Raw genomic sequence first — 72089 nt, 5'->3', positions numbered from 1 at the left:
AACTGACCACTGGGTCTGTGTGTCATCATCACTAGCATCAACACACACCTTGTCTCCTAGCCCCTTCTGTTCTCCACTGTGTGTGTCTGCTGTGCTGCCGTCCCTGAGGAAGGCCACTTCTTCAGTCAGCTCCTCCAGGAATGTCTGGGGTGGTTCTGTTCCCATATTACTGGGTCCTGTCTCCTCACCGCTAAGAGGCTGAGCGTTATGACAAATATCACAATGATGACTAGACAGAGCCGTCAACCCTCTTCATCTACAATGTGGCAATTTCCTACAGAACCTGATACACAGTGCCTTCAGTAAGTATTCACACCTAAACTTTTTCCACATTTTAATTTAAAATTGATTAAATGTAGGTTTGGTCTCTGGCCCACACACACACACCATAATGTCAAGGTTTTTGAATTCTATTTGTGTAGTTATTCTATGTATGTTCACAAATTAATAAAAATGGAAAGCTAAAATGTCTTAAGTCAATAAGTATTCAACCCCTTTGTTATGGCAAGCTTAAATAAGTTCAGGACTAGAAATGTGCTTAAAAAGTCAGATAAGTTGCATGGTGGTACAATAAGTGTTTAACATGATTTTTGAATTACTACCGCATCTCTTTACCCCACACATACAGATAATTGTAAGGTCCCTAAGGTCGAGCAGTGATTACAAATACAGCTTCAACCACAAACACCAGCAAGGTTTTCCAATGCCTCGCAAAGAAGCGCACCTATTGGTAGATGAAAAAACAAACAGACATTGAATATCCCTTTGAACATGAAGTAATTAATTACACTTTGGATGGTGTAACAATACACCCAGTCACTACAAAGACAGGCATAATTTCTAACTCAGTTGCCAGAGAGGAAGGAAACATTTCACAGCTTAGAAATGTTCCATATGCACAAAAAGCTGATTTCTCTCAAATGTTGTGCATGCAATTGGCATGCTGACAGTAGGAATGTCCATCAGAACTGTTGCCAGAGAATTTAATGTTCATTTGAAGAGTATTTCTGTTTGTAATAAAGCCCTTTTGTGGTGAAAAACTAATTCTGATTGGGTGGGCCTGGCTGCCAAGTGGGTGGACCTATTCCCCCCCAGGCCCACACTAGGCTGCGCCCCTGCCCAGCCATGTAAAATCCATAGATTATGGACTAATTTATACATTTTAATTGACTGATTTCCTTATATGAACAGTAAGTCTGCAAAATGTTTGAAACTGTTGCATGTTTATATTTTTGTTCAGTATAGTTACTCCACAATACTAACCTAAACGACAGAAAATACGGAAGCCTCTACAGAATAAAAAAAAATATTCCAAAACATCCAACAAGGCATTAAAGTAAAAGTAATGTGGCAAATAAATGTACTTTATGTCCTGAATACAAAGCGTTATGTTTGGGGCAAACCCAACACAACACTTCTGAGTACCACTCTCCATATTTTCAAGTATGGTGGTGGCTGCATCATGTCACGGTTATGCTTGTCATCGGCAAGGAATAGGGAGTTTTTTAAAGATAAAAACTAAACGGAATGGAGCTAAGCACAGGCAAAATCCTAGAGGAAAACCTGGTTCAGTCTGCTTTCCAATAGACACTGGGAGACAAATCCACCTTTCAGCAGGACAATAGCCTAAAACACAAGGCTAAATCTATCAGGTTTCAGGTAAGACCCAAGTGCAGACTATTGAAGTAACAATGTTCATTACAACAGGGGAAGGCAAACAACAGGTCAAGGCAGGCAGGGGTTGATAATCCAGAGTAGGGTGGCCAAGGTACAGGATTGTAGGCAGGCTCAGAGTCAGGACAGGCAAGGGTCAAAACCAGGAGGGCGAGAGAGACTGGGGAGAAGCAGGAGCTGAGACTGGTTAACTTGAACAAACAAGATGAATTGGCCCACAGACAGAAAACACCTGTATAAATACCCAGGGGATAAGAGGGGAAGAAGGGCGACACCTGGAGGGGGGTAGAGACGAGCACAAGGACAGGTGAAACAGATCAGGGCGTCACAAAATCTAAACTGGATTTGATTAACAAAACATTCAATGTTCCAGAGTGGCCTTTTTTAAAACTTAAAAATCGGCTTGAAAAATCTATATCAAGACTTGGAAATGGCTGTCTAGTCATGATCAACAACCAACTTGACAGAATTTAAGAATGTGCAAATATAGTACAATCCAGGTATGCAAAGCTCTTAAGACACTTACCCAGAAAGACTCACAGCTGTGAGTACTTATGTAAATGGTATATTTCGGTTTTCCTTTTCAATACATTTGCTAACATTTCTAAAAACATGTTTTCACTTCATCATTAAAGGATATTGTGTGTAGATGGGTAAAAAAATAGAGTTTTTAATCCATTTTGAATTATGGCAATAACACAACAAAATGTGGAATAAGTCAAGGAGAATGAATACTTTCTGAAGGCATCATAATTTAATTCATTGGTTCACACTTCATAGCGCCTTGAGAGCACAAGTATCTGCTAGTGTAGTGCTTAAGAGAAACAAAAACTCACCAGATATAATAGTATGCACCTGTGCAGGTATTTTAAAAAACAGTTACCTGTGCAGGTATAAAAAAATAAAAAATGTTTTTATACATAACACTTACCTGTACTGTAGGTGTAGCAGGTGTGGCAGGATTGTCAGGCTGAGGTGGTGCTGTGGGGACAGATCAGAGAACTAATATAAGCCTTACCTGGCCACTAACAGACCTCTTCTATTAGGGACGTCTAACGTTCAGCCTGCTGCAGATCCTTTGGACGCTCTAGTCTAAAGCGCCTGGTTAAATTGTGTTCAGGAATAAACATGTTTTAGCTCTAAAATGGTTAAACTAGTGAGAAATGTGATTACTGAACAAATCTGTGAGTTTGCTTCATTACTATCATCCTAACATAAGATATTGAACCATTTTGCCATATCTAATTAATGTATGTTACACTACTTTTCATGAAGAGGTGGTTACTACTTTACACCCCACATTTTGACATCAAATTGGGGGGGGGGGATACACGTCATTTTTACCTCAGATTGGTAATGTTAGTATAAATGTTTACAGTCCACACGATGATAAAAGATCAAATACATAACAGGTTAATAGCTTTGGTTTCATACTGTTGATTTTGTTAATACACGCTGGGGTCCCTATCATTTTCTTTCTCAAATGGCACTGATCATTCGTGGCATTCTTTAAAAACAATGTTGCTGGCCACACACAATCTAGAAAGAAGCTTTCTACAGGTTCTCATCTAACCAACCATGTATATATATATATATATATATATATATATGGGGTCATTTAGCAGACACTCTTATCCAGAGTGACTTACAGGACCAATTAGGGTTGTGCCTTGCTCAACAGCACAGACAGATTTTGCACATAGTTGGCTTGTGGATTTGAACCAGCAACCTTTCAGTTATTGGCCTCACACTCTTAACAGCTAGGCTACCTGCAAACTTTCCATGTGGCCTTTGAATAGTGTTAGATTTAACAGTGCTTGCAACCCAAGAGTTTGCCCCCCTTTTCTATTGATTTCAGCATATCGATGAAAGTGATTAACAAAAAAAGCATTATGTTACACTTACCGTGTTGGCGACACACTTTAATCAAAATCTAGCTAGCTAGCTAGCTGTCTTCTACAAATTGTCTAACCAGTGATATACACATTATTCCCAGATGCAATGTTGTTTTTGGGCTGTGTTAGTTTTAACAGGACGTGCATGTCACACCCTGATCTGTTTCACCTGTCTTTGTGATCGTCTCCACCCCCCTCCAGGTGTCGCCCATCTACCCCTGTGTATTTATACCTGTGTTCTCTGTTTGTCTGTTGCCAGTTCGTCTTGTTTGTCAAGTCAACCAGCGGGTTTGTGTCAGCTCCTGCTTTCCCCAGTATCTTTTCCCCCCTTGTTCTCCTCGTTTTTGACCCTGTACCCGCCCGCTTTACCACTCTGCCTGCCCCTGAGCCTGCCTGCCATCCTGTACTTTTGCCCCTGTTGCTGTAATAAACATTGTTACCTCGACACGGTCTGCATCTGGGTCTTACTGTACCTTGATACCTGATAGTGCAACCTCATATCCCTGTGATAATCGATGAGTGGACAAAACTGTGTTGCGTTTCTCTTTCTGTTTTGGTGGCCGCCGTATAAAAATGAAATATTCTAAAATATAGCTGAATTTGTTCTGCAGGTTGTCTTCTAACCAAAGATGTAAAAATATCTCCAGCTCCATGTGGTTTTTGAGTTGTGGTAGTGTCCACAGCGCATATCTCCCTCCCCTCACCGATGAGTAATTTATTGCCAATTGTCAAAACAACAGCGGTTTTGTTGCGTGTGCAGTTTATAAGTTGCTTGTTTAAAAAAATACAAGTAACAGGATTACTGTTGTTGTAAATGTATGTGTAGATAGTAAAGTCTGTTTTCAATATATCACAAACTGTTTCTGCATATTGGTTATTGATATGGAAACTAGAAAACCATTTCTCAATATGTCTTGTCAACATTAAGCAGCAACAGCATCATTTTAAGTTTTAGTAATATAAATGGAACTTTCAACATTCATTTCCAATGGTATAGAACTTATTCAGGTAAAAACCACTGAACGAGTCCAAAAACGTGCTGATTTATTTATTTTGATTATATACCAGACATCACCAAAATGGGTTGCCCTAGCAGTAACACAGACCGTTTCACTTCTTTTAGCATATCTTCCACTCCTTTAGCCCTACCTGTCTACAAACCTAGTGGCATCTGGGTAGGTCCTACCAGTCTACTAGCCTAGTGATATCTGGGTAGGTCCTACCTGTCTACAAACCTAGTGGCATCTAGGTAGGTCCTACCTGTCTACTAGCCTAGTGGCATCTGGGTAGGTCCTACCAGTCTAATAGCCTAGTGGTATCTGGGTAGGTCCTACCTGTCTAATAGCCTAGTGGTATCTGGGTAGGTCCTACCTGTCTACTAACATGATACTTCTAAAAACATCCTCATTTACTACTACAGCTCTACCTGGTGGGCATATCTCCAGTCGAGGGGTCCACTCATCCTCCTCGGAGTCACTGGGCGCGAGAAGCGGAGCAGTGTTCACCAGTTTAGGTCTGCCTCTCCTCATAAAAGCAGGTACTGGGGAGTTCAGCCCTGAGGGACACATTCCACACACAGTAGAAACACTGCTCAATAGAGACACTGCTCAACACAACATACAATAGAGACACTGCTCAATACAACACACAGTAGAGACACTGCTCAATACAACACACAGTAAAGACACTGCTCAATACGCGAGGAAGTTCCATCATTTAATGATTATGACAGCCAAAAACGCAACCAAACTATACCGATTATAGAACAATGTCACACTTTTGAGCAGACCCAAGAGAGACCCAATTTAAGAAACCCAACCCAACCCAAATTCACCCCAAAAAGGAAACATCTATATTAAAGGTATTTCACAGCTTAGAAATATTACAGTAGTAGAGACACTACTCGATACAACACACAGTAGAGACATGGCGCAATACAGGAGTAAAAAAAAAAGAAAAAAGTAATAGTGATGAATCTAAAATCACAGACAGAAGAGGGTAACACAGACACATCACAGACAGAAGAGGGTAACACAGACACATCACAGACAGAAGAGGGTAACACAGACACATCACAGACAGAAGAGGGTAACACAGACACATCACAGACAGAAGAGGGTAACACAGACACATCACAGACAGAAGAGGGTAACACAGACACATCACAGACAGAAGAGGGTAACACAGACACATCACAGGGGCTATAATGCTGAAGCATCTTTTTAGAACATTTTTCTCACAACCAAATATGATTGTGATAGGAAGTCGAGTCTAGAGGGAGAAGATTGAATGAGGTGAAAAACTAGGCCCACATTCTGCTCATTTACTCATTGATGAAATATCTGATCTAAATAAATGTTTCTGTTCCCAAAACTGGAATATGTTACAAACACAGTGCACTAAGTTCTATAGACCTGATGCTTTGACCAACAACAAAAAAAGTACATTGTTTAGGAGTGCAAAGTCTAATTGAGTTTGTACACACCAGAAATTCACAGAGGAGTCTAACAGAAATATCCAAATAAATGCAACAATAAGCCAATAAGACCTCGCTAGCTCTTGCTTGGCTTTGCCCACCTCCTTGCTTGTTCTGTCCACTATGCTCAGGGTTGCCATGTCTGCAATTTTCCCGTGAAACTAAGTCGCAGGTGAAAATGTATTGGCCGCAGGATGCGTTTTTTTTGGGCTCCTTCTAAATTGCAACACGGCCGCCATTGCGTTTCTCTTTAAAAATATATATTCACTGTGACCTGCTGCTGCTGACAATCAGGCAGTGCGGCAGGCTGTTACTGGTGAGTGAGTGAGTGGTGGGGAGGGGGAGAGCCGGATGGGTGTGTGTGTTGAGAGCACTGGTTGAGAGAGTCACAACTTTTTTTACCAGTTGTAGGCAGACTATTTAGATTGGTCAAATACATTCTAATGTCGACTTTTCTTATGGAAAACCGTATCAAGAGAAGCAAAGGGTTTCAGGCATTCTCAGTTCTTGGGTCTCGAGCGCTGCACAAGTGGAAATTTGAAATGGAAATGATGGAACTCCCTTGCGTCCTTCTGTTATGGGAAAAAGTTCACAATGAGATTGACATTAAATGTGGAGAATGATATATTTGCATCTGTTGGCCATCAAGTAGCCTATTACTTTTGATGCCATGTAGATAACTGTATCCTACCATTTGATAAAATACATATGTTGAAATGACTATATCACTGGAATCATACCAAATCAATTTGTGCCACTTGTGTAGCCTACCTGGAGCTGGCAAATGGATAGATAATAAATAGTATATCACTTCTGTTGTTGTAGCCTTCTGTTATTATGCAATTATTAATGCCCATGTTTAGTTGATTAAATTGGAAGTTATCAATTGTGACCATGGTTACAGCTCTATCGCAAATGTATCATTCTCCACATTTAATGTCAGTTTCATTGTGGACTTTTCCCTGAAATTAGATGTTGTCCTATCAGGGACTATAGGCTACCTGCATCTAGCTCAGAAAACCATGGAAACGTTGAATTGCAATTATAAATAGATTTTTGTCAGTAGCCATGCCTATTGAAATAACAGGTCAATCTCGCAAATATGCCATTTATAATGGGTTTAGTCTTAACATCTGGCACATAATAACAGCACAATTGCCAGAAAATAGCCTAACATTTGTTTTTTTTGAAGTTCGTCCAAGTGTTTCGTGCAGAGATTTCGAGATCCTATGTCCAACTTCATCACTCAAACTCTCCTGTCGGACTTATCTAGTTGTGCATATGCGGAAATATGAATTATTTACAATTATAAACTGGGTGGTTCAAGCCATGAATGCTGATTGGCTGACAGCCGTGGTATATCAGACCACATAAAACGGATACCACAAGTATGACAAAACATTTATTTTTACTGCTCTAATTACGTTGGTAACCAGTTTATAATAACAATAAGGCACCTCGGGGGTTTATGGTATTTGGCCAATATACCACGGCTAAGGGCTGTATCCAGGCACTCTGCGTTGAGAACAGTCTTAGCCGTGGCCTTATTGCTTAATTATAAACTGGGTGGTTTGAGCCTTAAATGCTGATTTGTGAAAGCGGTGGTATATCAGACCGTGTACCACAGGTATGACAAAACAATTATTTTTACTGTTCTAATTACGTTGGTAATCAGTTTATAATAGCATTAATATTGTACACAGACAGCTGCCGGAGCTAGTTTCCAGGGCACTGGTTGAGAGAATGCCAAGAGTGTGCAAAGCTGTCATCAAGGCAAAGAGTGGCTACTTTGAAGAATCTCAAATATAAAATATATTTTGATTTGTTTAACACTTCTTTGGTTACTACATGATCCCATATGTGTTATTTCATAGTTGTGATGTCTTCACTATTATTCTACAATGTAGAAAATAATAAAAAATAAAGAAAAACCCTGGAATGAGTAGGTGTGTCACTTTTTGACTGGTACTGTATATGTGATGGGTGTTTAGACATTATGGACAGTATGTGGTTAGAATATATAGTATATCTGGAGACGTGGCTAGAATAGGATAGTCTGGACACAGCAAGAACTATCATCTTTCCGCCTGGGCAGAGCCCTCCTGAAGGCAAATAAAATAGCGGTTGACTCTTCCCACCCACTCCACCCTGAATTCCAGCTCCTTCCCTCTGGCCAGTTACAGAAGACTACCTAAGGTTAAAAAAAATAGGGCCAAGTACTCTTTTATTCAGAATGCAATTCTGCAACTTAGCAAAATGTTTAATTACCCTTAATCACTTGCACTTTAAGTATGAAATTGCCTACTTGCTTGTAAACATCCTTTGCTATTTGTTTTTTCCCCCTGTTTATTTTATTTATTTAAATATGTGATATGTTTTATGACTGCTGCAAAATGAATTGCCTCTCTGAGGACATTAAAGTTTTCAGAATCTGAATAAGGCACTTTAGGGGATTGTGGTATATGGCCAATATGCCATGGCTAAGGGATTTGTAATAAGAACAGCACTCAGCTGTTGTATATTGGCCATATACCACACCTCCTCAGGCCTTATTGCTTAATAATCATAGCAGTCAAAACTAGTTAAATTGACATCCATTGTTGGAAAATGATCTGGTGAGTTTAATAAGGACAAATTATATTTTCTCTTGGCACCTATTCTTAACTTCACAATTATTATTTTGATGTAAAACATAATTTGTTTCTTAGCCTACGTCGTTACATATTACATTGATATTCCTTTCTTAATTCGCTTGATAACATTATGGAAAAAGGGTTTATTGCATACGTGGCAACAAAAAAAAGCCCTTGTGGGTGGGTTTTGAGTGTTCAAGAAATTTCAACTATTTTTTTTTTTTAATTTTATCCCCTTTTCTCCCCAATTTTCGTGGTATCCAATCGCTAGTAATTACTATCTTGTCTCATCGCTACAACTCCCGTACGGGCTCGGGAGAGACGAAGGTCGAAAGTCATGCGTCCTCCGAAGCACAACCCAACCTAGCCGCACTGCTTCTTAACACAGCGCGCCTCCAACCCGGAAGCCAGCCGCACCAATGTGTCGGAGGAAACACCGTGCACCCGCCCCCCCGGTTAGCGCGCACTGCGCCCGGCCCGCCACAGGAGTCGCTGGAGCGCGATGAGACAAGGATATCCCTACCGGCCAAACCCTCCCTAACCCGGACGACGCTAAGCCAATTGTGGACCTCCCGGTCGCGGCCGGCTGCGACAGAGCCCGGGCGCGAACCCAGACTCTGGTGGCGCAGCATAGCACTGCGATGCAGTGCTCTAGACCACTGCGCCACCCGGGAGGCGCCAGAAAGTTCAGCTTGACCTGGCAACCCTGACTATGCTTCATTTGCTCCCACTATAGGCGACATATGAACTATGGTGGGTTAAGTTATAATATCTTTGGTAAAATGTCATTTTGGCACTGTTCAGCTATATCTGGGACACTTACCTATAGTAAGCATAGCCAGGTGGTTCTTCAAGTTTCTGTACCGAACTTTCTCACATTTCACTAGATGGGTCCATTCAATCTTTGAGAAATAAGTCTTCAAATCATGGAAATCATCCTAGTGAGTGTGCAGGTGTAGCTATAACATTGACTCAGTTACAAATGACACAAGCAGAAATCACCTGAACATATCAGATATAGTAGTTACCTAGCTAGATGGCTAAATTTTACCTCTCCATTTTAAAGTGGTCCCATCTAGAGGTTGACATGGGAGTAAAAATTCATTCCTGTCCCATCTTGTCCTGTAATTTGTTTTCCTGCACTGTCCTGATCCTGCAACAGTTCTATATCCCTGTAACATTACTGTCCCTTCCCGATAAAGATAATTCCCATCCCGTGTTCCATTTTTGAACGCAGAAATATGTAGGCTATTGTGTATGTTCAGGAAGTATTGAGAATAATTTCAGTAATGCAATATGCGACTGTGATATGTGGTTGTCTTACCTATTTTAGCTAAATGCACTGACTGTAGGCCTATGTCGTATTCTATTAATTACCTAAATGTAGATCGACTAAGGCTGTAGGATGAGGACAGAAACCCCAGCAGGATGGTCTGCTCAGTACAGGCATACAACTGTAGCCTGCATATTAACATTTACAACACATTGACATTTACAACATGAACATAAAAAATACATAACCTGAGCAGCAATACTGCATAAGTCAATCCATTTTTATTTCACTCTTCACCTCAGATGGCACGTTTTGGTTAAATACTAGAACAATTGAGCTTGGCAGTAAAGTTGTTAGGAAGTAGAGCAGCTACAGTATGCGGCTTCAGGCTGCTTGTCCCTCTCCGCTCTCTGCTCGATAGCCTATTTGATTAAACCTCAGCATTTTTTTTTTTACAAGCCATGTACTTGGTTCCTTTGTTGTCAAAGACAACTGAACACCATCAAATTTAGCTAAAACATATTTTCTTGGGATTAATATTAATGTTAGTGATGGGTCCTTGGCTGCAATTGACGTAGGTTGGCAATTTACAACTGGAGCGAACGGGGAGCGAACTGGGTGAGGGGAAATTACTATTTATTTTGTTATCGATTTCTATTAAGTAAACTATATTAGGCATAGCCTACACTGTTGGTTTTCTTTCATGAAATGTTCCACACATTACATATTTCCGCACAAAAAAACTACATTTATAACTATTAACGTTATTGTACTGCCCTTTCCTGAGGACTATTTGATCCTGTCCGGAACTTGAATAGAATTTGAATCCCATTCCTGACAGAATCCCGCGGGATCCGGCGAAAGAGCCGTGGGAGTCCTGTTCCCTTGTCAACCTCTAGTCCCATCATCAGTATCTTTGTCTATGCTACTTAGCTACCGTTAGCTGATAAACTAGCTAGCCATTTTTCTACTCACTTCTTCCGAAGAACTCATTTTAGCTGTGTTCCCTCGAAGTTCTTTGCCCTTAAGAACTTGTAGCTACAACTTCGGATTATAGGGAAATAGTTAATATCATTATCAACTGTTAATAATTTGCCAACAGGTAGCTAATTTCACTATTTCGGTTAACTAGCTAACGTTAGCGTTAGTCTTTTAGCTAGCTAGCTCCCACTAGCTAGGTACATACATAGTAGCTAACACTGTAGCTAGCTAGCTACGCTACAGTACGTTACTGTACTGTAATTTAGCACTAAAACTTGTTGGTGGTACTAGCTACTGTACATTACCGAGCTAACAAGTTATTTTCAATATAGCTAATAACAGCAATGTTTTACTAGTTATAGCTTGGTATTCTAGCTAGCTAGCTAAATTACCTGCGTTTGGAAAAACTACCCAAAGTAATCCGACCGTCCACAGCTCAGTCACTCTAAATTGAGGTAAATTGAGCAATTGAGCAAGCTCACTGGTCCGCGAGACAATTTCTGGCGCCAAACAAAGCCCACTGGTTCGCGAGACAATTTCTGGCGCCAAACATACAACGGCGGGAAAGAGGATGGAAAATAACTGACTGAACTCTCTGCCCAGTTGCCACTTGCCAGTGTTGCTGTTGTTGCAGTCTGTTCATGGCTGGACTGTCAGCACCAGTCTGTCTCTTCATGTGAGGTTGGGCTGGTGTAGCCTACTGGTTAAATTCGTGTCTTTTCGCACGGATTAAGTAGCACATAAATTCGTGTCTTTTATCACGAATTAAATCACTCAAAAAAATGCACAAAAACGTACGAAATCTGCTGAAATACAATATGTACATATATACACGAATTGAATGTGAGGTTGGGCTGCTGATAGAGCTCAATGGTTGACTGTTTCTTTCTATGTAGAATTATACATTTAGTCTGAGCTGCCAACTCTCAAGCATTGGCTGTGAGTCAAACGCATTTGACCCTCTTCTCACCCTCTCAAGGCATTATATCTCACGCATTAAAAAGTACAACGCGTTAACCTTTCAACTGTTCTCCAAATCTATGGGATTATAATGATGACAGAACTACATGAGTTTGTATTTTGAATTTCGTTGTAGTACATTGACATTCGTGGTTACAAGTACCATTGCAAATGTGTAATTCAATTTTGCAAGCTTGTATCATGATGTGTGAAAGATTTAACAATGGTAGCAAACTTGTAACTTGACATTTGAATATATTCAATAAGATTTGCAAGTATAATTTATTTTATTTTCAGTCCATTTATGAGTATGAATATTTTGCTGTGAATCAAAAATACACTTGCAGATTTTGAATCTGGCGCACACAAATACAAACACACATGCACATGCATACAGAAACACACACACAGAGGCACAAACACACATAGAGGCACAAACACACATAGAGGCACAAACACACACAAAAGGAGGGATAGAGAGAAAGGGAGAGAGCGAGGAGAGTCATAGAGCAAGAGAAAGTGATGAGAAGTTGGTGTAAGAGCAGCGAGCGTGGGACAGGCCCAGCCCTGTAGGCAGAAAGGCAATATCCGTCACCATGGCATTAATTATAGTCTGTGTTCATTAGAGTGGCCCCCCGGGGCCCGGGTTACTAGACAGGCCCCAATTAGGTCTGCGGTGAGCTAACGACGCCGGTATCTCAGCCTGGGACCGACACGGAGCGATGGGAGGAATACGGAAGTGTACGTGATGAAATGCCTTCATCAGCCCTTTTCTTTGGAATGGGGGGATGAAGGGAGGAAAGGGGAATAGAGAGATGGAAGAAGGGGGATGGAAGGATACTAAAGGGAAGTATAATCTTCCAAGTCATATCCTGTATTTTTCCTCAGGATTTGGAAGATTCAAATTGTAGCTTTCCTTGCATGGGTCAGGAGGATTATGTTACTGTGATGTGAATGGGGGCCGTAATGTATTACTGTGATGTGAATGGGGGACGTGTAGTATGTTACTGGGACGTGAATGGGGGTCGTGTAATCTGGTGATGTGAATGGGGGCAGTGTAATCTGGTACTGTGATGTGAATGGGGGCAGTGTAATCTGGTACTGTGGTGTGAATGGGGGCAGTGTAATCTGGTACTGTGATGTGAATGGGGGCAGTGTAATCTGGTACTGTGGTGTGAATGGGGGCAGTGTAATCTGGTACTGTGATGTGAATGGGGGCAGTGTAATCTGGTACTGTGGTGTGAATGGGGGCAGTGTAATCTGGTACTGTGATGTGAATGGGGGCAGTGTAATCTGGTACTGTGGTGTGAATGGGGGCAGTGTAATCTGGTACTGTGATGTGAATGGGGGCAGTGTAATCTGGTACTGTGGTGTGAATGGGGGCAGTGTAATCTGGTACTGTGATGTGAATGGGGGCAGTGTAATCTGGTACTGTGATGTGAATGGGGGCAGTGTAATCTGGTACTGTGATGTGAATGGGGGCAGTGTAATCTGGTACTGTGATGTGAATGGTGTGGCACCAGTGTAACGCTGCAACCTTGTCTCAGAGCATTTCATATTATTCTGTACGTAAATCAGAGAAATACGATTCAGTATGATATGTTACGTTTCATATGGTAAGTATTAGTTTGTGGATGTCCATCATCCATTTTGTATGATATGTTACAAATTTAAATTCCTACAATATGTTACGAATTTGCAAAAGGTATGATATGTTACGAATTCCAATTTGTTGTTAACATTAGCTAGGCTAGGGGTTAAGGTTAGGAGTTAAATTAAAGGATTAAGGTTAGGGTTGGGGAAAGGTTTAACTAGGGAAAGGGATAACTAGAAGGCTTAAGGTTAGGGGAAGGGTTAGCTAAAAGGGTTTGGCCCATAGGGCTCTGGTCAGAAGTAGTGCACTACATGGGGAATAGGGTTCCATCTGGGACTCTCTCTTAGTAAACTCCATCCGTGCATTATCTTTGTTGCATCAATGGAGAATTGTGAAACACTGTTTGACCTTGTAATATATATGTGAATATACAATTTAACGCAAGATTTAGGAATAACAAAGCCCTTTTTTCTAAATGAAACGGGATGACTTTGGGGAGATACAAGCTGTCCTGTATTCTAATGGTTGTGATGTATAAGGGTATACTGTAATGCTGGTACTTTTTATCCCATACAGATACACAGTACTGATCCTGCATATCCTAGTTCCTTTCATAATACAGTAGTGTAACGGAGACGCTGAGAGTCAAGAAACAGGTGAAACATTTAATAAAACATGGAACGAGACAACATAACAGTAGCGTCTACGCATAAACACAGGAACAATACTGACTGGGGAAGGAACCTAAGGGAGTGCCAGATATAGGGGAGGTAATAAGTGAGGTAATGGAATCCAGGTGTGCCTCAGAACTGGCCTGTCGAGACGACAACCTCTCCTTGGACGCACTCATTGTGATGGCCACCTCCCTCTCTGCCCTCCGGTGGATGATCAAAGATGCATTTGAACAGAGTCATGAACCCCTCATATGAATCTAGCTCATCCTCTCTCCCAGACAGCCGTGACACATCCCAACGCCCGCCCAGTCAGCAGAGAAATAACCATGGCAACCTTAGACCTCTCATGGTGGGGGCTCCCATCTGATGCGTAAAGTAGAGGGAGAACTGAAGTAGGAAGCCAAGGCATTTAGATGGGGTGGCATCATATTTATCCCGGAGAGACAAACAGGCATCTCTGACCTGAGCGGGTTGCTGAATGGGCTGTTGTGCTGGCTCGCTGGTTGTAGAGTATCCTCCGCTAGTTGACGGCAACGCCTCCCGGGTATGTTTGAGACTTTGCACACTGTGAAGAACCTCTTCCATAGCCGTCCCCAGTTGTACCAGCATGTTATTGACATAGAAGGTACCCCTGCTCGTCGACCAGCAGGGAGATATTCTGTTTCCCTGCCGCTTCCATTGTTGGAGTCAGTATTCTGTAACGGAGACGCTGAGAGTCGAGAAGCAGGTGAAACGTTTAATAAAACATCAAACATGGAACGCGACAACATAACAGCACATTCTACACATAAACACAGGAACAATACTGACTGGGGACGTGTAGGTGTGCATAATGATGGATCCCAGGACTGGTGGTTAGTATAACGGCGACGTCGAACGCCGGAGGGGAGGAGCGGGAGTAGACGTGACTTATAGCAAGTAGGCCTATAGCACTCTACTGACCCTGCGTATCCTCGTTCCTCTCATAATACAGTAGGTCAACAGTACTCTACTGACCCTGCGTATCCTAGTTCCTCTCATAATACAGTAGGTCAACAGCACTCTACTGACCCTGCGTATCCTAGTTCCTCTCATAATACAGTAGGTCAACAGTACTCTACTGACCCTGCGTATCCTAGTTCCTCTCATAATACAGTAGGTCAACAGTACTCTACTGACCCTGCATATCCTAGTTCCTCTCATAATACAGTAGGTCAACAGCACTCTACTGACCCTGCGTATCCTAGTTCCTCTCATAATACAGTAGGTCAACAGCACTCTACTGACCCTGCGTATCCTAGTTCCTCTCATAATACAGTAGGTCAACAGCACTCTACTGACCCTGCGTATCCTAGTTCCTCTCATAATACAGTAGGTCAACAGCACTCTACTGACCCTGCATATCCTAGTTCCTCTCATCATACAGTAGGTCAACAGCACTCTACTGACCCTGCATATCCTAGTTCCTCTCATCATACAGTAGGTCAACAGCACTCTACTGACCCTGCATATCCTAGTTCCTCTCATCATACAGTAGGTCATCAGCACTCTACTGACCCTGCGTATCCTAGTTCCTCTCATAATACAGTAGGTCAACAGCACTCTACTGACCCCGCGTATCCTAGTTCCTCTCATAATACAGTAGGTCAACAGCACTCTACTGACCCTGCGTATCCTAGTTCCTCTCATAATACAGTAGGTCAACAGCACTCTACTGACCCTGCATATCCTAGTTCCTCTCATCATACAGTAGGTCAACAGCACTCTACTGACCCTGCATATCCTCGTTCCTCTCATCATACAGTAGGTCATCAGCACTCTACTGACCCTGCGTATCCTAGTTCCTCTCATAATACAGTAGGTCAACAGCACTCTACTGACCCTGCGTATCCTAGTTCCTCTCATCATACAGTAGGTCAACAGCATTCTACTGACCCTGCGTATCCTAGTTCCTCTCATCATACAGTAGGCCAAACAGCGCTCTCTCAAATCAAATAAAAGTTTGTTGGTCGCGTACACGGTTTATGTTTCTAGCTCCTAACAATGCAGTCAGATGTCAAACAGCTAAAATGTAAAGAAAAATACAACAAAAAAAGGCAAAAAATCAAATCCAATTAACAACCCAAATAACAATTTAGCAGTATTAAAATGTAATCTATACGTACTGTATGTACACCTGGGGAATTTACACAAGATAAGCAGCAGATATATTGAGTGAGCTATGTCAAGAATACAGTATATAAATAAATATGCGTTGTGCACAAAAATACAATGTACAGTAGTCAAAATATTAAAATAAGCCATGTTGGGGATACAGTATTGCTGTGAATCAATGCTTGACTTCACATTGAGAAACGTTATTATATTTTGGGAGGGTCAGATGAATGAAATGCACATATCCATCCTATAGTAGCATAGACAGTATGCTCTCATTTCGTTTAATATCCTTTCATACTATCTCTCCTTCATGCTAAGGCAGAGAGAGGGGATGGTGCGTCTCCAGTCCAGATCATCAACTAGATTCAGCCACCGGATGGTCGGGGAGCCAGAACATAATTACAAATCATTTCTAGACTGCAAATTAAATGCAAAGAAGCCCAAACAGATATAATGTTTGACTAAAACAGAATAATTTCAAACTTTGCTTACATTTATTTGTATACGATCACATGTCTCTCTATTATGCATGGGAATACTTGGGAACAGATTTCTTAAATTAAAATCACTTGGACCTTATTTCCTGGTGTTTTTACAGTCTTATGTCCAACAATTATAATAATAGTAAAAAATATCTATATTTTTTGCTCAGAAAACAGGCGATGTGGGCCAAATAAAACTACCTGCAGGCAACCAGTTGGGGTACCCTGACATACAGTATGCTCTCATCTCATTGAATATCCTTTCATACTATCTCTCCTTAAAGCCAAGATAGAGAGAGAGGAGCATCTCCAGTCCAGGTAAAGGCAAATTCATTGTTTTTGTTGGAGACAGTCTGAATCCGTCTGCACGCTTCCTTAACTGCGTCCCAAATTGCACCATATTCCCTACGTAGTGCACTGCATTTGACCTGGGCTCTGTCAAAAGTAGTAAACTAGGGAATAGAGTGCCATTTGGGGTGCACTGGGCTGATTAAACCCATTGACTGGTCTGTCAGAGAGGTGGAGGGATAGCCCACCGCAGTCAACAACACACTGAAACACATGTCTTCTCTCTTCCTCTCCTTTCCCTCTCAGCCTCTTCACCACATCACCATCAGCTCCTCCTGTCTCCTATATTCTTCACCTTTCTATCTCTCATCCTCTCCACGTCATCTCCTCACATGGCTAATGGCTTTAATACAAACACCAGATATACAGTGCAGGGTTCAGTAAACTCACCACTATGATTGTCATCCTTCCTTAAGAATATCCTAACTAGACCCCTAACTCACTTGGAACGTTCAGTGTACACACGGAGTTCCATTGACATTCCACCCTCAGTGGGTTTCTGCTGAACTATGTAATACTGTACATGGATGGCTCTGTGGTTACACAACCACAAGCTGATTATGCAGTGTTTCCCCTCAACCATATCCCGCTAACGATCCAGGGATTTCAGATTTATTCAACTCAGTTCTCCCATGTAACGTCCTGTGGGCCCTGGTCAAAAGTAGTGCACTATATAGGGTACAGGGTGCTATTGGAAAAGCAGGCCATGTTTTCAGGTTCCACTGTATACTCATGAATGATCCGACTGAAGTGTCCCACCACAGCTTCCGACTGAAGTGTCCCAACACAGCTTCCGACTGAAGTGTCCCACCACAGCTTCCGACTGAAGTGTCCCACCACAGCTTCTGCTCTCGCCGTGAAAGCTCAGGTGGCTGTCGGTATCACTTCACACATAGTAGGTCTACCATATTCAGACAGCCCGGCGTCTCCTTTCACCTCTGAAATATGTGTTGCCTGGTTTGTTTATTGTTTGTTTGTTGTGATACTGAGTGAACTCTGAGAACAGCCTGCTCTTCCATCATGTACAGAATAACGACCAAAGCATGAGGAAATCACGTCTAACATTCATTAACGTCATCTCATACAGTGGGGCAAAAAAGTATTTAGTCAGCCACCAATTGTGCAAGTTCTCCCACTTAAAAAGATGAGAGAGGCCTGTAATTTTCATCATAGGTACACTTCCAGAAATCTTGCTTGTTTGTAGGTGACCAAATACTTATTTTCCACCATAATTTGCAAATAAATTCATAAAAAATCCTACAATGTGATTTTCTGGATTTTTTTTCTCATTTTGTCTGTCATAGTTGAAGTGTACCTGTGATGAAAATTACAGGCCTCTCTCATCTTTTTAAGTGGGAGAACTTTCACAATTGGTGGCTGACTAAATACTTTTTTGCCCCACTGTATATCTGCCCTAACTTCTGAATGTTTTTCATATGTAAGAATGACAAAGATTCTCTCTCTCTTTCTCTCTCTCTTTCTCTCTCTCTTTCTCTCTCTCTTTCTCTCTCCTGAGGGAGGGCAGAGGAGCCATCCAGGCTTCACTGCCCTGGCTACACACACACACTCTCCTCACAGAGAGATGGGTTGATTAGTATGTTTGTTTTGGACCTGGTCTCCACGTTAATTGAACCCATTGATTCTGTCAGACTGACCTAAAGCATACAGGTCCAAGCCATAGCTGTCTAGTCTGGATGTATAATCGTCCTTTAGGGCTCAGGTCAGATCCCTGCGCCATACATCAACATACACAATACAGGCACACACACATTACACAGGCAGCGGAGTCCTGCGTCGCTCCCGGGAATGGCAGCACGCTGTTCTGAAAATGACCAGAATGGTAATTTCTGTGTTTTCAGTGTATTCTCTGCTGTGTGTAGTCCCTCATGGGGGAGAGCATGGAGCAGAAAGAGGCAGCCAGTGGACATGATGTATTATACTATTAACACAGCAAAGATTACCTCTGAGATGGAAGGCTTGGGAAGGAAAAGGAGGGGGGGGTGGAAACAGGAGAGGAGGGGTCATGTTGACTGGGTCAAGGCTGTGATTGGCCATCAAAGGGGTCAGTCACAGTCAGTTTGTGGTCTATAGATCTGCCTGAGAATGTTTCCCCACACTGTATAACCCTTGACCTCTATGGTTGATAATGTCAGGTCTTTTCAAATCCATTTGGTCCATGAGGCGTGTCTAATGCTACCCATTGTACAGTATGTACCTGTACCCAGCCACCTGTAGATTACTGTATATAAAGCATACTTCCTGAACATGCATTAATGTACGGATAAACCTCATTCAGAGATGGTACTGCCTGTATGGACCAACCTCATTCAGAGAGGGTACTGCCTGCATGGACCAACCTCATTCAGAGAGGGTACTGCCTGTATGGACCAACCTCATTCAGAGAGGGTACTGCCTGTATGGACCAACCTCATTCAGAGAGGGTACTGCCTGTATGGACCAACCTCATTCAGAGAGGGTACTGCCTGTATGGACCAACCTCATTCAGAGAGGGTACTGCCTGTATGGACCAACCTCTTTCAGAGAGGGTACTGCCTGTGTAACAGTATAACTTTAAACCGTCCCCTCGCCCCGACACAGGCGCCAACCAGGGACCCTCTGCACACATCAACAACAGTCACCCACGAAGCATCGTTACCCATCGCTCCACAAAAGCCACGGCCCTTGCAGAGCAAGGGGAAACACTACTTCTAGGTTTCAGAGCAAGTGACGTAACTGATTGAAACGCTATTAGCGCGTACCCGCTAACTAGCTAGCCATTTCACATCCGTTACACTCACCCCCCATTCAACCTCCTCCTTTTCCGCAGCAACCAGTGATCCGGGTCACGGCACCAATGTAACAGTATAACTTTAAACCGTCCCCTCGCCCCGACACGGGCGCGAACCAGGGACCCTCTGCACACATCAACAACAGTCACCCACGAAGCGTCGTTACCCATCGCTCCACAAAAGCCGCGGCCCTTGCAGAACAAGGGGAAACACTACTTCTAGGTTTCAGAGCAAGTGACGTAACTGATTGAAACGCTATTAGCGCGTACCCGCTAACTAGCTAGCCATTTCACATCCGTTACACCTGTATGGAGCAACCTCATTCAGAGATGGTACTGCATGTATGGACCAACCTCATTCAGAGAGGGTACTGCCTGTATGGACCAACCTCATTCAGAGAGGGTACTGCCTGTATGGACCAACCTCATTCAGAGAGGGTACTGCCTGTATGGAACAACCTCATTCAGAGATGGTACTGCCTGTATGGACCAACCTCATTCAGAGAGGGTACTGCCTGTATGGACCAACCTCATTCAGAGAGGGTACTGCCTGTATGGACCAACCTGATTCAGAGAGGGTACTGCCTGTGCTGACGTATTGGTATGGGAGAATGATTCCACTTCATGCCTGCATGGAGACGGCATCCCAAAAGGCACCATTTTCCCTATATAGTGCACTACTTTTGACCAGAGTCCAAAGGGTGCCATTTGGGACTCAGACAATCTGTAAATACCTCACCTCGTTAGCTTTAGATGGGACTCCTGGTTCTCTATGCGTGGTGAATTTATGTTTATGTTTGGCTTTGAATTCTCCTCTCCTCTTTGAGTTTTTCTTCTGACACTCCTCTACGCTCCCTCTCCCCCTCTCTCTCCCTCTCTCTCCCTCTCTCCTTTGTCGTGGCAATTTCCTGTATTACCAAATGAGGAGAGAGCAAACCACACACCAGTCAGAGTTATACTTAAACTTCCCCTAGAATAATAATTAAGCTTTTGCAATAGCATTTGACTTTCAACATTTCAGTATCTCTAATGAAAAGTTGAGAGTGGTCAACATTATGGCAACTGAGACCTTTTATAGCAAAGATCCACCCCCTAGTCGACATGACAAACCACAGATAATAGGAACTGTTCACAAAGAAAGACTTTTACTTGAGAGAGGAGTATCCCATAGCCAGATAGCATACGCTATAAATTATCGTTCAGTTTGGTCTCTAAGACGAGGTTCTAATCTCGTTCCTGGTACTTCATAGTACAAAAACACCAACTCATCCAATGGCATATATCAATTGTCAATTCTAGATACTCCCATCGCAAGTAAACCCCCTCTTGACCCCACTCCTGGACAAGCTCACTGAGGGGAGTGACTCTAGGTCATATACTATCTCAAGATAAGTGCAACATCAGAGGGGACATACAATGGTTCCAGACACTGCCATACTCCTCCCCCCCAATGAGAAAAGGAGGGAGTGACTGGCGTACAGACATTGTGGAGACAACTAACTGGTTCCCCATTAATCACGCCATCCCTTCACATGTTTTAGGAATAGGTAAAGACACATTCCCATAATAAGACAATGTTCCATTCTGTCCTCCTCCCCTTCTGATATTCTGCATAGCACCAGATGGTTTAACAGATACATTCACATATGAAGACAAGCCTGACCTCTCCCCTCTCTGGGCCACAAGTGACTGAGCCCTAGCTGAGAAGGGATAAGTGCAATTGCCAACCCTACAGTCCAAAGGGAAACATTCTAATGACAAGTATCTCACATAAGCATATTATGAAAATAAAACATCTTATCTATGTTACCCAACTAATTCTGATTCCCCTGCCACACCTTCTCCCTCTTTTCCTCTCCCCCCTCTCTCTGTCTCTCTCTGTCTCCCTCTCTCCTTGTACCTCACTCTCCTCCATCTCCTTCTCTCTCTCTGATCTCCATCTCCCTCTCCCCCTCTCTCCCTCTCTCTCGCTCTCTTTCCATATCTCCTTCTCCCTCTCTTCCTCTCTCTCCCCTCTCTCTGTCTCCCTCTCTCATTGTACCTCCCTCTCCCCCCTCTCTCTCTCCATCTCCCTCTCCCTAATCTCCATCTTCCTCTCCCCCCCTCTCTCTCTCCATCTCCCTCTCTCCCTAATCTCCATCTTCCTCTCTCCCTCTCTCGGTCTCTCTCTCCCTCTCTCAATTTCAATTGAAGGTCTTTATTGGCATGGGAAACATTGCCAAAGCAAGTGAAATAGATAATAAACAAAGGGGAGAGAGAAAACAATCTCTCACTCACTCTCCCTCTTTCTTTCTTTCTTTCTCTCTCTCCCTTTCTTCCTCTCCCCCTCTCTCCCTTGCTCTCTCTCCCCCCATCTCCCCTCTCTCCCCATATCAATTCAATGAAAGGGCTTTATTGGCATGGGAAACATATGTTAACATTGCCAAAGCAAGTCAAGTAGTGAAATAAACAATAAAAATGAACAGTAAACATTACACTCACAAAAGTTCCAAAAGAATAGAGACATCAAATGTCATATTATGTGCAAATACCAAAGGGAAAATAAATAAATATGGGCAACCGGTCACAAATCTTGCTGCTGTAATGTCACACTGTGGTATCTCACCCAGTAGATATGGGAGTTTATAAAAATTGTATTTGTTTTCGAATTCTTTGTGGATCTGTGTAATCTGAAGGAAATATGTGTCTCTAATATGGTCATACATTTGACAGGAGGTTAGAAAGTGCAGCTCAGTGGGCAGTGTGCACATAGCCTCTCTTCTCTTGAGAGCCAGGTCTGCCTCCGGAGGCCTTTCTCAATAGCAAGGCTATGCTCACAGAGTCTGTACATAGTCTAAGCTTTCCTTAAGTTTGGGTCAGTCACAGTGGTCAAGTATTCTGCCACTGTGAACTCTCTTTTTAGTGCCAAATACTATTCTATTTGCTCAGTTTTTTTGTAAATTCCTTCCAAATCAAATCAAATGTATTTATATAGACCTTCTTACATCAGCTGATATATCAAAGTGCTGTACAGAAACCCAGCCTAAAACCCCAAACAGCAAGCAATGCAGGTGTAGAAGCACGGTGGCTAGGAAAAACTCCCTAGAAAGGCCAAAACCTGTGAAGAAACCTAGAGAGGAACCAGGCTATGAGGGGTGGCCAGTCCTCTTCTGGCTGTGCTGGGTGGAGATTATAACAGAACATGGCCAAGATGTTCAAATGTTCATAAATGACCAGCATGGTCAAATAATAGTAATCACAGTGAACAGGTCAGGGTTCCATAGCCGCAGGTAGAACAGTTGAAACTGGAGCAGCAGCACAGCCAGGTGGACTGGGGACAACAAGGAGTCATCATGCCAGGTAGTCCTGAGGCATGGTCCTAGGGCTCAGGTCCTCCAAGAGGGAGAAAGAATGAAAGAGAGAAAGAGAAAATTAGAGAGACCATACTTAAATTCACACAGGACACCAGATAAGACAGGAGAAGTACTCCAGATATAACAGACTGATCCTAGCCCCCCGACACAAACTACTGCAGCATAAATACTGGAGGCTGAGACAGGAGGGGTCAGGAGACACTGAGGCCCCATCCGATGATACCCCAGGACAGGGCCAAACAGGTAGGATATAACCCCACCCACTTTGTCAAAGCACAGCCCCCACACCACTAGAGGGATATCTTCAACCACAAACTTACCATCCTGAGACAAGGCAGAGTATAGCCCACAAAGATCTCCGCCACGGCACAACTGAAGGGGTGGCGTCAACCCATACAGGAAGACCACGTCAGTGACTCAACCCCTCCTAGGGACGGCATGGAAGAGCACCAGTAAGCCAATGACTCAGCCCCTGTAATAGGGTTAGAGGCAGAGAATCTCAGTGGAGAGAGGGGAACCGGCCAGGCAGAGACAGTAAGGGCGGTTCGTTGCTCCAGTGCCTTTCCGTTCACCTTCACACTCCTGGGCCAGACTACACTCAATAATAGGACCTACTGAAGAGATGAGTCTTCAATAAAGACTTAAGGGTCGAGACCGAGTCTGCATCTCTCACATGGATAGGCAGACCATTTCATAAAAATTGAGCTCTATAGGAGAAAGCCCTGCCTCCAGTTGTTTGCTTAGAAATTCTAGGGACAAATAGGAGGCCTGCGTCTTGTGACCGTAGCGTACGTGTAGGTATGTACGGCAGGACCAAATCGGAAAGATAGGTAGGAGCAAGTCCATGTAATGCTTTGTAGGTTAGCAGTAAAACTTTGAAATCAGCCCTTGCCTTAACAGGAAGCCAGTGTAGGGAGGCTAGCACTGGAGTAATATGATAAAACATTTGGGTTCTAGTCAGGATTCTAGCAGCCATATTTAGCACTAACTGAAGTTAATTTAGTGCTTTATCCGGGTAGCCGGAAAGTAGAGCATTGCAGTAATCTAACCTAGAAGTAACAAAAGCATGGATTAATTTTTCTGCATCATTTTTGGACAGAAAATGTCAGATTTTTGCAATGTTACGTAAATGGAAAAAAATATGTCCTTGAAACAGTCTTGATATGTTCGTCAAAAGAGAGATCAGGGTCCAGAGTAACGCTGAGGTCCTTCACAGTTTCATTTGAGACGACTGTACAACCATCAAGATTAATTGTCAGATTCAACAGAAGATCTCTTTGTTTTTTGGGACCTTGAACAAGCATCTCTGTTTTGTCCGAGTTTAAAAGTAGAACGTTTGCAGCCATCCACTTCTTTATGTCTGAAACACAGGCTTTCAGCAAGGACAATTTTGGGGCCTCACCATGTTTCATTGAAATGTACAGCTGTGTGCCATCCGCCTAGTAGTGAAAGTTAACATTATGTTTTCAAATGACATCCCCAAGAGGTAAAATATATAGTGAAAGAAATAGTGGTCCTAAAACGGAACCTTGAGGAACACCAAAATTTACAGTTGATTTGTCAGACAAACTGATATTTTTCCGACAGATAAGATCTAAACCAGGCCAGAACTTGTCCGTGTAGACCAATTTGGGTTGCCAATCTCTTCAAAAGAATGTGGTGATCGATGGTATCAAAAGCAGCACTAAGGTCTAGGAGCACGAGGACAGATGCAGAGCCTCGGTCTGACACCATTAAAAGGTCATTTACCACCTTCACAAGTGCAGTCTCAGTGCTATGATGGGGTCTAAAACCAGACTGAAGCATTTCGTACACATTGTTTGTCTTCAGGAAGGCAGTGAGTTGCTGCGCAACAGCTTTTTGTATTTTTTTTTGAGTGGAATGGGAGATTCGATATAGGCCGATAGTTTTTTTATATTTTCTGGTTCAAGGTTTGGCTTTTTCAAAAGAGGCTTTATTACTGCCACTTTTAGTGAGTTTGGTACACATCCGGTGGATAGAGAGCCGTTTATTATGTCCAACATAGGAGGGCCAAGCACAGGAAGCAGCTCTTTCAGTAGCTTAGTTGGAATAGGGTCCAGTATGCAGCTTGAGGGTTTAGAGGCCATGATTATTTTCATCATTGTGTCAAGAGATGTGGTACTAAAACACTTGAGTGTCTCCCTTGATCCTAGTTCCTGGTAGAGTTGTGCAGACTCAGGACAACTGAGTTTTGGAGGAATACGCAGATTTAAAGAGTCCGTAATTTGCTTTCTAATGATCATGATCTTTTCCTCAAAGAAGTTCATGAATTTATTACTGCTGAAGTGAAAGCCATCCTCTCTTGGGGAATGCTGCTTTTTAGTTAAATTTCGGATTGTTCTTATTTTCCTCAATTAAGTTGGAAAAATAGGATGATCGAGCAGCAGTGAGGGCTCTTCGATACTGCACAATACTGTCTTTCCAAGCTAGTCGGAAGACTTCCAGTTTGGTGTGGCGCCATTTCCGTTCCAATTTTCTGGAAGCTTGCTTCAGAGCTCAGGTATTTTCTGATTTCTTCCAATGTGTCAAGTAATTATCTTTTTGTTTTCTCATGATTTGGTTCGGTCTAATTGTGTTGCTGTCCTGGGGCTTTGTGGGGTCTGTTTGTTTTTGTGAACAGAGAACCAGGACCAGCTTGCTTAAGGGACTACTACAGGTTAATCTCTCAGTTGGTGATAGCTTTGTTATGGAAATTTTGGGAATTGCTTCCTTTTACGTGGTTGTAGAATTTAACAGCTCTTTTGTGGATTTTGATAAATAGCAGGTATCGGTCTAATTCTGCACTGCATGCATAATTTTGGTGTTTTACACAGAGGATATTTTTGCAGAATTCTGCATGCAGAGTCTCAATGTGGTGTTTGTCCCATTTGTGAATTCTTGGTTGGTGAGCAGAGCCCAGACCTCACAACCATAAAGGGCAATGGGTTCTATAACTGATTCAAGTATTTTTAGCCAGATCCTAATTGGTCAAATCAAATAAAAATGTATTTGTCACATGCGCCGAATACAACAGGTGTAGACCTTACAGTGAAATGCTTACTTACAAGCCTTGAACCAACAATGCAGTTTTAAGAAAATACAAAACAAAAGTTAGCGATAAGAATAACAAATTATTAAAAAGCAGCAGTAAATAACAATAGCGGGGCAATATACAGGGGGTACCGGTACAGAGTCAATGTGCGGGGGCACCGGTGTTGAGGTAATTGAGGTAATATGTACAGTACATGTAGGTCGAGTTATTAAAGTGACGATGCATAGATATAACAGAGAGTAGCAGCAGTGTTCCAGAGGGGAGGGCAATGCAAATAGTCTGGGTAGCCATTTGATTGGCTGTTCAGGGGTCTTATGGCTTGGGTAGAAGCTATTTAGGAGCCTCTTGGACCTAGACTTGGCGCTCTGGTACCGCTTGCCGTTTGGTAGCAGAGAGAACAGTCTATGACTAGGGTGGCTGGAGTCTTTGACAATTTTTAGGGCCTTCCTCTGATACTGCCTGGTATAGAGGTCCTGAATGGCAGGAAGCTTGGCCCCAGTGATGTACTGGGCCGTTCACACTACCCTCTGTAGTGTCTTGCGGTCGGAGGCCAAGCAGTTACCATGCCAGGCAGTGATGCAACCCGTCAGGATGCTCTCGATGGTGCAGCTGTAAAACCTTTTGAGGATCTGAGGACCCATGCCAAATCTTTTCAGTCTCATAAGGGGGAATAGGTTTTGTCGTGCCCTCTTCACGACTGTCTTGATGTGCTGAGGATCAGCGTGGCGGATGTGTTGTTACCTACCCTTACCACCTGGGGGCGGCCCGTCAGGAAGTCCAGGATCCAGTTGCAGGGGATGTTTAGTCCCAGGTTCCTTAGCTTAGTGATATGCTTTGAGGAGACTATGGTGTTGAAAGCTGAGCTTTTGTCCAGGTGTGGAGGGGCAGTTTGGAGTGCAATAGAGATTGCATCATCTGTGGATCTGTTGGTGTGGTATGCAAATTGAAGTGGGTCTTGGGTTTCTGGGATAATGGTGGTGATGTGAGCCATGACCAGCCTTTCAAAGCATTTCATAGCTACAGACGTAAGTGCTACGGGTTTGAGGGAGGTTACCTTAGTGTTCTTGGGCACAGGCACTATGGTGGTCTGCTTGCAACATGTTGGAATTACAGACTCAGACAGGGAGAGGTTGAAAATGTCAGTGGACACTTGCCAGTTGATCAGCGCATGCTCTGTGTACACGTCCTGGTAATCCGTCTGGCCCTGTGGCCTTGTGAATGTTGACCTGTTTAATGGTCTTGCTCACATTGGCTGCGGAGAGCGTGATCACACAGTCATCTGGAACATCTGATGCTCTCATGCATGTTTCAGTGTTACTTGCCTCGAAGCGAGCGTAGAAGTTATTTAGCTCGTTTGGTAGGCTTGTGTCACTGGGAAGCTCTCGGTTGTGCTTCCCTTTGTAGTCTGTAATAGTTTGCAGGCCCTGCCACATCTGACGAGCGTCGGAGCCGGTGTAATACGATTCGATCTTAGTCCTGTATTGATGCTTTGCCTGTTTGATGGTTGGTCGGAGGGTACAGCGGAACTTCTTATAAGCTTCCGGGTTAGAGTCCCGCTCCTTGAAAGCGGCAGCTCTACCCTTTAGCTCAGTGCGAATGTTGCCTGTAATCCATGACTTCTTGTTGGGGTATGTACTTACAGTCACTGTGGAGACAACGTCCTCGATGCACTTATTGATGAAGCCAGTGACTGATGTGGTGTACTCCTCAATGCCATCGGAAGAATCCCGGAACATATTCCAGTCTGTGCTAGTAAAACAGTCCTGTGGTTTAGCATCTGCTTCATCTGAACACTTTGTTATTGACCGAGTCACTGGTGCTTCCTGCCTTAATTTTTGCTTGTAAGCAGGAATCAGGAAGATAGGATAAAGGTCAGATTTGCCAAATGGAGGGCGAGGGAGAGTATTGTATGTGTCTCCGTGTGTGGAGTAAAGGTGGTCCAGATTTTTTTCCCCTCTGGTTGTACGTTTAACATGCTGATAGTAATTTGGTAAAACTGATTTAAGTTTCTCTGCATTAAAGTCCCCGGCCACTAGGAGCACCGCCTCTGGATGAGCGTTTTCCTGTTTGCTTATGGCGGTATACAGCTCATTGAGTGCAGTATGTCAAATGTTATGTTCCTTTTGATGGCATAGAAGACCCTTCTTGCCTTGTCTCTCAGCTCGTTCACAGCTTTGTGGAAGTTACCTGTGGCGCTGATGTTTAGGCCGAGGTATGTATCGTTTTTTGTGTGCTCTAGGGCAACGGTGTCTAGATGGAATTTGTATTTGTCGACCTTTTTTGGAACACCATTATTTTTGTCTTACTGAGATTTACTGTCAGGGTCCAGGTCTGACAGAATCTGTGCAGAAGATCTAGGTGCTGCTGTAAGCCCTCCTTGGTTGGGGACAGAAGCACCAGATCATCAGCAAAACAGTAGACATTTGACTTCAGATTCTAGTAGGGTGAGGCCGGGTGCTGCAGACTGTTCTAGTGCCCTCATATCTCCCTCTCCCCCTTTCTCCCCATATCTCCCTCTCCCCCTCTCTCCTCATATCTCCCTCTCCCCCTTTCTCCCCCTCTCTCCATCTCCTCCTCTCTCCCCATATCTCCCTCTCCCCCTTTCCCCCTCGACTCCTTCTCTCCGTCAGTGCCCTGATTAGAGTGCAGAGAGATGTGGGAAACCCCCACCCCCTTCCCCTCCCAGGTGGCACCCTATTCCCTTTAGAGTGCACTACTTTTGACCAGGGCCCATGGGGAATAGGGTGCCACTTGGGATGCTGAGTAAGGAGTCTTAGCCTAGTGAAAGACCCATGTTAATGATCAATTTAGGGTCATATGAATGGAGGCATTAAAAATCTCAGTTAATGGAGAACAGTGAGTGTTTGTGGTTAACCCCTAACCTAGAATTAACTCTTAAAACCCTTAACCTGGAATTAACCCTTAACCTGGAATTAACCCTTAAAACCCTTAACCTGGAATTAACCCTTAACCTGGAATTAACCCTTAAAACCCTTAACCTGGAATTAACCCTTAACATGGAATTAACCCTTAACCTGGAATTAACCCTTAAAACCCTTAACCTGGAATTAACCCTTAACCTGGAATTAATAGAGAAAGATTGTCACATTAACACTCTTCTGACGTTGTGACCCTCCCTCCACACTGCAGTACAGCTCTACTGACCCCGTTGTGACCCTCCCTCCACACTGCAGTACAGCTCCACTGACCCCGTTGTGGTCCTCCCTCCACACTGCAGTACAGCTTCACTGACCCCGTTGTGACCCTCCCTCCACACTGCAGTACAGCTCTACTGACCCCGTTGTGACCCTCCCTCCACACTGCAGTAGAGCTCTACTGACCCTGTTATGACCCTCCCTCCACACTGCAGTACAGCTCTACAGGACACTGAGGTACTGCATAGAGGACTTATAGGGACTGATATACTAACTATTCACCCCAGTACAAATGAACTGTACTCAACACAAACTCATATTAAAAAGCAACTCTTATGCAAAATGTGATTATTTGTCAGAGAGTAAATACAGTATTTAAAAGAAAGAGCCAAAGGCAGGAGTTTTAGTAATTCTGGCTTGAGAAGAACAGGACCAGCTGGAGGTACACTCTACTCTAAATGGATTATGGTTTTAGCAATACTCAAATTAAATAGGTGAGTAGTAGAAATTTTCAAAAAACACTCAACCTATTGTGTCACTTGTGTCGCCATTGAGGTACAGTAGTGTACACTGTAATGGTCTCCATTGAAGTACTGTAGTGTACACTGTAATGGTCTCCATTGAGGTACTGTAGTGTACACTGTAATGGTCTCCATTGAGGTACTGTAGTGTACACTGTCATGGTCTCCATTGAGGTACTGTAGTGTACACTGTCATGGTCTCCATTGAGGTACTGTAGTGTACACTGTAATGGTCTCCATTGAGGTACTGTAGTGTACACTGTCATGGTCTCCATTGAGGTACTGTAGTGTACACTGTCATGGTCTCCATTGAGGTACTGTAGTGTACACTGTAATGGTCTCCATTGAGGTACTGTAGTGTACACTGTCATGGTCTCCATTGAGGTACTGTAGTGTACACTGTCATGGTCTCCATTGAGGTACAGTAGTGTACACTGTAATGGTCTCCATTGAGGTACTGTAGTGTACACTGTCATGGTCTCCATTGAGGTACAGTAGTGTACACTGTAATGGTCTCCATTGAGGTACTGTAGTGTACACTGTCATGGTCTCCATTGAGGTACAGTAGTGTACACTGTAATGGTCTCCATTGAGGTACTTCTGGGTCTGTGATGATTGTGTCACACTCGAGAGCATCACCTGAGATCAGTTTACAGTGTTGATGTAACTACCTTGATATTGTGTATTACCTGCCTGTCTACCGGTCTAACTGTCTGTCTACCTGCCTGTCTACCGGTCTACCTGTCTGTCTACCTGCCTGTCTACCGGTCTACCTGCCTGTCTACCGGTCTACCTGTCTGTCTACCTGCCTGTCTACCGGTCTACCTGTCTGTCTACCTGCCTGTCTACCTGTCAGTCTACAGGTCTACCTGTCTGTCTACCTGCCTGTCTACCGGTCTACCTGTCTGTCTACCTGCCTGTCTACCGGTCTACCTGTCTGTCTACCTGCCTGTCTACCAGTCTACCTGTCTGTCTACCTGCCTGTCTACCGGTCTACCTATCTGTCTACCTGCCTGTCTACCTGTCTGTCTACCTGCCTGTCTACTGGTCTACCTTTCTGTCTACCGGTCTACCTTTCTGTCTACCTGCCTGTCTACCGGTCTACCTGTCTGTCTACCTGCCTGTCTACCGGTCTACCTGTCTGTCTACCTGCCTGTCTACCGGTCTACCTATCTTTCTACCTGCCTGTCTACCGGTCTACCTGTCTGTCTACCTGCCTGTCTACCGGTCTACCTGTCTGTCTACCCGCCTGTCTACCGGTCTACCTGTCTGTCTACCGGTCTACCTGTCTGTCTACCTGCCTGTCTACTTGTCTGTCTACCTGTGTACAGATGTCCTTGTGACACACATACACACACGTTGCGTTCAGCCTCATTGAACTCTATCTGAACTCTACAAATCTATTTCAGGTCAAATGATTACATACTAAAGTACACACACAGTACACACACAGCTACCAAGCTACCAGTTATAGTACCCATCACTTCTCCTAACCTCCATGGTTACAGTTCCCATCACTTCTCCTAACCTTCATGGTTACAGTACCCATCACTTCTCCTAACCTCCATGGTTACAGTAGCCATCACTTCTCCTAACCTCCATGGTTACAGTTCCCATCACTTCTCCTAACCTTCATGGTTACAGTACCCATCACTTCTCCTAACCTCCATGGTTACAGTAGCCATCACTTCTCCTAACCTCCATGGTTACAGTACCCATCACTTCTCCTAGCCTCCATGGTTACAGTACACATCACCTCTTCTAATCTCTATGGTTACAGTACACATCACCTCTCCTGGCCTCCATGGTTACAGTACACATCACCTCTCCTAATCACCATGGTTACAGTACACATTACCTCTCCTAATCTCTATGGTTGTAGTACACATCACCTCTTCTAATCTCTATGGTTACAGTACACATCACCTCTCCTAACCACCATGGTTACAGTACACATCACATCTCCTAATCTCCATGGTTACAGTACACATCACCTCTCCTAACCGCCATGGTTACAGTACACATTACCTCTCCTAACATCCGTGGTTACAGTACACATCACCTCTCCTAACCGCCATGGTTACAGTACACATTACCTCAACTAACTGCCATGGTTACAGTACACATCACCTCTCCTAACCTCCGTGGTGACTAATGTTTACACCAATCTGATCCATCTACATGTGTTCTCTTTAAAACCAGCCCCATTGTTCTTCCTGTAAACACTGGCCTGTTGTCTTCCATACTGATCCCACCTGCTGGGAGCCTCACGCTCAGATTAGCATCATGTTCTATCAGACTCTTAATTTAAAAGCCTTTTTACTATTGACAGGCGGCCTTGCATTTCTAATCACCTTCAACTGTGTGTGAATGTCTGCAAGTCATCATTCTTCCTCAGAGGTCTAGAGTGATTGATACCTAGTCTTAACTAGGATGTAGTGATATGATGATAATCCTGACAGTCCTAACTAGGATGTAGTGATATGATGATAATCCTGACAGTCCTAACTAGGATGTAGAGTGATATGATGATAATCCTGACAGTCCTAACTAGGATGTAGTGATATGATGATAATCCTGACAGTCTTAACTAGGATGTAGAGTGATATGATGATAATCCTGACAGTCCTAACTAGGATGTAGTGATATGATGATAATCCTGACAGTCTTAACTAGGATGTAGAGTGATATGATGATAATCCTGACAGTCTAGCACTAGTCTGTCGATATGATTCTGCTCTGTGAGTGTGTGTGTGTGTGTGTGTGTGTGTGTGTGTGTGTGTGTGTGTGTGTGTGTGTGTGTGTGTGTGTGTGTGTGTGTGTGTGTGTGTGTGTGTGTGTGTGTGTGTGTGTCTGTGTGTGTGTGTCTGTGTGTGTGTGTGTTTGTGCCTGTGCATATGCACGTGTGTGTGTACATGTGTGTTTGGGGATGTATTCACATGCATCCTGTTTCCATTGATCATCCTTGAGATGTTTTTACAACTTGGAGTCCACCTGTGGTAAATTCAATTGATTGGACATGATACGAGAAAGGCACACACCTGTCTATATAAGGTCCCACAGTTGACAGTGCATGTCAGAGCAAAAACCAAGCCATGAGGTCGAAGGAATTGTTCATAGAGCTCCGAGATAGGATTGTGTCGAGGCACAGATCTGGGGAAGGGTGCAAAAAAAATGTCTGCAGCATCGAAGGTCCCCTAAAACACAATGCCCTCCATCATTCTTAAATGGAAGAATTTTGGAACCACCAAGACTCTTCCAAGAGCAGGCCGCCCGGCCAAACTAAGCAATCGGGGGAGAAGGGCCTTGGTCGGGGAGGTGAACAAGAACCTGATGGTCACTGACAGACCTCTAGAGTTCTTCTGTGGAGATGGGAAAACCTTCTAGAAGGACAACAAAAATGTATAAAAAACATTTTTTTGCTTTGTCATTATGGGGTATTGTGATGTCATTATGGGGTATTGTGTTTTTTAGAATAAGGCTGTAACGTAACAAAATGTGGAAAAAGTTAAGGGGTTTGAATACTTTTTGAATGCACCGTATACTGAGTGTACAAAACATTAAGGACACCTTCCTAATATTAAGTCTCTCTTGCCCTCTCTCTCTCCCCTCACTCCTGCCCTCTTTCTCTCTCCCCTGCCCTCTCTCTCTCCACTGCCCTCACTCCTGCCCTCTCTCTCTCCCCTGCCCTCTCTCTCCCCTGCCCTCACTCCCTCCCCTGCCCTCTCTCTCTCCCCTCACTCCTGCCCTCTCTCTCTCCCCTGCCCTCTCTCTCCCCTGCCCTCACTCCCTCCCCTGCCCTCTCTCTCTCCCCTCACTCCTGCCCTCTTTCTCTCTCCCCTGCCCTCTCTCTCTCCCCTGCCCTCACTCCTGCCCTCTCTCTCCCCTGCCCTCTCTCTCTCCCCTGCCCTCACTCCTGCCCTCTCTCTCCCCTGCCCTCTATTTCTCTCCTGCCCTCTCTTTCTCCCCAGCCCTCTCTCCTGCCCTCTTACACTGATCCATCTCTTTTACTCTTTGTCTCTCCCCATATGTCTCTTTCTTTCAATCTTTCATCTCTCCCGGTCTCTCTCTCCCTCCCTCTCATCTCTCTCTCTTGCTCTCTCTCTGACTATGACGAACAAACAGACACATAAAATCATTAAAACAAAATCTTTATTACTTGAACCGAGTGATGTTAGAAAGTGAAGGAAGTGATGCCCTGTTTAACAGAAGAGCCAGAGTGTGGTCGTTTGTCCCTTTCTAGGCTTTTACGATTAGAGCTACAATAACATATTGACTGCATCCCATATGGCACCCTATTTCATGTGAAGGGATTAGGTTGATATGTAGCCATTGATGAGGAAATTAGAGTCAGTCATTAAAACAGACAATTTGTTCCCTATTTCTTCTTTTAAATGTAGATAGTTTTTCCCATTGCTGTCAGTATTCTCCAGTAGGTCTATTTCTCAAGGTGAACGGTCTAAAACCGTCCCCACGCTCCAACCTGCGTGCATGTGTCCAGCTCCAAACCGTTACAGGTCATTACGTTCTCAGACAAGAGGCTAAACTCCTATTAGTCCTGCCTGCCGGTCTATGCATCTTCCCAACACATCTGGGATATATTGGTGCAGCAAAACATGTACTTAGATTAGGAATTAATTTTGATTAAGATAAAACGAGGCTTAGCCTGAATAACCAACACTTAATTATTAACAATCCCTCAATACAGTTGATTGTTTTCCTGGTGTAGCATATGATTGGTCCATTAACCTAGAATATGGTGTTATTTACTAGAGATGGAACTGACAAGCAAGGATAACCTGACCTTCAATCACTACCTAGTTTACATACAGTACATTAATTTATCTATATGCTATTACACAGAACAAAAATATAAGCGCAACATGTGAAGTGTTGGTCTCATGAGCTGAAATAAAAGATATCAGAAATGTTCCATACGCAGAAAAAGCTTAAAAGCCCTTTTGTGGGGAAAAACTCATTCCCCAGTGGGTGGGCCTATGCCCTCCGAGACACGCCCATGACTGGGCCACTGCCCACTGCCCATAGATTAGGGCCTAATTTCTTTATTTCAATTGACCGATTTCCTTATATGAACTGTAAATCAGTAAAATCGTTTAAATTGTTGCATGTTGAGTTTATATTTTTGTTCAGTATATTTGGTATACACTCCCCTCCCCTTTATTTGGACAGTGAAGCTAAAACTTCTAATTTGACTGAGGGATCCTGGCCTTCTAGGCAGAGTTGCAAAGAAAAATACATACTGTATGTCAGACTGGCCAATAAAAATAAAACATTAACATGGGAAAAAGAACACAGACACTGGACAGAGGAACTCGGCCTAGAAGTCCAGCATCCCGGAGTCGCCTCTTCACTGTTGACGTTGAGACTGGACAGAGGAACTCTTCCTAGAAGGCCAGCATCCCGGAGTCGCCTCTTCACTGTTGACGTTGAGACTGGACAGAAGAACTCTGCATAGAAGGCCAGCATCCCAAAGTTGCCTCTTCACTGTCGACGTTTAGACTGGTGTTTTGCGGGTACTATTTAATGAAGCTGCCAGTTGAGGACTTGTGAGGTGTCCGTTTCTCAAACTAGACACTCTAATGTACTTGTCCTCTTGCTCAGTTGTGCACCGGGGCCTCCCACTCCTCTTTCTAATCTGGTTAGAGACAGTTTGCGCTGTTCTGTGAAGGGAGTAGTACACAGCGTTGTATGAGATCTTCAGTTTCTTGGCAGTTTCTCGCATGGAATAGCCTTCATTTCTCAGAACAAGAATAGACTGACGAGTTTCAGAAGAAAGGTCTTTGTTTCTGGCCATTTTGAGACTGTAATCGAACCCACAAATGCTGATGCTCCAGATCCCCAACTAGTCTTGCTTCTTTAATCAGAACAACAGTTTTCAGCTGTGCTAACATAATTGCAAAAGGGTTTTCTAATGACCAATTAGCCTTTTAAAATGATATACTTCGATTAGCCAACACAACGTGCCATTGGAACACAGGAGTGATGCTTGCTGATAATGGGCCTCTGTATGCCTATGTAGATATTCCATAAAAAATCCACCGTTTACAGCTACAATAGTCATTTACAACATTAACAATGTCTACACTGTATTTCTGATCAATTTGATGTTATTTAAAATGGACAATTGCTTTTCTATCAAAAACAAGGACATTTCTAAGTGACCCCAAACTTTTGAACGGTAGTGTACAGAATACATATTGCAGAATAAATTCCTCACTTTTTCTGGCCATGACGAGTTGATATTCCCGAAAGTAGCCTTACAACAAATGACCATGCACATCTCTCATTTAATTGTGCCTATTAGATAGGCTATTATAATTTCAATAAATGCCATACATCCAACAGAGAGCCCAGGTTATAACTTACAGTAGAATTTAACAGGTGAACAGACTGTTGGTCTTTTGCATTGACGTGTGTACTGTAGTTAATTTTTTTCCAGAGTAGACGATGGTTCAGAATTTGCCGGCAGTGCAATATATTTAGGTTTGGGGAAAAATGAATGCAAACATTATTGCATTCAAACGATCTGTTTATATGTCCACAATAATTTGTAATTGTTTTAGTCTTTCAGAAATGGTCAGATACAGCAAATGTCACTGCAAAAGAAAACATTCTGCCAACAACTCCAAAGACATTTGATCAAGTTGGCAGTACATTGCTATTTCCTTTACATACGGTCTTGGCCTAATTCTAATACTTCCAAAGTACACAGCAAATAAGGGCATTATTGTCACCATAAAAGGTGACTGATGAGCGTTTTTCAGGCGGAGTCTTAATGCCCTTTCCCACACAGTTTTACGACAGGTCTGATTTTTAACGGGGAAACATGCATATTTATAGGGTGCATCAAGTTTAGAAAATCTATATTTTTGTGCATGCATAGTCTTTTTAGAAATGGCACATGCAGCTATTTAGTGTTAAATTTACACAAAGGTTATAAATGAGGCCCTTGGAGAGAAAATAAACTGGCCTCAAAACAACTCCCTACTTGGAGTCAGACAATCAACAGTGAATACATAGAATGATGAAGATGAGAGAATCCTTCTCTGGGTGTGAGTTGCTAATATCTGACAAGACAAACAACAAAGGAGAGGAGATGTGTATTTTATTGTGATATCAAAAACAGATTTAAATCTTGCCATGTTTATGATTAGAGGGGGTATACATTTCAGTTCAAAGATTAGTTAAATATTTACAGTTAATATACACATGCGTAATTTACTATATTCAAATTTGAGTTCTGTGAATATCATATCAGAATAATTCAACATGATCTATCCGAGTTGGGGTCAATTCCAAATTTTACTAATTGGAAAACATTGGAAGAGAATTGGAATTTAAATTGTACTTCCTGAACTAACCTTAAACCTGGTATCTATGTACAAAAGACATCAGCCATGTTTCTTGATAGAATATAAAGTTACTGAATCTCATTGTCACATTACCATCCCATTTACAAGTGAAATCTTCTTTACTCTTTAAGAACACTGGTGTGTCTTTAGATTTCGAATATAAGTATTCCGACACTGGGAACAGTGGAACGGCTTCTCTCCTGTGTGAATGTGCTGGTGTGTTCTGAGATTACTCTTGACAAACTCTTCCTACACTGGGAGCAGAGGAACGGTTTCTATCCTGTGTGAGTGCGCTGGATGTGCTGTTAGAACGTGTATGAAACCAAAGTTCTTCCCACACTTGGAGCAGTGAAACGGCTTCTCTCCTGTGTGAATGCGCTGGTGTGACTTCCTGAAACTCTTCCCACACTGGGAACAGTGGAATGGCTTCTCTCCTGTGTGAATGCGCTGGTGTATCTTTAAATTTCCGGACTCCCTGAAACTCTTCCCACACTGGGAACAGTGGAACGGCCTCTCTCCTGTGTGAGTGAGCTGGTGTCTATTGTAATCACTCCCTGTATTGAAACTCTTCCCACACTGGGAGCAGTGGAACGGCCTCTCTCCTGTGTGAATGTGTTGGTGTGTTCTGAGATGATCTTTAATGACGCTCTCCCCACACTGAGAACAGTGGTGTGGCCGTGGCCGTGCCTTGTCCGTCTCTTTCTGTTTCCTGGTGGGAGCTGGGTTGAATGAACCTGTGGTGGTTCCATGGTGTTGTGAGCTGCTGAAGGACATGAGATTCTCTGATCTCTCCACTCCTCAACAGTCTGACATACATATCATGGTGACATCTCTTTATGTGTTTGAGGAGGAAGATCTGAGAGGTGATAGGAGAACGGACAGCCAGAGCACGAGAAGATCTGGAAAGACTCCACGTTCACATCTGTGTAAGAGTGTGTGAGTGAGAGAGGGAGAAAGAGAGCAATTAAGAGAAGGGAAATCACAACAAATACAATACATTTACAATCTAGATATTATCCTGACCCTGTCACCTGAACATCTCAGGACACGATAATACACAACAGAAAACATTGTTTAAACGCAATGATGAATTTGTCATTAGCTAAAATCTGATCCCAATTTAATGGAAACCATTCCATTAAACTGGGATCAGATTTTCATGCAAATATTCCAAAATTCACATTCAAAACAATATGCGCATTTTCCCGCTATCAAACTGACTTAAAAAGCTGCGTGTGATAACTTATTGCACGTAACAATAACCTCTTAACTCTGATGCCGTTTGGTGGCATTTTCTAAAATGATGCATAATATTAATTGTTTCTGCTGTATATTGTATATCAATATTCACTGATATACAGTGCCTTCAGAAAGTATTCAGACCCCTTGACTTTTTCCACATTGTTACATTACAGTGTTAATGTAAAATGGATCACATTTAGTTTTTTTTCTCCGCAATCCACACCCATAATGACAAATAGAAATACCTTATTTACATACGTATTCAGACCCTTTTCTATGAGACTCGAAATTGAGCTCATGTGCATCCGGTTTCCATTGATCATCCTTGAGATGTTTCTACAACTTGATTGGAGTCCACCTGTGGTAAATTCAATTGATTGGACATGAATAGGAAAGGCACACACCTGTCTATATAAAAGGTTTCACAGTTGACACTCCATGTCAGAGCAAAAACCAAGTCGTGAGGTTGAAGGAATTCCAAATCAAGTCTAATTCAGCAGATGTTCAGCAGATGTTATTGCGGGTGTAGCGAAATGCTTGTGTTTCTAGCTCCGACAGTGCAGTAGTATCTAACGAGTAATATCTATCAATTTCACAACATATACCCAATACACACAAATCTAAGTAAAGGAATGATGAATTAAGAATATATAAATATTTGGATGAGCAATGTCAGAGCGGCAGAGACTAAGATACAGTAGAATAGAATAAAGTATATACATATGACATGAGTAATGCAAGATATGTAAATATTATTAAAGTGACTAGTGTTCCATTTATTAAAGTGGCCAGTGATTTCAAATCTATGTATATAGAAAGATGCCTCTATGTGCTAGTGATGGCTGTTTAATAGTCTGATGGCCTTGAGATAGGAGCTGTTTTTCCAGTCTCTCAGTCCCAGCTTTGATACCCCTGTACTGACCTCGCCTTCTGGATGAGCAATCGAGGCCCCCCCTCGGGAGGTGACCAAGAACCCGATGGTCACTCTGACACTCTGACAGAGCTCCATGCTGTAGGGATGTTTTACGTGTAATTTCAATCTATCTAATCGAATAGAATCCACAGATTGTGATTTGAAGATAAATACTTTTAATAAGAGTATTAGTAATTGACTGACCCGGTCTCTCCAGATCTCTTAACAGTACTATTTCTAGGGTCAATTTTAGATCAATGCTATGCATTTTCAGCCATTCCTGAACCTATGACCAGAAACAGGCTACCTGAGGGCAATACCAGAATACATGCTCTATTGATTCTGTATCCTTAGAACAAAATCTGCAGAGCTTCGATGATTTTATGCCCCAAATATCCAACATTTTGTTTATGGCAAGAATTCTATATAATAATTTCAGCTGAAAAGCACAAAGTCTTGAATCTTGCGTTGTTTTATATATCAACTCATACACCCTGTACCATGGAATCGGTACATCAAAAATCTCTTCCCAACTATTTTGCAATCTGTATGGCACAGTTGTCAACATCCTGGTCCTCAAATGAAACTGGTATACTTTCCTATTTATGCTATTTTTATACCTCCACAAGTTTTGATCCTTTATATTGGGCAGACAGACCAGTTCCCTACCTCCTACCGCTGCCACTCGCCTCCTCCATTTTTGGGGCAATGCTGTAATCAATTGGTTGTACTTTTGGATTGAGCAGACCTTTACGTACAATTCTGATAACTCCATGAAGGACATAACTCTACCATTCCAATTTACAATATCATTTAAGAACAAAATACCAGTTTCAAACATCTTTCCCATAAATACATGTATTTTATCAACCAGCACATTTGAATTCAGCCATAATATTTGTTCTATCTTTTCAGGGGGATGAAATTGAAATTGTAGCCAGCTCTGAAATGCTTGTTTGAAAAAGAGAGATACTTTGAAAAAATGTCAATCTGCACAATGGCAAAAAGGCAGTTTTTAAACAATGGATGAGATTTTCTTAGTAATCTACTTGAGAACCATTTAGGGTTCAAATAAAACTTTTGAATGAGTGAAGCTTTTAGAGCGAGGTTTAGTGCTTTTATATTTAATAATCTCAACCCACCCAATTCATATTCATTATATAGATAGGCACATTTTATTTTGTCTGGTTTAGAGTCCCAGATAAAGCAAAATATTTTTTGCTCATATGATTTGAAAAACAAATCATCAGGAGTAGGCAGCGCCATCAGTAAGTGAGTAAACTGAGATATGACTAAGGAGTTAATCAGGGCAATTTTTCCATAAATAGAAAGGTATTTACCTCTCCATGGTTGCAGGATCTTGTCTATTTTTACAAGTTTTCTATTGAAAACCATTGCGGAGAGCTTATTTATATATTTTGTGATATAAATAACGAGTATGTCTACTTCACCATCAGCCCATTTTATAGGTAAACTGCAGGGTAATGTAAAAGTTGTATTTTTTAAGGATCCAATACGTAATATTGTAAACTTATCATAATTAGGTTTTAGTCCAGAGAGTACAGAAAAGTTACCTAGATCTTCAATGAGACATTGCAAGGATCTAGCTTGCAGACTTAATAAAAAACCTGAGTGATCGGCATACATGGATACCTTTGTTTTTAAGCCTTGGATTTATAATCCTCTAATGTTGTTATTGGATTTGATTTTAATAGTTAGCATTTCGATGGCCATAATGAATAGATATGGTGACAGCGGACACCCTTGTTTAACTCCTCTTGACAATTCAAAATTCTGAGAAGTAGCCGTTATTTACTATTTTACACCTGGGGTTGCTATACATTATTTTTACCCATTTTATAAGAGAATTACCAAAATTGAAAAAATCCAGGCATTTATAAATAAAATCCAGTCTTACTTTATAAATACCTTTTCAAAATCCGCTATAAATACTATTCCTGGCTTCTTATACGTTTCATGATGTTCTATTATTTCTAGTAGTTGTCGTATATTATCTCCAATGTATCGTTCATGTAAAAAACCTGTCTGATCAGGATGAACAATACCTAGTAAAACCCTTTTAAGTGCTATGCATTTTGCTAGTATTTTTGCATCACAACATTGAAGTGCAAGGGGCCTCCAGTTTTTTTGATAGACTGGTTCTTTATATTTGCCATCTGGGTCTTGTTTTAATAATAGAGAAATCAGACCTTCCTGCTGAGTACCTGACAGACTACCATTTCTATAGGAGTAGTTAAAACAATCTAACAATGGAGCTTTTAGTATATCAAAAAATACTTGACATACCTCTACCGGTATGCCATCAAGCCCTGGGGTTTTTCCAGACTGAAAGGATTTAATAGCCTCAAAGTTATTCTTCTGTAATTTGGCCTTCGCACTGATCTTTCTGTACGTTTGTAAAAAATAAAATTGTTGAATAATTTGGAAAGAATCCCTTACCGTAATCTTCATTCAGTGGGAGAGGATGAGACGGAAAAGAGAGCATCTGCCTAAAATAATTAGCTTGCTCTTTTAAAATATCATTCGGAGAATCATAGGTGACTCCGTTTTCAGTAACGAGATTCTGCAAATTATTCTTGTTAGCATTCCTGTATTGGAGATTCAGGAAGAATTTTGTGCATTTTTCTCCATATTCCATCCAGTTTGCTTAATTTTTGTAATAGATTACATTAGATCGTTCTTGAATAAGTTCCTCAAGTTCTTTTTGTTTTTCCTCTAACTTATTTTGTATCTCTGTAGTATCGTTTTTATTGCCATCTACCTGTACTATTAGTTCATGGATTTTCCTTGTTAGTCTCTTTAGCCAGAAACTGCTTTTGAATTGAATGACCCCTGAAGGTACATTTAAAAAGGTATACCAAACAATAAGGGGATTTGCTGAACCTAGATTATACTGGAACATTTATTTTGTCTTAGTTAAAAATAAGTTGTCCTCCAGTAAACTTTGATTAAATTTCCAATATCCCCGTCCACGTGGAAAATCTATAAGAGTTATGTGAATGCCAATTAGATGATCCGATCACATTCTGTCTCCTATTAAAACTTTTTTTTACCTTTGATGCAAGAGAGAAAGAGACAAGAAAGTAGTCAAGACGACTAGCTTGATTAAGTCTCCTCCATGTATATCTCACTAGGTCTGGGTTTTTTAGTCTCCAAATATCCACTATTTCTAATGTGTCCATAATATTTGTGATTTCCTTAAGGGCACGTGATGATAGTTTGTAGAGTGATTACCTTTACGCTCCATTGAGGTACTTAACACTGTGTTATAGAGTTAGGAATTTTATGAGTAATGACTAAACAATGTTTACATTTAGATAAAACTATAACTAATTGAACTCTACCCTGTATTATTATATCTGATTAATCATGTTAATTCATAAGGAAGGGATTATGTAGCATGAAAAAAGAGTAATTAAAACATAATAAACACCATTCCAACTTAGTTGGAGAGGTGTGTGGTGAGGGTTATAAAGTAAGCAAAAAGGATCGTTAAACTATGGTTGAACCGACCCAAATTAGCCCTGAGATGTTTAGATAAGGCAGTGAGTAACTTCTTAGGTGTCCATTATCTTGAGTTGTCTGCTAAAGTGGTAATAAATTATAGTGAGCCTTCAGGAGAATAAATGGTGGTGGTGAGTTGGAATGAACCTGTTTTATCTTGGTCAAGAGGAGGAGCTTTATTCTGTAACCAATGACGTCATATTTTGTATATAAACTGTTGTTTGTGGTTAAATGGGAGCGCGCTCACGAGAATAAATACTATTATCTAATTCTAATAAGACTGGACCCTGTCTATTTTATGTTAATAACTATCTTACAAATTCTTAGAAATAGACAGATTGATTTTAATTAATGAGTACATAAAGGAATTATAAAATTCCCCTAACATATAGTCTCCTACCATAATGATTAGATCATTTGTTGCCTGTAAGTTCAATAAATTGGTATACATTTTTTCGAAGTGTGGATCCTGATTTGGACAATATATATTAATGAGCCAAATCAATTTTCGTCCACTTTCATATTCAAAAGGATCCACCTTCCTTGCGAATCATTCCTGACTATTTGCACATTCAGATCGACAATTTTTGTTAATATCATCATACCCTTTGAGTTCCTTTGTCAATGACAGAAAATTATTTCACCACCCCATTCCTTTTTCCACACAACTTCATCTAAGAATGTAGAGTGAGTTTCCTGTAAACAGTATATGTTATATTCCTTTTCTTTTAGCCATGTGAAGACTGATCTTTTTTTATAATCTGCTAAATCTTTACAATTATAACTGGCTATACTTACTTCACCCCTTACTATAACTAGATACTATTCTCAGTCTAAATTGACCATAATTAGTGCTTGTAAAGTTACTGCCATCAGAGGTATTATGAAGGTCAAAATTAGAGCTTTCAAATGTCTGATATTTAGAATTCAAGAAATAGGTTCTAGCAATATTTGTTTTATTCCCTTGCCTGTTTGCCTGTGAGCCAATGCCACAGATGTTAGAAAATTTAGAAAATATATTATGTGTGTAGCAAATCTGAGTAGGTTGATTATGGCTGCAATCCCGGTAACGGGATCGATATGACAAAAACAAAAGAAAGTGCAGGGCGCCAAATTCAAAAAACAGAAATCTCATAATTAAAATTCCTCAGACATTCATGTGTCTTATATCATTTTAAAGGTAATCTTGTTGTTAATCCCACCAAAGTGTCCGATTTCAAATAGGCTTTTCAGCGAAAGCACTACAAACGATTATGTTAGGTCACCACAAAACCACAATAAGCACAGCCATTTTTTCCAGCGAAAGATAGCTTTCACAAAAACCAGAAATAGAGATAAAATTAATCACTAACCTTTGATTATTTTCATCAGATGACACTCATAGGACTTCATGTTACACAATACATGCATGTTTTGTTTGATTAAGTTCATATTTATATAAAAAGATCTGAGTTTACATTGACGCGTTAGATTCACTAGTTGCAAAAACATCAAGTGACTTTGCATAGCCACAACGTTTCAACAGAAATACTCATCATAAATATAGATGATAATACAAGTTATACACGTGGAATTATAGATATACCTCTCCTTAATGCAACCGCCCGTGTCAGATTTCAAAAAAACTTTACGGAAAAATAAACCATGCAATAATCTGAGACGGAGCTCAGAACAATAGCCAAATTAGCCGCCATGTTGAACTCAACAGAAACCAGAAAATACATGATAAATGTTTCCTTACCTTTGATGAATTCATCAGAATGCAGTCCTAGGAATCCCAGGTCCACAATAAATGCTTGATTTGTTCGTTAATGTCCGTTATTTATGTCAAATTTGCTACTTTGGTTCGCGCCTTCGGTAAACAATTCCAAAGTCACAACGCGCCTCCACTATAACGTGACGAAATGTCAAAAAAATCTGTAACAGTCAGTAGAAACATGTCAAACGATGTACTGAATCAATCTTTAGAATGTTGTTAACATACATCTTGAATAACGTTCCAACCGGAAAATTAAATTGACTTCAGAAGAGCGGTGGAACGGAGGTCCTCCTCATGTGAAGGCGCATGGTGAATGCGTGATCAGCCCGTGGAAGTGATTACTCATTCCTGTCTCCTTCGGCCCCCCTTCACATTAGATTCATCAGACAAAGTTCTATTGACTGTTGACATCTCATGCATGCTTCAGTGTCGCTTGCCTCGAAGCGAGCATATAAGGTATTTAGCTCGTCTGGTAGGCTGGGTTTCCCTTTGTAGTCCGTAATAGTTTGCAAGCCCTGCTACATCCGACGAGCGTCAGAGCCGGTGTAGTAGGATTCAATCTAAGTCCTGTATTGACGCTTTGTCTGTTTGATGGTTCGTCTGGGGGCTTAGAAGAATTTCTTATAAACGTCCCGATTAGTGTCCCGCTCGTTGAAAGTGGATGCTCTCGCCTTTAGCTCCTTTAGCTCGATGCCAATAATCCATTGCTTCTGGTTGGGATATGTACGTACGTACACTGTGGGGACAACGTCGTCGATGCACTTTTTGATAAAGCCGGGTGACTGAGATGGTATACTCCTCAATGCCATTGGATGAATCACGGAACATATTCCAGTTTGTGCTAGAAAAACAGTCCTGTAGCGTAGCATCCGTGGTATCTGACCACTTTTGTATTGAGCGAGTCACTGATAGTTCCTGCTTTAGTTTTTGCTTGTAAGCAAGAATCAGGAGGATAGAATTATGGTCAGATTTGCCGAATGGAGGGCGAGGGAGAGCTTTGTATGCGTCTCTGTGTGATGAGAAAAGGTGGTCTGGAGTGGTTGATCATTGCTATACAACCATTTTCAGGCCTTGCCATAGTTTTGACTAAAATCTACCTCGGCCACTCAGGAACATCCGCTGTCTTCTAGATAAGCGGATAGCTAACTGTTAACGTTAGATAGCTTACCGATAACTAGCTAATGTTTATCCGGACGAGTGGTCCAATCCCCATCTTTAAATATTACAGCAACTACATAAAGGCTCACTCATTTGTGTTAGGTTTGTCCATGCTATGCTAGCCAGAAGATTCCCACCCTACCATTACACTTGTTTACATTGCGCTGCACTGGGGTCTCAGGCCTATCAAACCATGATGGCATTATCTCTCATGGGTAATAGAAGCTGTTGTACACCAAGGGCACAGATATAAAAAAGCTTTGCTAACTAGCTCCTTGTTCTACAGGTGCATCAAAATGAATTGAAAAGTAATTCTCCAGTAAAAAATAAACGTCAGTCTTTCTTCTAACCTAAGCTAGAGTTGCGTCTACGGCCATTTTTCTATCACCAACACTTGATGGTAGCTAGCTAACTAGGCTAACATTTGCAAAGCTAGCAAAAAATGCTTAGCTTGCTGCCAAAGAGCTTGCTAAGACTATGTACAGTGGGGAGAACAAGTATTTGATACACTGCCGATTTTGCAGGTTTTCCTACTTACAAAGCATGTAGAGGTCTGTAATTTTTATCATAGGTACACTTCAACTGTGAGAGACGGAATTTAAAACAAAAATCCAGAAAATCACATTGTATGATTTTTAAGTAATTAATTCGCATTTTATTGCATGACATAAGTATTTGATCACCTACCAACTAGTAAGAATTCCGGCTCTCACAGACCTGTTAGTTTTTCTTTAAGAAGCCCTCCTGTTCTCCACTCATTACCTGTATTAACTGCACCTGTTTGAACTCGTTACCTGTATAAAAGACACCTGTCCACCCACTCAATCAAACAGACTCCAACCTCTCCACAATGGCCAAGACCAGAGAGCTGTGTAAGGACATCAGGGATAAAATTGTAGACCTGCACAAGGCTGGGATGGGCTACAGGACAATAGGTAAGCAGCTTGGTGAGAAGGCAACAACTGTTGGCGCAATTATTAGAAAATGGAAGAAGTTCAAGATGACGGTCAATCACCTTCGGTCTAGGGCTCCATGCAAGATCTCACCTCGTGGGGCATCAATGATCATGAGGAAGGTGAGGGATCAGCCCAGAACTACACGGCAGGACCTGGTCAATGACCTGAAGAGAGCTGGGACCACAGTCTCAAAGAAAACCATTAGTAACACACTACGCCGTCATGGATTAAAATCCTGCAGCGCACGCAAGGTCCCCCTGCTCAAGCCAGCGCATGTCCAGGCCCGTCTGAAGTTTGCCAATGACCATCTGGATGATCCAGAGGAGGAATTGGAGAAGGTCATGTGGTCTGATGAGACAAAAATAGAGCTTTTTGGTCTAAACTCCACTCGCCGTGTTTGGAGGAAGAAGAAGGATTAGTACAACCCCAAGAACACCATCCTAACCGTGAAGCTTGGAGGTGGAAACATCATTCTTTGGGGATGCTTTTCTGCAAAGGGGACAGGACGACTGCACCGTATTGAGAGGAGGATGGATGGGGCCATGCATCGCGAGATCTTGGCCAACAACCTCCTTCCCTCAGTAAGAGCATTGAAGATAGGTCGTGGCTGGGTCTTCCAGCATGACAACGACCCGAAACACACAGCCAGGGCAACTAAGGAGTGGCTCCGTAAGAAGCATCTCAAGGTCCTGGAGTGGCCTAGCCAGTCTCCAGACCTGAACCCAATAGAAAATCTTTGGAGGGAGCTGAAAGTCCGTATTGCCCAGCGACAGCCCCGAAACCTGAAGGATCTGGAGAAGGTCTGTATGGAGGAGTGGGCCAAAATCCCTGCTGCAGTGTGTGCAAACCTGGTCAAGAACTACAGGAAACGTATGATCTCTGTAATTGCAAACAAAGGTTTCTGTACCAAATATTAAGTTCTGCTTTTCTGATGTATCAAATACTTATGTCATGCAATAAAATGCAAATGAATTACTTAAAAATCATACAATGTGATTTTCTGGATTTTTGTTTTAGATTCCGTCTCTCACAGTTGAAGTGTACCTGTGATAAAAATTACAGACCTCTACATGCTTTGTAAGTAGGAAAACCTGCAAAATCGGCAGTGTATCAAATACTTGTTCTCCCCACTGTATATAAAGTATACAATCAAATAAATATATAGAATGTTATTTCAAAACAACAGTACACCGAACACTATGTAGCTATAATAAAGCTAACGTTATCTAGCTTATGAGAAGCTGATCTCTTTTCTTGGCTCACGTCATTTCTATAGAGAAAATACCATACGCCTGACACCGGACATAGGATTTCCCAGATTTTCGCCAAAATGTACATTACTGTTCAAAAGTTTGGGGTCACTTACAAAGGTCCTTGTTTTTGAAAGAAAATCCCAAAAAATGTGTCTATTAAAATAACATCAAATTTAGTAGAATGTTTTATTTTACCTTTATTTAACTAGGCAAGTCAGTTAAGAACAAATTCTTATTGTCAATGACGGCCTAGGAACAGTGGGTTAACTGCCTTGTTCAGGGGCAGAACCACATTTTTACCATGTCAGCTCGGGGATTCGATCTTGCAACCTTTCGGTTACTAGTCCAACTCTCTAACCACTAGGCTAATTGTTAATGTTGTAAATGACTATTGTAGCTGGAAGCGGCTGATTTTTTATGGAATATCTACATAGGCGTGCAGAGGCCCATTATCAGCAACCATCACTCCTGTGTTGTGTTAGCTAATCCAATTATCGTTTTAAAAGGCTAATAATTGATCATTAGAAAACCCTTTTGCAATTATGTTAGCACAGCTGAAAACTGTTGTCCTGATTAAAGAAGCAATACAACTGTCCTTCTTTAGACTAGTTGAGTATCTGGAGCATCAGTATTTGTGGGTTCGATTACAGGCTCAAAAGGGCCAGAAACAAAGAACTTTCTTCTGAAACTCGTCAGTCTATTCTTGTTCTGAAAATGAAGGCGAGAAATTGTCAAGAAACGGACGCTCGTACAACGCTGTGTACTACTCCCTTCACAGAACAGCACAAACTGGCTCTAACCAGAATAGAAAGAGGAGTGGGAGTGCACATCTGAGCAAGAGGACAAGTACATTAAATTGTCTAGTTTGAGAAACAGATGCCTCACAAGTCCTCAAATGGCAGCTTCATTAAATAATATTCGCAAAACACCAGCCTCAACGTCAACAGTGAAGAGGCGACTCGGGGATGCTGGCCTTCTAGGCAGAGTTGCAAAGAAAAAGCCATATCAGACTGGCCAATAAAAATAAAAGATTAAGATGGGCAAAAGAACACAGACACTGGACAGAGATATGGCTTTTAACTCTGCCTAGAAGGCCAGCGTCCCAGAGTCGCCTCTTCACAGTTGATGTGACATGCCATTGGAACACAGTGATGGATGCTGATAAATGTAGATATTCCATTAAAAAATATATTTATTTATTTTTAAAGCAGCCGTTTCCAGCTACAATAGTCATTTACAACATTAACAATGTGTACACTGTATTTCTGATCAATTTGATGTTATTGTAATGAACAAAAAGTGCTTTTCTTTAAAAATCATGGTCAAAATCAAGTGACAGCAACTTTTGAACGGTAGTGTATGTCCCAACCCCGGAAATGAGAGAAAGGACTATTAAGACACTGCGGAGCCGGCGCGAGATATGGGTCAGAAACAACATACCTCAATTTTATTTAACCTTTATTTAACTAGGCAAGTCAGTTAAGAACAAATTCTTATATGGTCAATCCGACAGCTGAAGTGGCCGTACAGCATTTACTGCGATGCAGCCTCCCGCAGACGTCATGGCTTTCATACTTCTTGCACTTAGCGGAGCACAGCAGAGCTATTGGGAAGGAAGTGAGTTTGTGTTTACACAAGACGTACCGCCCCCACCTACTGTCAACAAGTCATGCCAACGCAGAGCTATATGGAAGCCCGACACATTGTTACAAATTGTGGTCATTTGCACTTGTGACGTAGTTAAAGGTGGAGGGCTGGAGCAAGCAGGGAATAACATCGCTTGAGAGGGCAATATTCATGTCAGGAGAAATGTAGTAATCATAAGGAGACATACTTGAATTGCAGAGGAGGAATGGGGGGGGGGGGGGGGAGAGAAGAGGTTGAAGAGAAAGAGGGAGGTAGAGGGTGAGCTTGAATTGGTTACAAATGGAAATGGTTTGTTGAAGTAGAATAGTAGAAAGTGTAAGCAGAGTGAGCTGTACGCCAGATCGAAGACAGGAGGAGAAATGGAAGTGAATGAGGGCGAAGTATCGGAGGTGGTAGGTGTGGTGAAGTTATCCGAGCCAGAGGCACCGAGGGTCAGGTTGAGTCTGATGGTAGGAGTGACATTTTTGGAAAAAGTGGAACCTTGCCTTTTGGCTGATCCATTTGTGTTTTCAGGGTGGGTTAAAACGGAGTTATGTGCCGTGGAATCGGTGAAGGTAACCCGAAGTGGTCTTGTGATAATTGTTTGTGTTTCTGTTGGTGAGAGGGAGAAGGTGCTCCGCATCAAACGACTGGGGACAAGAGATGTGAATTGTTTTCGCTCTCAAGAAAAGGGGGAGTGATTACTGGCGTAGCGATAAATGTGAAAGTGGACCAACTGAAGATAAATATTTCCGGTGTTTGTGATGCTCGGTGCGACGCAGACAGGGTGGCTTGAGTGGAGAAACAGAGTCGTTGTCTGTTCTTTTGCGTTTTGATGTTGAGTCTTTGCCCGACAAAGTGACGTTAGAACATACACTCAATGACCATAAGTGTGTAGACACCTGCTCGTCGAACATCTCATTCCAAAATCATAGGTATTAATATGGATTTGGTCCCCCCCTTGCTGGTACATCAGCCTCCACTCTTTTGGGAAGGCTTTCCACTAGATGTTGGAACATTGCTGCAGGGACTTGCTTTCTTCAACCATAAGAGCATTAGTGAGGTTGGGCACCGATGTTATCCAATTAGGCCTGGCTCGCAGTCAGCGTTCCAATTCATGCCAAAGGTGTTTGATGAGGTTAAGGTCAGGGCTCTGTGCAGGCCAATCCACACCGATCTCGACAAACCATTTCTGTATCGACCTCGCTTTGTGCACGGGGGCATTGTCATGCTGAAAAAATAAAGGGCCTTCCCCAAACTGTTGCCACAAAGTTGGAAGCACATAATAATCTAGAATGCCATTGTATGCTGTATCATTAAGATTTCCCTTCACTGGAACTAAGGGGCCCGAACCATGAAAAACAGCCCCAGACCATTATTCCTCCTCCACCAAATGTTACAGTTGGCACTATGCATTGGTGCAGGTAGCGTTCTCCTGGCATCCGCCAAACCCAGATTCGTCCTATGGACTGCCAGATGGTGAAGCGAGATTCATCACTCCAGAGAACGCGTTTCCACTGCTCCAGAGTCCAATGTCGGTGAGCTTTACACCACTCCAGCCGACGCTTGGCATTGCGCATGATCTTATGCATGTGTGGCTACTCAGCCATGGAAACCCATTTCATGAAGCTCCCGACAAACAGTTATTGTGCTGATGTTGCTTCCAGAGGCAGTTTGGAACTCGGTAGTGAGTGTTGCAACCAATGACAGACGATGTTTACACACTTCAGCCCTCGGCAGTCCCGTTCTGTGAGCTTGTGTGGCCAACCACTTTGCAGCTGAGCAGTTGTTACTCCTAGACGTTTCCACTTCACAATAACAGCACTTACAATTGACCGGTAGCAGATCTAGCAGGGCAGAAATTTGACGAACTGACTTGTTGGAAAGGTGGCATCTTATGACGGTGCCATGTTGAAAGTCTACTGCTGTTTCCTCGATTTTATACACCTGTCAGCAAAGGGTGTGGATGAAATATCTGGATTCACTAATTTGATGGAGTGTGCATATACTTTTGTATATATAGTGTATCAGTTATCCCGTACCAGCTTTTGTACCAAATAGATTACGTTGTTACATGTGTCAAGCTTATGGGCATGTGGCAGCAGAGTGTAGGAGAGAGGTCCCTAGGTGTGAGAAGTGTGCAGAAGGGCATGAGACAAAATGAATGTGTAGCATTGGGGAAAGAAGCGGTATGTGTTATCTGTAGAGGTGCCCATGGGACTGGGGGTCAGAAATGTCCGGTGAGAGTGAGGCAGATTGAGGCTACCAGGGTTAGAGTATTGCAGAACTTGTCATATGCGGAAGCAGTGAAGAAATTATAGGAAGATGGGTCAAGGGGGAGGGATCCTGAGAGAAGTGGTGTAAGTAGTAGCTCTGTACCAGTACAGATGGACAGGCCAACAAGTGATATATGCTTCAGTAAGATTATATGCAGAGAAGTATTTGGGTGTACGAGATTTGACATCAGAAGAGTTACAGGGTGTGTTGATCAGTGGTGTCCCATCCTTTCAGGCTGTTGGCCTGAGGTACAACTAGATTTAGTAGAATAGGGTGGTAGATTTTTAACGAGTGTTGGGTTACATGGTAGGGTATTTGTTGATTTCTACCTTTTTTTCCAAGCAAAGAGTAAGGGAGTTATACTCCAGTCTAGTTGGTGGCGGTAATGCAATATTTATTCAATGCCAACAACCATTAAAACTCATTGAAGAAGATACAAAATGTGAGATGTGCAAGGGCATGTGGTATGGATTTGGCCTCTGCATGCCCCGCAATTGCGTCACACACTCCATAAAAAGCCTAGACCATATTTCACATTTTAGGATCAAGCATAAATTGGCTTTTATTCTGACCCCCTTGTGCAGCTCAGTGTAAACAAGCGTAATGCTAGGGTCGGGATCTACTGGCTAGATAGATACAGTAACTTTAGGCTAGATATTTTTCAACTCACCTCATCAGAAGAATTTATAATCCTAATGAATTTGCAGTTGTCCATTGACGACTCTCTTAGTCCCAGACTGAGACGGTAGCTGCTGCTCTTACTAAATTACATACATAAATTAAAATACAAATTGGTTATAATAACAAGAACGTTGTAATTTTCAGCCAGGTATTGTAAATTACTAGCCTTTTGAAACCGTTGTTGGAAAAAGACAGCTACATAATCCACAGTTTCTAAACCCAAAGGCGCAACATCACGAGACTTCCAGGAACGCTTGCGAAGCAGATCAGGTCGGGGTTTGGGGTATGAGAGAAGTGACAAATTATTCCTTAGTTGTTCATTTTCTCGAAATCTAAAGGCAAAACCTAGATTCGAGCCAATGTCTTAAGTAGTTGAACATGGTATTACTCCAACCTCGTGATAATAACAAACTGACACGTTTTCATTTTCGTCAAAAACTATTTTATATCGAACGAGTGCCTTTGGGTTTACGGTTTGCACATGCGCAGTATGGCGCGAGACGAGAGTAACAATGAGAACGTCTTTGACAGTAAAACCAGATGACATGTTTCTGCGCATGAGTTTAGCTAGATAACATCGCCTATAAGCGTGATGGGGGATTTCTATTGGAGAAGCAGTTTCTGCCTATCTTTATAATGTACTGTCTTCGAACTGACGTCTACTGCGCAGACGTTGCATGCATCAACCAATGATTGTGTCATCCTCTTCTTTTTCTTATGTATAATGGCGGTCCGCAAACAAGCGTCAAGAGGTGCATGCCGCCACCTACTGTACGGGTGGTAAACAAACCAAAAAATCCATAGTAGGAAAGGGGGAAAAGACAGACATCACACATAAAAACTAAAATACGATACAAAGTCCACCTTTTTAACTCCCTAGGTTGTCGAGAAATATTCACTGGTGCAGGCTCTACTACCATTGCATATTCAATGCTACTCAATGCGACTTGTCTCTCCGCCTCCAGATAGGACACAAGCTGGCTAACCCTTCACCCAGGCCACCTCTGGCTCCTTCACCCAGGCCACCTCTGGCTCCTTCACCCAGGAATTTGGGTGCATGTTCCCCACCACAATTGCAACATATAACCTCCGCTGGCATTCGATACTCTTCCCTTCTGCATTTACTTGCCAGATGACAAAATCTTTGACACTGAAGGGGTTTATGCATGAAGGCTCTTACATGGTATCTCATGTAGCCTGACTTTACACGAGAAGGGAGAGACTCTTAATCAAAGAGGAAAAGTATGGATGAAGTGAGTTTCTTCACTCCATCTACCAATACGGGTCAGTCGACGTGCACCAACCACTCCACGTACATCCTCAGGTATTTCATCTGCACGCACTTCATGCGCCACCCCAGAGATAACCCCCTTGATAGGCACTCTGCTTTGAAGATCCATACACAAAACATTTCACTCCGATATCTTTTTGAGGCAGAAAGCCCACTTATTCTGCTCCGCTGATCTAAATATCTGAATAAGACCATCTCTACAGTATCATCGACTGACAGATTGCTATAACTGTGGGGCACGTTGCTATGCCCAGGCATTGCTGACGCCCGCCAGATCCTACAAATATCTGGATAGGTATTTTACGTATCTGCTGACCACATCATACGTCATAGCAATCTGTCAGTCGATGACGTAGCACGCAACCATTGGTTGATGCACACAACGTCTGAGCAGGGGAACGCAACTATTATGTGGTTAGCTGATAAATACCCATCCAGTCAGCAACATCTGAGCAGAGGAACGAGCCCACAGTCTCTCCCAACTGACGGAGTTACATTTTGCGAACCAGCCCACTCTGGTCTGCAAGACGGTTGCAACCTGGCCTCAGAGCATTTAGTATTATTCTTTACGTGTTTACTGGACACTCCATGTAGTATTATTCTTTATGTATTTCCGGGACACTCCATTTAGTATTATTCTTTACGTGTTTACTGGACACTCCATTTAGTATTATTCTTTATGTATTTACGGGACACTCCATTTAGTATTATTCTTTACGTATTTACGGGACACTCCATTTAGCATTATTCTTTATGTATTTACGGGACACTCCATTTAGTATTATTCTTTACGTGTTTACGGGACACTCCATTTAGCATTATTTAGGGAAAACCATGGAATTTATTGAAAGATCCAGGAATTTTTCAACCCTACTTCTGAGACAATGGCAAGTCTGTGGTCTGGAGGTAATGTGATTTAAAATAAAAAATGGATTCAAACAGTTTGATGTGTAGTCTTTGTCACCTTCCAGAACCCTTTGTCACAGCTAATACCCTTTTTATCGGAGAAACATTTTTTCTTAGAAACCTTTCAGAGGTGAACATCTTTAATGAATCGGTTAACTGAAAAAGTATGTAATGGGCCAGGAATAGTAGCAACAGGAAATGACAATCCAAAGAAACAAATTATTAATGCCTACCATGAGTGTATTCTAAACCTTTTTTTAGGCTGAAATGTTGGACACCCCTGCTCTAGCATGTCATAATTTTTAACATGTGTGTGTATTGTTGTCTCATCTCCAGCGGCGATCGGAGCTAGCGACAAAACAACAAGAGCCAACAGCAACACAGCTGATAACACTGTCGAAGACATGGACCGTACAGAGTCACATCTAGGTTAGGGTTAGGGAAATGAGCCCAATAGCATATTTGTAAAAAAAAAAATATATATATATATTATTATTTTAAACATATTGGACTATGTACATAGACTATGCATGGTCCATATTATCAGGTATGCTATTAGCAATAAGCATTATCACCCCGTAGCCAAACTGATGCAGTATAGGGATGACCATCTGCCCATCTGCATTTACCACAGTGTTGGGGAAGCTACTCTGAAAATATAGTTTACCAAGCTACCAATTACTTTACACTGGAAGAAGTTAAGATACACTAAAGCTACCCTTAAGAAAAACACTAAAGCTACCCTTAAGAAAAACACTAAAGCTACCCTTAAGAAAAACACTAAAGCTACCCTTAAGAAAAACACTAAAGCTACCCTTAAGAAAAACACTAAAGCTACCCTTAAGAAAAACACTAAAGCTACCCTTAAGAAAAACACTAAAGCTACCCTTAAGAAAAACACAGGCTAATCATTAGCTAATCCCTAGTTAGCATGTATTGATGAATGTAAACATGAAAACACATTAATAAGCTATTTGGCTTCAGATATTCAAACACAAGAGGCATGGCAGTGCCACTCATAGTCCTAGATATACCAAGAACCGTATGAAACCTTAAAGACAGAATAACACAATACAAAATGAACAATTGAAACGTATTTTTAGGCGAAGGTGTCTGAGTGTAATCATGTAGGCCATATTGTATTCTGAATAAAATTGATTTACACCAAAACAGTCTTTATGGTCATTAGTATTATGGCAGCCATATTGGATTTTGAATGTCATGATGGATTTGAGGCTAAATCCAGTGCGGACCCAAAGATAATCTGTGGTGGCCCCCTGACTAAATTACAAATGTAGAGGCTAAAGATACAAAATCCTTCAAGGAACCTTAGACCCCAAAAAATATAATTCTGAGCCCACTTGTTTTCCTTGGAGCTGATTCCAATAGCCACAACATCAAAAGACAGGTGTAACTGTATGTATTGTTGTCTAGCAGGATCATACAGCACTGAATGAGAGAACATTTGACTTGGAAAGTTGTCTACTAATCAGCTACAAAAAAGTCAAGCTTACATTCATCATAAATATTCCTAGTTTACAGTATATTTCCACCCATTGTACCACTGTGGTTACAGCTCTATATTTCCATGATGTATTAAGAGATCCTAATGCTGGTTGGTTTGTGTATGTAGTTACAGCTCTATATTTCCATGATGTATTAAGAGATCCTAATACTGGTTGGTTTGTGTATGTAGTTACAGCTCTATATTTCCATGATGTATTAAGAGATCCTAATGCTGGTTGGTTTGTGTATGTAGTTACAGCTCTATATTTCCATGATGTATTAAGAGATCCTAATGCTGGTTGGTTTGTGTATGTAGTTACAGCTCTATATTTCCATGATGTATTAAGAGATCCTAATGCTGGTTGGTTTGTGTATGTGGTTACAGCTCTATATTTCCATGATGTATTAAGAGATCCTAATGCTGGTTGGTTTGTGTATGTAGTTACAGCTCTATATTTCCATGATGTATTAAGAGATCCTAATGCTGGTTGGTTTGTGTATGTAGGGCAGACAACTGGCTACTTGTATTCCACATTTGAGCAATATCAGAGCTTGCAATATTGGGTTACACAAGCTTATGTGGCCCATCCCCCCTCCAGCCAGGCATTTTCTGAACTTTGAGTTCAGGGAGTGTGTCACAATATCTATAAATTCAACCACTTTTGCAGTCAAATATTTTTTGGCTGCTTTGTTATGATAACATTTGTGTTCTTTTATTGACATGTGATGCCTTTGATTTAGTAACTGTGATACTTGTGAGATTGGGGAGTGAACAGTTGTTGGTACGTTGAGAGTATGCTGTGAATTCCAGACTACACTCACTCACAGAGAGAAACAGAAACATGAGCATGAGTGGAATTCCCCGCTGATGTCATACTTCTTTATTTGTACTCAAAAGTACCTTCAAAATCTTTGGGACAACCTCTTAAAAAACCACACTTTGAAAGTAATGACATAGAAACAGAACAATATGTACCTATTGTTCAGACCCAGACAGAGTTGAGATGAGTTGTTCTGTGACTTCCCATTCTCACATTATAAATATTAAGTTTAAAAACCCTCTGACAGATTTGAGATAAGTTGAATTGTTCTGTGCCTTCCTATTCTCATATTAAAAATATTAAGTTTAAAAACCCTCTGACAGAGTTGAGATAAGTTGACTTCTGTGACTTCTTATTCTCACATTATATATACTATGTTTAAAAACAACCTAAATTATTCTGTGACTTCCTATATTCTAACATCATTTGCATGTGGGTGCAGGCAGCAGGGTATGTTTAGACTTCCTTTTTAGGTAGACAGACAGACTGAAAGTCATATTGACTTTCCACCATATGCTCTGTGGAGGCTTTATACAACTTGGGTGTGTGTTCATCACATCAGAGGATTCTGGATCAGTTGAGAATTGATTTCAATTTGGTCAATACTTTGTGTTCATCACTTCAGAGGATTCTGGATCAGTTGAGATTTTCATTTTGTCAGTCTTTTGTGTTCATTACGTCAGAGGTTTCTGCCTCAGTTGACAGTTGGATCAGGTCAAATACAAGTGTCAAATTTGCGCACTAGAGAAGACAGCCTTGACCAACACTAGAGAAGACAGCCTTGACCAACCTTGACGACTTATTTAGTTCTTATTTGTTTTTTTTTATTTCATTTTGGAGTGCAGTTTTTCAACTTTTGTCAGGTTCATTTGTTGGCTCAGATCAGTCATGGACGGAGGTTCACTGTCAGCATCATCATCGTCTGAACAGGAGGCAGATTCTTCACCCTACAGCGCCAGTGCTCTCGTACAGAACCCAGAGGACAATGGGGCTATAGAGGAATCAAGGTATGCATGTCCAAAACACCACCACAGTGTGGATGATTAAAACCAGCTGACACACCTGTTTCCTTGGAAGTTGTGGGAACATATGTTTTTGACTTCCCATTGGTTCTGGGAACCAAGCCATATTGTTCCTGGCCGCTAAAACTGAATGGTTTTTAAAAAATCTTCTGAGAACAACAGTAAACATTTAGCCTGTTCTGGGAACATACATTTTGTTTTGGTTGCAGGGAGGTTCTGAGAACATTTTACTGCTAGCTTAGATGAACTGTTTTGAATTCCAAGCACAGATATGACACATAAAAATGTATTTGCTTAGGCATTAATCATGCAAACATTTTTTTATTTTATTTTGACATGGCATCAGTGAGATTTGAACCTAACCTTGCTATCCATGGAATAAGCCCACTACGCCTCAAGGATCATAATAGTATGCCATGTTTTTAACTCATACAAACCTGTTCATTTTAGTCTATTCAACCAGACCCTATTTTAAAGGGAAAAACACACTTAACAAGATAGAGGATAGAGATAGTTTTGTTGATACTGAGAACAGAATGTATATGTTTTTAAATAACATTCTTCGAACATTTATTTGAACGTTACACATTTTTTATGGATTTTTTTTGTTATGTTCTGAGAACATAACTTGAAATAGAACCATAAGGATACCTGTGGAAAACTTTATGCTGAAGTACTGAAATTTCCACAGAAGGTTTTTTCTTGTCAATAGGGAGCGGCTGTTTTCACTTTGGAAAAAATCGTGCCCAAATTAAACGGCCTCGTACTCTGTTCTAGATCATACAATATGCATATTATTATTACTATTGGATAGAAAACACTCTGAAGTTTCTAAAACTGTTTGAATTATATCTGTGAGTAAAACAGAACTCATTGGGCAGCAAACTTCCATACAGGAAGTGAAAAATCTGAAAACGAGGCTCTGTTTCAGGGCCTGCTTATTCAACTGGCTTTTATTTATTGATATGTATGCACTTCATACGCCTTCCACTAGATGTCAACAGGCAGTGGAAGGTTGAATGGGGTGTCTAGCTTGATCTGAGGCCGAATAAGAGCTTTTGGAGTGACAGGTCCGGTATTTTCTTTGTCTTCGACGGCGCGCGGAAGACCTCGACATTGTCTTCTGAAAAGCGTTCGGTATACACGGCGAATATCTCTGGCTCTGATTTTATTTGATACATATGAGAAAAACATCATAAAGTAGGTTTTTTCAACCGAGTTTTATCAGTTTATTCAACGTTTAATGAGACTTTTGGAATTTTCCGTTCTTTGCGCCAAGAGATGATGGGAATGTTCGCTCCACAATGCTAGCCAAGGTTGCTAATTCGACAGAAGAAATGGACATTCTAAAACCAAACAACGATTTATTCTGGAAATAGGACTCCTTGTACAACATTCTGATGGAAGCTCAGCAAAAGTAAGACAACATTTATGATGTTATTTCGTATTTCGGTGTAATATGTTGATGCCTATTCTCCGCCGTGTTGGTGAGCGCTGTCTCACAATAACCCAAGCTGTATGTTGTGGTAAAGTTATTTAAAAAAATCTAACACAGCGGTTGCATTAAGAACCAGTGTATCTTTCATTTGCCATACAACAAGTATTTTTATGTAAAGTTTATGATGAGTTCTTTGGTCAGATTAGGTGAGTGTCCAAAATATCTCCGGACATTCTGGGGAATTGTTGCTACGTATTCACAATGTATAACCACGATTTGCAGCTCTAAATATGCACATTTTCGAACAAAACATAAATGTATTGTATAACATGATGTTATAAGACTGTCATCTGATGAAGTTGTCCAAAGGTTAGTGATTAATTCTATATCTATTGCTGGTTTTTGCGAAAGCTACCTTTGCGGTGAATAAATGCCTTTGTGTGTTTGGCTATTGTGGTAAGCTAATATAATTCTATATTGTGTTTTCGCTGTAAAACACTTAAAAAATCGGAAATATTGGCTGGATTCACAAGATGTTTATCTTTCATTTGCTGTACACCATGTATTTTTCATAAATGTTTTATGATGAGTATTTATGTATTTCACGTTGCTCTCTGTAATTATTCTGGCTGCTTTGGTGCTATTTTTGATGGTGGCTGCAATGTAAAACTATGATTTATACCTCAAATATGCACATTTTCGAACAAAAAATAAATATATTGTATAACATGTTATAAGACTGTCATCTGATGAAGTTGTTCAAGGTTAGTGATTAATTGTATCTCTATTTTGTCCGTTTTGTGAAAGCTACCTATGCGGTGGAAACATGGTGAAAATATGCGGTTGTGTGTTTGGCTATTGTGGTTAGCTAATAGAAATACATATTGTGTTTTCGCTGTAAAACATTTTAAAAATCGGAAATGATGGCTGGATTCACAAGATGTTTATCTTTCATTTGCTGTATTGGACTTGTGATTTCATGAAAATTATATTATATGATATCCCTGTCCCGTTAGGCTAGGCTATGCTAGTCAGCTTTTCTGATGAGGAGGATCCAGGATCCGGGAGGGTGATGAAGTAGAGGTTTTAACGTTCTCTGAACAATTTGAGAACATTACTTTAAATATAGCCGTAAGGAAACCTGTAGGAAACATTATGGAAAGGTTGTATGCAAAATAACCATAATACAACCAGGCTCTCACCAAGTTCTACAAAACATATGGTTCTTAAAACGTAATGTGCCAGTTGGGAAAACACTTGCAATACTATGAGTGAATAACAGGATGTATGTGAATAAATCGTGTGTGGGTGATTCCAGCTACTTTAAAAAAAGGAACTTGGTATGTCAGGGGAGTTTCCCAGGTCAATACGTTGAATTCGCCATCCCTGTTCAGGTCACATGACTACTGCTGATGCTCTATGACTTGTTCAGTAGCATTAAAGGGGAACCAAGAACTATGTTCTAGAGTTATAGTAAGTGTCAGTGCAGAGGCTGTGGTGCATTCACATTCACAAAAAATAAAACTCATTATTTGGCTATTTGTTTCCAAATAAAACACTACTTAGACTGCAGTGCAATGATCTGTTTACTCCTGTGGAATGACATTGCAGAATGATAATTAGATCATTGAGTCCTTTTGCACGGAAGGTTTTTATCCTGAAATTGTTTTTGCCCCAGAAGTGGCTGAGGACTAGGTTGTGCAATAACCCAATTATCAATTCTTCTGATAGTAGTATAGCCTGCTACTGCACAGCACCCACACATCAAAAGACATTGACGGCCTCCCAAATGGCCTCTTATTATCTATATAGTGCACTACTTTGGGCTCTGGCCCTGTTAAAAAGTAGTGCACTGTGAAGGGAATAGGTTTGCCATTTGAGACACAGCCATTATTTGGTTCATAATGTGTAGGCCAGTAGTAAAGCCATACTCCTTACTCAGAGAGAATAGGCTAGTAGCCATTGACCATTTGTATTTGTATAGGATAATCCATTATTTCCCCAGCATGGCAGCCTGCTAAAGAGGAAGGAAGTTATTATTTATATTTTTTTATGTTAGATTACAATAAATGACCAAACTGCCACGGGAAGAAATAGCATCTTGGTGTCCTACCAAGACAGTGTTTATGATTGAAAACTTCCTTCATCTGGGTCACATTAATCTGCAGTCCAAGAGGAAGAAAACATGTTGGATATTCAGGACACAGCAGGGCTGGAGACTGGATCCATCTGTGAGGTTGAATGGACTGGACAGTTTTGTTGATGGACATGCTCTATAACTCCGTATTAGATTCAAGCCAAATTAAAACATGGTGGTTATGCCTCAATTTGTGTTCTTTAATTCTGATGATACCCTCGTTTTGAGAAAAACAAACTTATTCTGGCAACAAGCGATTATAAGTGGACCTAATTTGCCTTAACCACACAAAAAACATCTTAACTGAAATCCTTACTTTTGTCATTGAGTTGATGAAGCCATCAAGGCTTGAACAAGCTGATCTCAGGATGCAGGGTTTCCTCTAGACACGAGAAGTGTGCAGGCGGCACAGCACAGGGATCATTAGATGGCAATGATGATTTGAATCTGCTGCAGTTGACAGGTAGCTCACAAGGGAATGTACTAGATCAGGGATAGGCAACCCTGTTCCAGGAGTGCCACAGTTGACAGGTAGCTCACAAGGGAATGTACTAGATCAGGGATAGGCAACCCTGTTCCAGGAGTGCCGCAGTTGACAGGTAGCTCACAAGGGAATGTACTAGATCAGGAGTAGACAACCTTGTTCCAGGAGTGCCACAGTTGACAGGTAGCTCACAAGGGAATGTACTAGATCAGGAGTAGACAACCTTGTTCCAGGAGTGCCACAGTTGACAGGTAGCTCACAAGGGAATGTACTAGATCAGGGATAGGCAACCCTGTTCCAGGAGTGCCGCAGTTGACAGGTAGCTCACAAGGGAATGTACTAGATCAGGAGTAGACAACCTTGTTCCAGGAGTGCCACAGTTGACAGGTAGCTCACAAGGGAATGGACTAGATCAGGGATAGGCAACCCTGTTCCGGGAGTGCTGCAGGATTCTGAAGGATTTTGTTCCAGCTAGGCACCACACCTGACCAACTGAGCTAATTGGTCAGTTCAGTGATTGCCGAAATTCAACACACCTGGTCTTCCAGGTCGGTTAAATCAAAAACCTAGGACCAGGATTGTCTACCCCTGTACTAGATTGTAGAATGTATCAAGGATGTGTTTTTCTCATCTTAGACAAGAAACACTTGAAGTGGGGATAAACGTTGTTTGGGTGTTTGAGAATGATAGTGGTTGTGTTTGCAGCCATGTGTAAATGCTACATGGTGTTACTGTGTATGCGTGTGTGTAGGTGTGAGGTCGTGCATAGTAGTAGTTCATGCTCCTCTATGTGAGTACATGTATGTTTCTATCTGCTTGCAGGTACGCTATGTTCAGGCGAGTGCTGTTGGTTTCCTACACAATATTCTCACCGTGCGTGTGTGTCTGTGTGTCTGTGTGCTTGTGTGTATCTGTGTGCTTGTGTGTGTCTGTGTGCTTGTGTGTGACTTTGTGTGTTTGTGTACAGGGCGAATGTGGTGGAGGAGGAGATTGTCCCTGCTGGTGAGAGGTTGCTGTCCGGGGAGGACCAGGGGTCTCTGATCACTGACAGTATGTCAGTCACCTCAGCTGACCAGGAGAAGCTACTACTGCTCAACAGGAACACTGAGCTACGCAGAGTCAACAAAGAGGTGACACACAAAACTACACCGCAACTACAGAAACTACACCTAACTACAGGAATTAAACCAGAGACAAGTGTACTACATTCTGTGAATACAAACTATTTTGGACGAGGCCAGAAAGGATGATGGTGATGATGATGTATGTCTGTATTAGCTGATGATGATGACGGTGGTGATGATGATGATGTGTCTGTGTTAGTTGATGAAGCTGAATGAAGACTGGGACCATGTGTATCGCAGCACAACTCTGAGTCTCCAACAGAGAGTAGAGACTCTGGAGCAGGAGAGCAACACAGTCAAACAACTCAACAACATGCTGCTGCTCAAAGTAGACCACGAACAGGTACCGACCGACCGGCAGAGGACACGCACACCTGCACAAACAGATTAACGCATGTGCACGAACAAACACACTGACAGACACACACACACATACACACACACACTGACTGTATCCTGACTGTGTTTCTGTAGAACAAGAGGGAGTACTATGAACACACACTGACTGTATCCTGACTGTGTTTCTGTAGAACAAGAGGGAGTACTATGAACACACACTGACTGTATCCTGACTGTGTTTCTGTAGAACAAGAGGGAGTACTATGAACACACACTGACTGTATCCTGACTGTGTTTCTGTAGAACAAGAGGGAGTACTATGAACACACACTGACTGTATCCTGACTGTGTTTCTGTAGAACAAGAGGGAGTACTATGAACACACACTGATGCAGGAGTTGAAGAAGAACCAGCAGCTACATGAATACGTCAGGTTGCTGGAGAATAGACAACATCACACAGACACCACCAGAGACTGGACAAAGAGCACACAGGTGAGCCCCATGACTATCATTATTATTACCTCTAGATCCTTTTAAAAGTGTATGTAATCTGTCACGCTTTCCTTTAGATATATATATATATATATATATATATATATATATATACAGTTGAAGTCGTAAGTTTACATACACTTAGGTTGGAGTCATTCAAACTCGTTTTTCAACCACTCCACAATCTTGTTAACAAACTATAGTTTTGGCAAGTCGGTTAGGACATCTACTTTGTGCATGACACAAGTCATTTTTCCAACAATTGTTTACAGACAGATTATTTCACTTATCTGTATCACAATTCGAGTGGGTCAGAACAGCTTGGAAAATTTCATTTGAGTCAATTGGAGGTGTACCTGTGGATGTATTTCAAGGCCTACCTTCAAACTCAGTGCCTCTTTGCTTGACATCATGGGAAAATCAAAAGAAATCAGCCAAGACCTCAGAAAACAAATTGGAGACCTCCACAAATCTGGTTCATCCTTGGGAGCAATTTCCAAATGCCTGAAGGTACCACGTTCACCTGCACAAACAATAGTACGCAGGTATAAACATCATGGGACCACGCAGCTGTCATACCGCTCAGGAAGAAGACACGTTTTGTCTCCTAGAGATGAACGTACTTAGGTGCGAAAAGTGCAAATCAATCCCAGAACAACAGCAAAGGACCTTGTGAAGATGCTGGAAGAAACAGGTGCAAAAGTCTCTATATCCACAGTAAAACTAGTCCTAATTCGACATAACTTGAAAGGCCGCTCAGCAAGGAAGAAGCCACCTCTCTAAAACCGCCATAAAAAGCTAGACTATGGTTTGCAACTGCACATGGGGACAAAGATCATACTTTTTGGAGAAATATCCTCTGGTCTGATGAAACAAAAACAGAACTGTTTGGCCATAATGACCATCATTATGTTTGGAGGAAAAACGGGGCGGCTTGCAAGTCGAAGAACACCATCCCAACCGTGAAGCACGGGGGTGGCAGCATCATGTTGTGGAGCTGCTTTGCTGCAGGAGGGACTGGTGCACTTCAGAAAATAGATGGCATCATGAGGAATGAAAATTATGTGGATATATTGAAGCAACATCTCAAGACATCAGTCAGGAAGTTAAAGCTTGGTCGCAAATGGGTCTTCCAAATGGACAATGACCCCAAGCATACTTCCAAAGTTGTGGCAAAATGGCTTAAGGACAACAGAGTCAAGGTATTGGAGTGGCCATCACAAATCCCTGACCTCAATCCCATAGAAAATATGTGGGCAGAACTTAAAAAGTGTGTGTGAGCAAGGAGGCCTACAAACCTGACTCAGTTACACCAGATCTGTCAGGAGGAATGGATCAAAATTCGCCCAACTTATTGTGGGAAGCTCGTGGAAGGCTACCCAAAACGTTTGACCCAAGTTAAACAATTTAAAGGCAATGCTACCAAATACTAATTGAGTGTATTTAAACTTCTTACCCACTGGGAATGTGATGAAAGAAATAAAAGCTGAAATAAATCATTCTCTCTATTATTATTCTGACATTTCACATTCTTAAAATAAAGTGGTGATCCTAACTGACCTAAGACAGGGCACTTTTACTAGGATTAAATGTCAGGAATTGTGAAAAACTGAGTTTAAATGTATTTGGCTAAGTGTATGTAAACTTCCGACTTCAACTGTATTCGATATATGTATAATATATCTATGTGTCTACCCTCTCCTTCCATCCTGTAGACCAGTTTGAGCACTGTGACCGATCTTCCAGAAACCACCCCCATCTCTGATGCTCCTGGGGGGCCGAATCTGTCCCCCAGCCTCAGCCATGGCACCATAAACGGCCTCTCCTCCTCTTCCGGCCATGGCCCACCATCCCATCTCTTCTCCTCTTCCACCCCAGATCGAGGGGCCCTGAGTAGGGGTAGAATCAGTATTGGCCCCTACAGGGCACTAGAGGACCAGGCAAACCCCCAGAAGGAGGTGCAAGACCTAAAGGAGCAGCTGGAGGCCCTTAGATGCCAGGTAGTTCACCTCACTTCCCCCTCCACACCCTCCTCCCTCCTCCTCCATACCTCTCCACTCTCTCCTCCATAACCCCTCCACACCCTTCTCCCTCCTTCTCCTTACCCCCTCCACTCTCTTCTCCATGTCCCCTCTACTCTCGCCTCCATAACCCCTCCACACCCTCCTCCATAACCCCTCCACACCCTTCTCCCTCCTTCTCCTTACCCCCTCCACTCTCTCCTGCATAACCCCTCCACACCCTTCTCCCTCCTTCTCCTTACCCCCTCTACTCTCTCCTCCATAACCCATCCACACCCTCCTCCCTCCTCCCTCCTTACCCCCTCCACTCTCTCCTCCTTACCCCCTCCACTCTCTCCTCCATGCCCCCTCCACTCTCTTCTCCTTGCCCCCCCCACTTTCTCCCCGATACCCCCTCCACTCTCTTCTTCAAACCCCCTCCACTCCCTCCTCCTCCATACCCCCTCCACTCCCTTCTCCTCCAATTGTGTTTCACCTAGCATTAACTACCAGTGTCCCTGTCCTCTGTCCCCAGACTGTGTTTCACCTAGCATTAACTACCAGTGTTCCTGTCCTCTGTCCCCAGACTGTGTTTCACCTAGCATTAACTACCAGTGTCCCTGTCCTCTGTCCCCAGACTGTGTTTCACCTAGCATTAACTACCAGTGTCCCTGTCCTCTGTCCAGACTGAGATCTATGAAGCAGACTACCAGACGGAGCACAAGGACCACAAACACACCCAGCAGGAGAACAAGAGACTGAGGAGGACGAGAGAGGAGATGAGACAACAGATGGCCCTACTGCAGGAGCAGGTAGTGGGATATATATACACGCACACGCACACACACACAAACATGAACACACACACACACACACACACACACACATATACAGTGGGGAGAACAAGTATTTGATACACTGCCGATTTTGCAGGTTTTCCTACTTACAAAGCATGTAGAGGTCTGTAATTTTTATCATAGGTACACTTCAACTGTGAGAGACGGAATCTAAAACAAAAATCCAGAAAATCACATTGTATGATTTTTAAGTAATTAATTAGCATTTTATTGCATGACATAAGTATTTGATCACCTACCAACCAGTAAGAATTCCGGCTCTCACAGACCTGTTAGTTTTTCTTTAAGAAGCCCTCCTGCTCTCCACTCATTACCTGTATTAACTGCACCTGTTTGAACTCGTTACCTGTATAAAAGACACCTGTCCACACACTCAATCAAACATACTCCAACCTCTCCATGGCCAAGACCAGAGAGCTGTGTAAGGACATCAGGGATAAAATTGTAGACCTGCACAAGGCTGGGATGGGCTACAGGACAATAGGCAAGCAGCTTGGTAAGAAGGCAACAGCTGTTGGCGCAATTATTAGAAAATGGAAGAAGTTCAAGATGACGGTCAATCACCCTTGGTCTGGGGCTCCATGCAAGATCTCACCTCGTGGGGCATCAATGATCATGAGGAAGGTGAGGGATCAGCCCAGAACTACACGGCAGGACCTGGTCAATGACCTGAAGAGAGCTGGGACCACAGTCTCAAAGAAAACCATTAGTAACACACCACGCCGTCATGGATTAAAATCCTGCAGCGCACACAAGGTCCCCCTGCTCAAGCCAGCGCATGTCCAGGCCCGTCTGAAGTTTGCCAATGACCATCTGGATGATCCAGAGGAGGAATGGGAGAAGGTCATGTGGTCTGATGAGACAAAAATAGAGCTTTTTGGTCTAAACTCCACTCGCCGTGTTTGGAGGAAGAAGAAGGATGAGTACAACCCCAAGAACACCATCCCAACCGTGAAGCATGGAGGTGGAAACATCATTCTTTGGGGATGCTTTTCTGCAAAGGGGACAGGACGACTGCACCGTATTGAGGGGAGGATGGATGGGGCCATGTATCGCGAGATCTTGACCAACAACCTCCTTCCCTCAGTAAGAGCATTGAAGATGGGTCGTGGCTGGGTCTTCCAGCATGACAACGACCCGAAACACACAGCCAGGGCAACTAAGTAGTGGCTCCGTAAGAAGCATCTCAAGGTCCTGGAGTGGCCTAGCCAGTCTCCAGACCTGAACCCAATAGAAAATCTTTGGAGGGAGCTGAAAGTCCGTATTGCCCAGCGACAGCCCCGAAACCTGAAGGATCTGGAGAAGTTCTGTATGGAGGAGTGGGCCAAAATCCCTGCTGCAGTGTGTGCAAACCTGGTCAAGAACTACAGGAAACGTATGATCTCTGTAATTGCAAACAAAGGTTTCTGTACCAAATATTAAGTTCTGCTTTTCTGATGTATCAAATACTTATGTCATGCAATAAAATGCAAATTAATTACTTAAAAATCATACAATGTGATTTTCTGGATTTTTGTTTTAGATTCCGTCTCTCACAGTTGAAGTGTACCTATGATAAAAATTACAAACCTCTACATGCTTTGTAAGTAGGAAAACCTGCATAATCGGCAGTGTATCAAATACTTGTTCTCCCCACTGTATATATATATATATATAATATACATGCACACACACACACACCTGAATTAATAATGACAGCTGGGCAGACGGGATGTATCGTAACAGATGAGGACATAAACTGACATTGGGTTAAGTTGAACGTGAAAATAATGGGACACGGCATATCCATAATGACCATATGGTTTCACTAGAAGTCGTCTGGGAGATGTGCTGCATGTGAATGTACCAACAGGGCCTTGTTGTAAACATCACTTTTATTTTATATCCTAGGGTCAGAGTCCATTCCAGTTTAGGAGAAACTTCTATTCCAAATTGTAATATATTTTCAAAAGGATTTCATCAAATAGGGATATATTTCTTGAATTGACTAAAAACGAACTAACTAACTAATCACTGTCTCTGGTCTCCTGTGTCCAGCTCAAGGTATATGAGGATGACTTTAGGAAGGAGCGGTCAGACAAGCAGGTCCTGCAGCGTCTACTGATGAAGAAAAGTCCCGCTCTGGTCAAACAGCCTGTCCTGGTCCACCGCTGTAATAATGAGCAGCAGCCTGCAGGGGGAGACAGGAGGCGGCAGAGAGAGGAGCAGAGAGATGCTCACACCACTACACCCCAGCCAGACCACCACCCGCTGTGCCCCAAACACTGTGAGAGGAGGAACACTGAAGAGTCCACATGAGGCAGACGACACACAAACATGCTCACTCACACATTGAACTTGTATTACGATGTTGGTATTGCCACTAACGCGTTGAGGCCTAGCCTACTCCAGTCCTGTGTGACTGTGTCTAATTGACAATGAAATGATTTGTATCTATTATCTTTCTCTCAATATGTATGAACCTTATGTTATTTCCTAATTCTGCCGATAATGGTGATTATCGACGAAGGGACGGAGTGATTTTGCAGTTGTCTCATCTCCCTGCTTAGATAACATGGTCAACATTACCACCTAGTGGTTTTCTTAATCCTACATAATGTCATGTTTTATGATGCAGTTGTTGGGACATCTCTGTAAAAGTCACAGGGAATTCAACTAATTAAATTATACCCCTTGATTTCAAATAACACCAGGATGTCCTTAAATACAAGTGATCAATTTCAGATGTTGTCATTTTCTTAAAACAAATATAACAAATGTATAAAAAAAACTATGAAATATTGTTTTGGTCTTTCTTCTAATTTCCCTGAAATAACTCTGTGTCACTAGTCCTCCACCCCCTCCAACCAAGCCAAGTCTCCTACATAGGCTACAATGCTGTAAACTGCTGAAAGGGGTGACTGAAGATGGGTGGTTACTTTCCCGTGTCAACACATCTCCCATCCACACCTGCTGGTGTCAGTCCTCACCAAAGCTACAGCATACTGCCAATATAGCTTCTAAAATGTCTTATCCCAAATGGCACCCTATTTCCTACATAGGGTGCTACTTTTCCCCAGGGCCCAGTCAATAGGTTGTTACTTTTCCCCAGGGCCCAGTGAATAGGGTGTCACTTTCCCCCAGGGCCCAGTGAATAGGGTGCTACTTTTCCCCAGGGCCCAGTGAATAGGGTGTTACTTGTCCCCAGGGCCCAGTGAATAGGGTGTTACTTTTCTCCAGGGCCCAGTGAATAGGGTGCTACTTTTACCCAGGGCCCAGTGAATAGGGTGCTACTTTTACCCAGGGCCCAGTAAATAGGGTGCTACTTTTACCCAGGGCCCAGTGAATAGGGTGCTACTTTTCCTCAGGGCCCAGTGAATAGGGTGCTACTTTTCCCCAGGGCCCAGTGAATAGGGTGCTACTTTTCCCCAGGGCCCAGTGAATAGGGTGCTACTTTTCCCCAGGGCCCAGTGAATAGGGTACTACTTTTCCCCAGCACGCAATGAATAGGGTGTTACTTGTCCCCAGGGCCCAGTGAATAGGGTGTTACTTTTCCCCAGGGCCCAGTGAATAGGGTACTACTTTTCCCCAGGGCCCAGTGAATAGGGTACTACTTTTCCCCAGGGCCCAGTGAATAGGGTACTACTTTTCCCCAGGGCCCAGTGAATAGGGTACTACTTTTCCCCAGGGCCCAGTGAATAGGGTACTACTTTTCCCCAGGGCCCAGTGAATAGAGTGCTATTTGGGACGTAACCATTGAATCTGAATACAACACACAGCTAAAAGCAAGGGTGGCATTCAGACAGGTTTTGTCTCAGATGAATACGTTTTGCACATGGAAATCTCCTCTACGATAACTCCGCTAGGGCTGTGAGATGGAATGGGATGGTACTGTAATGTGAAATCAAAAACACTCCAGAACCAGGGTTGCCTACACCTGCCATAGCGCAACAACAACATTATGTGCAATGCCATCTGTGGATCACTGTGTGAATACAGGTATTATAAACAATGTAGCGTTGCCACTCCCACTTACATAGCCTGTACTGTCTTTAGGCATTCCTTGAGAGGCTGATCTTTGGTGACACCCAAGCAGCTCTGTGGTGAGTGGGGGATCTCTCTCACAGGTTTACTGGTACTGCACAGATCAACATCTCACACCCCTCAAATAGCAGAGGCCAAGAAAGAAGAGGTCATGAACCCTCTCCTGCATTTCTTGGTAGTCTTAAACAAATCTACTTTGAAACAAAAGTATACACCTCACACACATGGTTATGGGCTTAAAAAAAAGGCTACCACTAGGCTACTTGCTGCCCCCCAAATGATAATGTACAGTACAAGCATTCCCTATTATCTAACTGCCCTTCACTATTATCTAATCGTGCTTCACTATTATCTAACCGTCCTTCACTATTATCTAACCGTTCTTCACTATTATCTAACCGTCCTTCACAATTATCTAACCGCCCTTCACTATTATCTAACCCTCCTTCACTATTATCTAAGCCTCCTTTACTATTATCTAACCACCTTTCACTATTATCTAACCATCCTTTACTATTATCTAACCGCTCTTCACTATTATCTAACCATCCTTCACTATTATCTAACCGCCCTTCACTATTATCTAACTGCTCTTCACTATTATCTAACCCTCCTTTACTATTATCCAACTGTCCTTCACTATTATCTAACCCTCCTTCACTATTATCTAACCGTCCTTCACTATTATCTAACCCCCCTTTACTATTATCTAACCCTCCTTCACTATTATCTAACCCTCCTTCACTATTATCTAACCCTCCTTTACTATTATCTAACCGCTCTTCACTATTATCTAACCCTCCTTTACTATTATCTAACCGTCCTTCACTATTATCTAACTGTCCTTCACTATTATCTAACTGTTCTTCACTATTATCTAACCCCCCTT

At 42.2% G+C, this 72089-nt stretch overlaps 2 protein-coding genes and 1 long non-coding RNA gene across 5 annotated transcripts in view; 1 reads left to right on the top strand and 2 right to left on the bottom strand.

Annotated features, from left to right (window-relative positions):
* The window catches only part of LOC139574712 (zinc finger protein ZFP2-like), a 4366-nt gene extending 4032 nt beyond the window's left edge, over window positions 1-334 (bottom strand). The window contains exon 1 of the mRNA XM_071399533.1: window positions 1-334. This exon is cut by the window's left edge and continues 152 nt beyond it. Coding sequence (XP_071255634.1) covers window positions 1-38 — 38 coding nt within the window. The 5' untranslated portion in view covers window positions 39-334.
* A 36770-nt stretch (window positions 335-37104) lies between these two features.
* LOC139574713 (uncharacterized) lies at window positions 37105-53236 on the bottom strand. Of its 3 annotated transcripts, XR_011674819.1 has the most exons (4): window positions 52925-53236; window positions 52748-52838; window positions 38856-38968; window positions 37105-38290 (listed from the first exon to the last, which is right to left on the bottom strand). It is a non-coding gene; the product is annotated as an uncharacterized lncRNA (long non-coding RNA). The 3 variants fall into 3 exon arrangements; XR_011674818.1 differs by having other exon boundaries at window positions 52748-53236; XR_011674820.1 differs by having other exon boundaries at window positions 38869-38968; window positions 52748-53236.
* A 4518-nt stretch (window positions 53237-57754) lies between these two features.
* LOC139574711 (TNFAIP3-interacting protein 1) lies at window positions 57755-69957 on the top strand. Its single transcript, XM_071399532.1, has 7 exons — window positions 57755-58289; window positions 63331-63493; window positions 63687-63830; window positions 64186-64320; window positions 66036-66320; window positions 67007-67132; window positions 69215-69957. The coding sequence occupies exons 1-7, from the start codon at window positions 58171-58173 to the stop codon at window positions 69473-69475; spliced, it is 1233 nt and encodes a 410-aa protein (XP_071255633.1). The 5' UTR covers window positions 57755-58170; the 3' UTR covers window positions 69476-69957.
* Window positions 69958-72089: the final 2132 nt, after the last annotated feature.

The sequence above is a fragment of the Salvelinus alpinus genome, chromosome 4 (assembly GCF_045679555.1).
Source record: "Salvelinus alpinus chromosome 4, SLU_Salpinus.1, whole genome shotgun sequence".
Lineage (NCBI taxonomy): Eukaryota > Metazoa > Chordata > Actinopteri > Salmoniformes > Salmonidae > Salvelinus > Salvelinus alpinus.
This window is presented reverse-complemented; position numbering and strand designations above follow the sequence as displayed.

Coding starts and splice junctions, on each gene's coding strand:
- LOC139574711 (XM_071399532.1), top strand. CDS start 58,171: ATGGACGGAGGTTCACTGTCAGCATCATCATCGTCTGAACAGGAGGCA. Junction 58,290..63,330: donor GGGGCTATAGAGGAATCAAG/GTATGCATGTCC, acceptor GTTTGTGTACAG/GGCGAATGTGGTGGAGGAGG. Junction 63,494..63,686: donor TACGCAGAGTCAACAAAGAG/GTGACACACAAA, acceptor TGTCTGTGTTAG/TTGATGAAGCTGAATGAAGA.